At 41.4% G+C, this 72,089-nt stretch overlaps 1 protein-coding gene across 3 annotated transcripts; it reads right to left on the reverse strand.

Annotated features, from left to right (window-relative positions):
• Nucleotides 1-1,914: 1,914 nt before the first annotated feature.
• Nucleotides 1,915-53,971, reverse strand: TFAP2D (transcription factor AP-2 delta). Of its 3 annotated transcripts, none has more exons than XM_048299335.1 (8): nt 53,861-53,971; nt 52,422-52,919; nt 48,829-48,889; nt 37,184-37,349; nt 34,403-34,521; nt 26,826-26,967; nt 20,393-20,506; nt 1,915-7,218 (listed from the first exon to the last, which is right to left on the reverse strand). In XM_048299335.1, the coding sequence occupies exons 1-8, from the start codon at nt 53,897-53,899 to the stop codon at nt 6,999-7,001; spliced, it is 1,359 nt and encodes a 452-aa protein (XP_048155292.1). In that variant the 5' UTR covers nt 53,900-53,971; the 3' UTR covers nt 1,915-6,998. The 3 variants fall into 3 exon arrangements, with proteins under 3 accessions (XP_048155292.1, XP_048155293.1, XP_048155291.1); XM_048299336.1 differs by lacking the exon at nt 53,861-53,971 and adding an exon at nt 53,080-53,423; XM_048299334.1 differs by lacking the exon at nt 53,861-53,971 and having other exon boundaries at nt 52,422-53,731.
• Between the last annotated feature and the right edge of the window lie 18,118 nt (nt 53,972-72,089).

Consider the following 72,089-nt stretch of genomic DNA (forward strand, 5'->3'; position numbering starts at 1 on the left):
AAACCTTGACTTTTTGAGTTGCTTCAGGAGCTGCATTTATATATCACTAATTCAAATATCTTTCCATTAAAAAATACCACAACATAAACTCTGCTCAGAGCAAAATGCCCTTTCCATTAAGGCTTGAAGTTCCCATTAATTTCTTATTCGTGTCTTTTTATGGGAAGGTGAACCTGAATAGGAGTTAAGAGGTTACATTTTGTTAGATTAGGCTTTTGGTGCCTGCCTAGAAACTGAGCTGTACTTTCCAGCCTTTATAACAAGTGGGAGCTCTGCTGTTGAGCACAAAGAATAATATTACCATACATACTTGAACAGCTCTGCTAATTCCTGGAGTTCAGGACACTCAGTATTTTACAGATTTGATCTATTTTTTTGCCTGGTCACTTACTTTGAATGCAAATTTGCCCAAGCTCTCTGTACGCAGTTTGCATATAAAATCTGGCAGGGATTTGTTTTTTCCTATCACTATTTTTCTCTTTTCATCTTATTGTATGTTGCACTGCCTACTACTTAGAGGCTACTTGTGCATATTGACTTGTATTTTGGCACTGGACCTCTGCAAGCCTCGGTGGAATTGTTTTCTTTTTGTTTTAATGGAGTGAGTGGAAAAATTAACACACCAAAGTGAAGAGAGATAGGAAAGGTAGCCTCTCATGTGACTGTGTTTAAAATATGGGTGAATTTTTTACAGTTGCATTTCCTCTGATTTTGGATACCAACTGCTCTTCTCTCTTGGAGAAGAGCACATACAGAATTGATTAGAGGAATTCACTGTAACACCTGGGGAATTGTATTTCCTAGAAGATTACAGGGGGAATATTAATTACTGAGAGTTCGTTCGTTAGGTAACAGAGGTGATAGTTGGATAAAATAAGTTTAAATATGTGGGAACTTCCTCCCAACCCATTTCCTTTTCTACCTGGAAGTCTTGAAGTTTCTGCCACTGCAGCTTTGCCCTTGGTGTGTTGTCTAGACTTGCTCAGAAAGTCAATTCTGCAAGAGGCACTGAAACAACACAGAATGAAGGGTTGTCATCAGGTTCCCAAACAGTTTTGAAACTGTATGTCTGGAAAACTGCTTTTAAAAAACTTCTTTTTCCTTTCTTTTTTTTTTTTTTAGTAAAAGCTTTTGGATCCATTTGGTTTGGAAAGTTTAGCTAAAACTCTGAGCTAGAGTTTCTTCAAGTCATACCTTAAAGAGAATACCACTTACATCTAAAGACTTTTTTTTTTTACTCAAGAGTCAAAATTTGTGGCACAACACTGGAATCAAAATCTGAAGTGGGAGCAGTGGCAGTTAGCCCAGGCCCTTGGCTGAAGTAGGATTTGGAAATGAACTGCTGTAAACTTTCAGGGAGAAGATTAAATAATTAGTTTGAGACTGTGGAGATGAGGATTTGATTGCCAGCATTGTCACAATCTTTCCATGCAATTATGGGAAAGGCACCTCTGAGGACCTCTAAATGTCTAATGTCAAGGGTTAGCAAGTTTTCTAGGGTGTATCCATTATGAGTTAGTAGACATGAGGACTCCTGTTACTTTTCCTAATCTAATCTACCACTAATGTAATATAATTCATCCCAACCAGTCTGATTTCCTGTTTTAGGACAATACAAATTGCCTTCCATTAAATCTTTCTCTTTACACACAACCATTAAATCTGGTTAACAGATTCTAGATGAGATAACTATTTAACATAGCCACATTTAAGTGGGATAAATCCCAAATTTAATCTCTGTAAAAACTGATTTTCTTGCTGTAATATGGGAATGATATTATTGTCATTTCTCTGCTTTGTATGTCTTACCTGTTAGATGAAAATTCCAGGTCCTGTAATGTCATAGACCTTGTTCCTGGTCAAGTTTGGCAATCTTTATTCAGAGATGGAAATTATTTCGAAGCACCACACAGATCAGGGTTAAATCAACATAGATTTTATTGCCGTGAAATGTTTGATCAAATGTGGTCATTATCTTCATAGACTCATGTAAAACAGGTAGCTTGTATAGGAAATAGAAATATAAAAGATTATGTTTTTCACCACTGAATTATAAATTAAATTAAGTGGAAGGAAAATAACCAAAACAAAACTCCAAAGCAATAAATAGGACATTGTTTGTTGGTGACCAAGTGCGCACTCACATTTAAATACAATCACAACAGCTGCTGTACAGAACAGAATTAATTGTACAAAATAAAGAAAAGTAAAGAATAGCAATAAAAAAGATCAGACCTCTCCAAATGACCTTCACCTGGTAAAGGAAAATGACTTTATCTTCCTCCCTCATTCCCCACTCAGCTGTATGTGAATTCTTGTTCAACCTGTAATGAGGGCAGAGGCAAAGGATACTTTTATAAATACAGTTCCTGTATAATTTATTGATTCTTCCTCGTGTTGCAGGCTTGTGTCTTCTATAAATGCTGTTTCTTCTTGTCCTTAGAAATAAAGAACTATTTATCCAAAGGATAAATGAAAGTCAAATGACCTTGGAATTCACCAGCAGCCCTTTTGGATACCTAAGACATCTAAGACCAAAATTGCTTGTTGGTATTAGGAAACAAACAAACAAACAAAAAATAGTGGTTAGAGATTGTAAAGTTAAAACTGGCTCTTAGGACAATAAACAGCCCTTCTTGAGCCTGGCTGCAAAATTGTGAGCTGCGCCTATGCCACTGAGTCACGTCCAAAGGAAGAGATGAACTGGGGAAATATTTACACAGAGGTCCAGGATTTGGAAGGACTATACATTGTGCCTGCTTTGTAGCAGATTTTTCTGGATTTAGGAAAAGTTAAAGAGAAGCTTCAAAGAGCAGATTCCATGTTGATTTGGAGAGCTGAAGTATTTTCCCAACAAATGTTGGAGTTTATCTTTATAAAGGAAGCAAATGAAAGGTCTAAATTCACCCTTTCTGCCAGTTCTCCAAGGCAACAGAATGACACCTAGAAGGTGTTAGGGTTAAAGATGGCAGCATGAAGGACAAAGTTCTTGACAGTCTTCAGTTGTAGGTGGCAGGGTCATCACTGCTTGTCTGTCGTTCACTCCCCTTAACAGGCCACATGAACTCTGTTCCAGTTCTCAACATCTGATAAAACTCTCCCTTTTCTACGTGTCTGTCATGTAATGGTGCTAAAGGAGGGCTCTGTGAACAGAGAACCAAATCTCGGGGCAGAGGTGAGAATGTTGCTCCTGCTCTGCCAGATTCACCTTCTGAGCTTAGTCAGCACAAGAGCTGTTTGTACTCACAGTGAGTAACACCTTGCTCCAGAAAAATAAATTTGTAGTTAGTCAGTGTGTTTATTAGCAAGTCAGTGACTTGCTAATAAATCCAAGAGTCAGAAGCTGGTCTTTGTGAGTCAAATGTGCCAGAGTTTAGGATAAGGAGTAAGTTCAGGGACCTACTTAAAATGTTTTGAGATTGGTGGTAGGAAAGGTGTAACTCATACAGAGCTGAGCAATGAGCTGAAGCACAACAGGGTCCAGCTACCCAGACAGCACTTGGGTTATGAATCAATTTTTGGGGTCCAACAGTCATAATGACTCGTTGTCCTGTCCATGAAACTTCGGAGACTTTTCTCTATTCTTTTGATGATTTTGACATTGAATAAACACTTCAAAATCTCTTAAAGAAAGATTTTTTTTTTTCTTTTTCTGAGCACATAAATTTCCAAGTCAAAGAGGTAAAAATATACTTGAATATGATACCACTGAGCACCCACTAACTTCAAATCATGAACTTCCTTCAGGCTAATCTAGGTCATGAAAGTGTTTTGAGATGACAGTGTTTCCACAGAGACTAGAACTAAGAAAATAATAAAAAACCCAAAAGCACAACATGAGAACATGGGCATGTTCCCATGGACAGCACAGGAGTGTAAGTGGATGAGAACCTAGGCTGAGATTTTAACAGGAGCATCAGTGAATTCATTGCTCAAAAGCTCACAGAAAGTTCCAATTTCAAAAACTAAAGGCATTTTGACACCAAACTGCTTTGACAGCTAGTTCAGCAGAAAAAGCAGTGATAATTATTGTTCACTCAATAAAATTATTAAGTGCAATTTAAAATAAAAAATAGAGCCTGTCAACGTCAACAAACCTGCAGCCACATTTAAAAAAGAGTTTTGCTTTTAAAATGTGCTAATATACTAAGGGAAAAACCAGAAAGCTTGGCATGGAAATAGAAAAAACTTCTTAATGTTAAGAACATACAGCAGTTCAATCAGGTTGAATCAGATCTGTATTGAACATCAACAAAAATATACAGGGCCATTAAGTCAAAAACTGGAAGTTCTGGAGCTTGAAGTGTGCTCAGATTTATTAATATTAATAGATCAAAGGGTAATCCAGGCCAAAAATAATTTGTTGCCTGCAGAGCAGACACTCTTAGTGATTATGTAACAGCAAAAGACGCAGGTCTTGAAATAAATTATTGTTGGGACTTTGGACAATATCCTGAATAGGCAAATATTTCATTTAAGGCTATATACATATTATTTCCAATATTAAACATTTTAATTTGATGGTAATAAAATGCTGCTTTCACATGAGTTTCACAGATTTATCTGCCCAACAGTTTATTCCTCCTTTTCCAAAAAGTTGGTATTTTCCTGGAGAAAACTGAAAAGGATTTTAAAAACCTTTTTCTTATATTTTTACCCCATCAAAATGTAATTTAAATTTATCCACATCTTGAAATAGGGGTTCAAATTAAATTGTTTTAAAGCACATGTTTTACAGATGTGGCAAATCTGCGTATCTGACACAGTCAAACTTCTGATTTTTCCCTTTCCTCTCCCTCAGTTTGGGCAATAGAAAAAGCAGAATGAGTTTCCTTTCATGGTTACCTACTTTCACACTCAAGTATTTCATGTTCTAGGACAGTTCCACAATGTTTCTGCTGAAGACATCTCTGAGGACTGTTCATTTGATTTTAGCATTTCATTTCTGCAGAAGTACCAGTATAAACTCATTAAATCCATTTAATAAAGTTTAATTTTTTGAGGCACTTATCTGATCTTGGTGTGTTAAGGAGATGGAGTCCATGGAGATACACCTGATTCCCTCAATGCAGGATGGTGCCTGGACAGCACTAAAGCAGGTGTCTGAGTTATACACCTACCCTGAGCAAGGACAAATCTAGGCAAAAGCATAGGATTTTTTTCCAGGTTTCTTTAAATAAACAATCAGGGACTCCTTACTTTCTAGAGTGTTTTCTCATGGTGGTGGCAATGTCCTTACTGACCTTGAGAGGAACAGCATCATACCATCATCACTCTACTGCCTTCTGTAATTTGAAAGGTGAGGGTGATCTTGTTAATTCAGTTTGATTCCTTGCATCTGTCTCTAAACACACTCAGGTATTTGTCACAGTCCCTAGGTTTTGTCTAAACTGGTCATCCAAGGTGTAATACATGTTAACATCTTCCAGAAAGCTAAAATTTGTGTGAGAGCTTTTGTCACCCACAGTTATCTAATGCTGTTTCTGGGATTCTCCAGCTCCCCCTCCAGGTGAGCCCAGTTCTCCTAAAGGTTTCATGTCATAACTTTCAAACTCTGTGGCTGTCTTAGATACCTAAAACATCTCAAATGGCTCTAAACATTTACACATGGACAACTATACTAGTTCCTACCACAGAAAGAGTTGAATTGTCCCTTGGAAGAAAAGGTCTGGTTCAGCTGATCTTAAAGAGAGTTTAGATGGACAACATCAAGCCCTCCCAGTAACACCATTCCTTCCTAACTTCCTCAATCAAGTGATGTCAGAGAAACAAGAAAAGGAATGAAATAAAGGTCTTGTTGAAGAAAGAGTTAGAATGTGATTGGAAAAATCCCTTGACTCAAAGAGGCTTGAGCTCAAACTATGCCTCCCATGTTCTCTGTGTGAGGATGTGTGGTAGGTGGTAAAGTAATATTTCAAAAGTACATTAGCAAGGTTATTACCAGTCAGCTGCTGTGGACTAAGCCAATCTGTCTTATTTGTCATTTTGTTTTTATTTTATTTCCGGTGAGTGGATTCTGTTAGACCTCTGCACTTCAGCTGGATTTATAAAGACAATAAAGCTGTGGAAACAAGCTGTTGAAGAAAAGAAAGCATCATAAAATCAAGGCAACACAAAAGGTGACTCCAATTGCCTGCATTGATCATGTTGAACAGAGACCCAGGTATGGCAGGGTGCTGTGGGGCCAGGGGCTGAGAAAATAGAGGACAGAAGCCCATGCTGTCATTTAAACTGAAGTTCACAGAGGGATCAGGGCTCTTACTGAGACTATCAAGGTTTGTTTTCGTTTTAGTCTGCCATGCTCCTTTCACAAGAGACACCATGGCTGCTGCTTGAATGGTCAGGACAGATTCCCAACAGGTTCTGGCCTCATTCCAGTGCAGCTTTATTGTACATTCCCATGTACAACAGGTCATTTGTCCCATGACCCAAGAATTCCTCTTTTGCCAGATTTCCATATTGTTTTCCCAAAGGTGAGTAGATCAGGCATTTCCGATGGACCAGAGGAAGCCCTTCTTTCAATCTATCCAGCATGCAAGCAAAGTCAGGATGCTGGAACTGCGTGTCCCACAACTGATGCACTGACCCTAACTCTGCTGCCAGAGAAGAAAGTGCTTCAAATTTCATGTGCCACCTCAGCCAAGTCCAGAAGTGCTTATAAAAAACAGTGTTAGTGTATCATTCAGAACAATCAAATACTACGTGCACAAAAAAGCAGTTTAGAGCAACATAAATTTTAAAAAAGTGACAATTTCATCACACAATTACTGTACACTGCTGTTCTTAGGGTTGAATACTTTCCTCTCTCACGCTCTCTCTTTCTCTCTGTTTTAATCTTTCTTTTTTTTTTTTTTTTCTTTTTACTTTTTTTCTCTTTTTTTCCCCCCTTTTTCTTTTTTGGATTTGGTCCACTGGAGATAAATTGCCCTCAATGATATATATATTTAAAAAAAATATCAGCAGCAAGACTCTCTCGAAATAGATTCTGTTTGATGTAGCTAGTCTGTCTTTTCTGTTTTGCCCTCTTTCACAGCAGCCTCTGAAGTTTTCCGCAGGGGGGCTTTCTCCGAGTTGGCGTGTCCTTGGCCGGATTCCGCCGCTCCTCCGTTTTTGTGCGATGTGTGCTTTTCCAAGTAGTTCAGCATTTCACTGAGAACAGTTTGGAAAGTGCTTAGGGCAGCACATATTGCAGGAGTTCCAAAACCATGAGTGATCAAACTACAAATGGGAAGGAGAGAGAAAAAAAAAAAGGGAAAGAAATACACACACACACATAAATATCAGTGTGCTCACAAACACTGAGGAGTTTACAGTTACACTCATTTTGCTATAGTGAAATTCAGGATTTGCTCCCTAAACTATTTATTACCTGTGGGAGAAACAGAAAGGAAAGGAATAGACCCAAAGAGCAGACTGAATACAACTTCAAAGGTTGTTTTTGGTGGAGCCTCAGTTCTGAAATACCATGGGACAGACCCTCAGCAAGTGCAGACTGACACAGGGCTGCTGACTTCAGAGAAGCCAAGACAGAATCCACACCCTCAGCTCGCCAGCATTGCTAATTTTCCAGTGTCATAAAGTCTGGCTCCCCCTTCTCAGGTAAATAAAAGGAATTCTGTGTGGTTTGTTCACAATTCTAGATCATACTTGGTTGACTTGATCTTGGATGTCTTTTCCAACCTTAATGACTCTGTGATTTTATAGCTCTTGAACATGACCTGGTTATTCTACATGAAGGTATGACTGCATTCATAGTAGGAAATTCAGCAAAGCCCAGGATACCATCTCCAACCCTCATTACAATTGTCATGGTTTGGCCATACCCATGCTGCTAAACTCCTGGACCATCCAACAGGGGGAGATCTGAAGTGCCTGTTGGGAATTGACCCTGACCAATACCCTTGGCCAATACCCAAGCTCAAGAGATGAGCAGAAAATATTTCACATGGGACTGGTTTAATAGGCTGAATTAATGGACAATCCTAACCAATTATTGGCAAAAATAACCCAGTTCCAACAACGTTGCCCTGGTAGTGTTGAATTTACTGGTGTAGATTTGCTCTGTTGCACCTTTCATCTGAATAAGGGGGATCTTTCAACATTGAATTTTTCTTGTCATTGTTCCTGGCTGCCACCTGCAGATCCAGAAGTGTGTAAGTTTCCCACAGGTCCCATCTTTTGGATACCATTTCTGTGAGGATCACGGAATCCCAAAATAGTTTGGGTTGGAAGGAATCTTAAAGATCTTCTCATTCCATCCCCCTGCCATGGGCAGGGACACCTTCCACTATCCCAGGTTGCTCCCAGCCCTGTTCAGCCTGGCTTTGGACACTTCCAGGTATCCAGTGCATCCACAGCTTCTCTGAGTACCCTATGCCAGGGCCTCCCCACTCTCACAGGGAAGAATTTCTTCCCAATATCTCATCTAACTCTGCCCTCCATCAGTGGGAAGCCATTCCTCCTTGTCCTGTCACTCCATGCCCTTGTCCCAAGTCCATCTCCAGCTATTGTGGAGTCCCTTTAGGCACTGGAAGGGACTCTGAGGTCTTCCCATGGCTTTTTCTTCTCCAGGCTGAGCAATCCCAACCCTCTCAGCCTTTCCTTGGAGCAGAACTGCTCCAGCCCTCTAACAATCTTCATGGACTCCTCTGGACTTGCTCCAACAGCTCCATGTCTTTCCTGTCCTGGGGACCCCAGAGATGGACACAGGACTACAGGATGTCCCAACCACCACAGGATATGGGACATGGCACTGGAGACCAGCTTTTAGGCAACTGACTTCAGTGCCATTTGCCTTAATATTATGTGTACAGTATAAGATGATCATGTAAGGGCTAAAGAAACTAAGGTTATTATGGGCAACAAAGCTGTTTTCCTTGTTACAATGATTCATTTTGATAAGTGGCATGTGAAAACAAAAACCCCTGCCCAAATCCTCCAGATTTTTAGTTTTCCTTTAGAAATGTAAATTAAAAATTATTTCAAAGGTTGAAATGTCATTGAAGTTTTCAAAAGTGATTTCAGATATTCTAATCCTGCTCAGGGAAGAAAGAAGACAAGAGGAACAGAAGCTAATTTTTATGTTTGTTGGCCTTTTTTTAGAAATCAATACTTCGTATAAGTTAGGGTGAGGGGGAAAGAAAACCACATTACAGTGATTCTGACGAGGAAAAATAACTGTTTCCCAGCCCTGCTAGTTCAGAATTTGCCCCTACAGTTACTCTCTGGGTGTTTTGGGCACCACATCAGTAAATCCTGATCTGATGCAGAGACCCATGTGAGGGTCAGAAATAGGAACATTTCCCTTCAGTGACCTGTCTCCTCTGCACTTTGGCTTCTCAGTCTTTCCAGGTCTTTTAGAAAAAAGTGAAAATGTAGGGACTGAGGGGAAAGAGGTTTTATAGGACATGGACAATTGATAGGATGTTTTAAGTATCAAAAAAACCCACACGGGAAAGGCTTCAGGATATTTTTTGGGTCACCTTTCTGTCTGCTAGACATGGGAAACCTATTCAATAGAAAAGCTGGTATCTTAGGGAAGACACCAAAACTAAGTGAATTCTAATCAAAATGAGTGCTCAGTATGGAAGTATGTCTCCATTTCAGATTGGGACTGGCATAGCCTTTTATAAAAGGTCTCCAAAAGGCTATTAACAAATAACTTGCATTTAGAATGTTTATCCATCAGTCTCCAGGCACTTTTCAAAGCAGGAATTTATGTTTATCCCCAGTTAGTAATGTGAGGAAAATGATAATTAAATATTTACAAGCAATATTTTGCAGACATCAATTAATAATACCACATGAAGTTTGGAATCTTGAAGTTTGGACTGGTAGAAATATCTGGATCTTTATAATTTAGCATTAAAAAGAGGTAAACATACCTCAGTTTAATTTTATTTTCTTTTTAGGAATACCTGGCATACCAGAAATATAAAAATCATCATCATCATTGTAATTCATGTTTTTAATAGTTGTAAAAACTAAACCAGAAGTAGCATATGTATAAGTATTTTAAACCCTTTCATGTCACTTTAGGAGTCAGGCGATTTAATGATTTTGTGTTGCATTTTATCATAATTTCTGGTCTTCAGAAGTTCAGAGAAATGAAAATGTGATGGAGTTTACAATAAAAATAAGCAAGAAAAAGGAAATTAAGGGTATCATTACTAGTTATATTATTGCATGATTTTTACACTGCTTGTGTGATCTTCTGGGTCCTGATTTGGGGAACTGACTATACTGAGACACATAAAAATACTAATGGTCTTGTAAAGAAACTAGTTTGTGTATTTTAGAAGCTGGCAGTATCTGCATTCATGCATTCATTTCCAGTAGCTTCAAACCATATAATCATAGAATCATTTAGATTGGAAAATACCACCAAAATCCTCAAGTCCAACCACTAACTGTGCACTGCCAAGCACACCACTAAACCATGTCCCCAAAAGCCACATCCACATATTTTTTTAACACTTTCAGGGATGGTGAACCCACCACTTCCCTGGACAGCCTGTTCTGATACCTGACCACCCTTTCAGTTAAGTTTTTCCTAATATCCAGTCTTCTGGTTTAAAAACTAGTGCTCATAGGAAATAATTTTTTGGAGTGAGTAAGGGATCTACCTCTTTTCCAGTTTAGCCTCTTAGTCACCAGTAATCATTAAATATGGCAGCTCTCACCAACACAGCTTTGTGTTTCTTATTAAAAACCAGCCCTTTTTAGTGAAATGATGCTGCAGAGTCTCATGGTAACTCTACTTTCTGTTCCTGATGAATAAATTCTTCTCCACAGACAGGGATATGCAGAGCCTATTAATTTTCCCATGAAGCTTATTAAGAGAAACCATTTTATAGAAAATTTCTAACCAGCCCTCCTTGCCAAGCTCCTGTGAGGGTGTATTTTATTAGGCTCACTTTAGGTAATGAGCATAAAAAGGCCGAGAGATATTATCTTCTACTTTATCTTACATTTCTATCAGTAATTCCCCTTGCTCTAATTTTGGTGGTCTTTACTTCTCTGCAAGTTAAAGTCTCTGAAAAATCCAAGAAAGTTGGATAATTTCCCTTTGCTGATGAAAGTAAGTTTCAAGTTTGGGAGAAAATCTGATTTTACATTTAAATCAGACATGACAGACGGAAGATTAATGGCAAAGCATTAAAATGCATTTCCTGAAAGTCAAATTTAGCTGCCTGATTTTCCAGGCTAATTGTTCTCACACTGAAATTGGTTCATTTTTGGTATGCTCCACACCTATGAAAGGAGTTGCTTTCATTATCATACTTTCATTTGGGTTTATAAGCCTAAAATTAAACATGGTGGTCTCATAATGGAGTCTTCTGGATATTCTCAGCTTTGTAGTGCATCCCACCACAGCTCCTATAAACCAACTTTATTAGGCTGAAATCTCTGATTCTGGTGCTGGAGAACTGCAGAAAGAAGGCAATGAACATCAGGCCAACATATTACAAACCCTGGTGCTTAAGGACATCCAGACCTGCCTGTAATTCTGCCCAGCGCTATGATGCAATTATGTCTGCTCATGTTTTAATGATAGCCTTACTTAAAAGTGAAAAGATCCAAGTGTGCCTGAAGGCTTGGAGTCTCGTTTGGCAGCCACCTCAAGGACTCCTTCATACCCCAGGCTGGTGAGGCTCTGACATGAAGCAAAAGAAACAGCTTCCCTCTCAGTGGGGGGGGAAGAGGCCATCTGCACTCAATGTTTACACCCTCATTTAAAATAAATAAGCCGTTTAAAAAAATAATAATGAAGACAAAGCAAGCTTGAACTTATTGGTCAGATTTTCTCAGAACTTTGAATCTGAAAACTCCCTGGTTATCCAAATTCAACAGCACATAGCTGATGACAGATGGTAAGATCTGATATGACGTTTAACGGCTGTAAAGGAAATGGTAAAATATTTGTATCTCTTCACTGACACAAGTAACATCTGAATATAGAGATGACAATATTGACTTTGAGGTGCTTCTTTTGATTTCAAGGTCTGTCCTGTGAAGGTTGCCTAGAAAATTAAATGATGGTAACTTTACTTCAGGAGCTCAGAAGATCTAACCATGACACAAGTTAGACTGATAGTCGAGATAAACATCGGAATGTGGGCAGTGGATATTACAGGGATAAGTAGTCTATAGGATCAGAGTAGCAAACAGCACAGAAGTTGCCTTCAAAGTAGGCCCTCTTGTTTTCCTTCTGTTCATAGTGTATTAAGGACATGTCCTCCTAAGCAGATGGACCTCCTTTTACCATGTGTAGAAGCCATGGAGCAAGTAGGAGGAGAGTGTTAGAGCTGATGCCCCAAATTTCCAAGATAATCTATTTCGGATCTGTATATTTTAGACTTTGGTACTCATTTTCCACACTAAGAAGAATTGCCCAGGCAACAGACCTGAAACATCCAAAAACTGTGGAGTGTTTCTGAGCTATAGACCAAAGATTAAATCATTTTGTGATTCATCTTTACTTTACAGGAAGGCAAAGAAATGGATGAGGTTCATTCAATTTACTACCATCCATAAACTTTTTCCAGTGAGGAAATGTAGCTGAGAAGCCCTATTGCCCTCCTCAAATGAGAAAGACCAAGAATTAACATTTATAAACATGCTCATGACAAGGTGCAATAAATTTTGTAGCCTTTTAATTTGTAAATGAGGGGAGGACATTCCTTTTCCCTTTGGGAAACACGAGAGTGCCTTAAATGCTTTAAGAAATCTTAAGTGCTGTGTTAAAAATCTAAGCACCCTGCAAGATTTTTTTCCTTTTTTGATGAAAGTATTTTTTTTTTCCATGATTATGGAACTTAGTTGTTAATGAAGCAGATAAAAGAAAACAGAGGAAAATCTGTTTTCTTGACTCCATAAATTGTGACTTTAAGGGAATATGGTATCATACAACCCATGATAAAAACCTTTAAAAATATTCGAAATTAGAAAGGATTTTGTTCATCAGCAGAGCAGGACAAGGTGATTGAGACCTTATGATGGAAAAATCAAAGAAGGAATGCCTTGGAAAGGAAGTGAGGGAAAGATCCCAGAGGAAGGCACTCTAACACTTATGGTAAATAAAGAGACAAAGAAAAAAATAAACATAAAATTCAAAGAAAAAAATAAAAATAAAATTTAAAAAAAAAAAAAAAGAAAAATGAATGAAACAATTTGTTGCTCCCTAGTGTCTCAGCACTAGGCATCAGTGTTGTCCCTCTCAGTTCTCTAAATGCAAAGACCGAGAGAGCTCCTAGAAATCAGGGAACTCTAGAGGGCACCAGAGGTATTTCACCATAAACCTTATTGTGCACCAGGCTTCTTCCAGTCCCTGCATCCAAACAGGAGGCTGCTGCTGTGAACTGAGATGACTGGAATTATGCCAGAAGCTGCTCTACATCCTGATAAGCAAAGAAGTGTAAAAAAAGAGAGAACAATATATAAAAGGGGGTGAGCACATCTTTGAAGGCAACCCACAAGTAAGTCTTTGGGCTTGGCTTCTTGTTACAATTTAAAGAACACGCCGAGCTTCAAAACCCATTTCATTGCTCTCTTTTCCCTTTGGAAAGAAGGATGTTACTTTCTCACTGCTCCCAAAGTCTGAGGCTCTGGTTTCTTGTCTGTCACTTTTCGTGTCACCTCGTCAGCATGATGCCAGGCACTGGCAGGAGCTTGACAGCTCCAGGCTCAGCAAGGAGCTAAGCGACAAAACTCTTGTCTCAAGCAGTTTCACAGGAAGGGTGTTTCATATCAGCTGGATGGCTCGACAGAACACAGAATAATCCATGAGGATGCTGATTGCTTTCATTACCTAACTTTACTATTCTGAACCTATTATATTTTGTGTGTCTGTTTTTATGAGGTTTCTGCAGTGAAAGAAGTGTCACTTACAAGAAAGTACTTTTCCCTTTGCCGTTTTGCTGTCTTTATCTTTTATATATAAAACAGAAGATCTGGGTGTGATTTTGCATCTTGATGAAACGTAGCCTTGAAGTTAAAGGATCAAATAGAACTGCAGGAATCTGTGGATATCCTCCTTTCCCTATATGATGGGTGGCATTAGTAGGATATCTGAAATTTCCAAACACCACAGATTCTTAGAGACACAAGTGTCCCAAAAGCAAATGTAGAAGATGTGTCTATACCCAATTTTGCAAGTGAAGAAACTGAAGCTAGGAGGGTGGTTGATGAGGTCAGGGAATCTGTATGTATAAGCCAAGATACAGAGGCAGATCTTGTGAGTATAATCACAGAAAGCCTTCACTTTGGAAGGTTTTTGTGTTATGTTTTTAGTTTTCCAGAACAGAATGTGGGTCATTTTTGGGGGTGTTCTGGTAACTCTAGTTTACATGAGGTTTTGGGGAACCAGAAAAAAATTCTTCTAAAAATTTAAAAAATCAACAAAGCTGTTCTGATGCAAGGGCAGGTTAAGAAGACAAAGACATGAAGACACATCAATGTGAGTTTCAGGTTCCTGGCTGAATCTCAGATACGACAGTGGAATGCAAGAGAGAAGGCAGCATATGCTCTCTTCTCTCAACAGAAGAGAAATATTATCTAAAATAATTGGTTTTTTAAGTACTGTCTTATTAATTTGGATATTTGATCCAGTTGGAGGGATACCCTAAATGCTGATCTGAGTGGCAGACGCGTGTGAAACATGATGTCCCTTTACACCTAAAATGACCCTAGATCTCCACAGTCACCAGACAGATGAATCACTGTAAGGTTCTTAAACTGAAGCTGGGGATAGCTTTGGTCACCTTTAGCTGCATTAGCAAAGTAAGAATACACAGATTCCTCGGGTTATGAGTGAAATGGCACAGCCTGGCCCCATCTCCATCAGTCAATCAGTCCATCAGTCTCCATCAGCATTTTTACTTGAAAGTAATACCTAAGTTTCTGACTGAGATAAGGTTGACCAGTGCCTGGGAATTGTTTGGGGCAGAAAGAGGTGGACAAATTCATTCAAGGAACCACAGAAGCAGCCAAACATTACAGACAACTATGGTCCAGTGGCCAGGTCCAAAGTCACACAATTTATGAGATTAATTTTTGCGTATCTTTTGGGGTGTCTTAATTTCTGCCTCTCTTCATTCCATCTCTGAAACATGACAGAAACACATCCCTTCTTCACAGCAGGGATCTCTACAACTGAGAATAATTGGTTCATCTGGTCTGGTTCTCTGCTCTGGAGAGGGCTGGATGCCATAAATGTGCGTGTAGTGCAAAGATACTACAGAGATGAGTGATGTGGAATTATGGATATTTCCCATATAGACATGCCTCAGATCTACCTGCACAGCCCTAACAGGAAAAGGGTGGGGTTTGATGGTTGTGCTGGTTAACATTGTTCCAGAACCAGCAGAAGAATCTGTTGGCTGCGATGTCACCATTAAGCTCTGCTGCTTTAGAGGCAGAATCATGTTTTTGGGGGTCATCCAAGGCTTCACCATCTCCCATCACAACTACCTGTGCCATGAAATCTCTGATGTGTGTCTCAGAGCTCTTGTGTCTCCAGGCAGACTTGTCTTCACCTACTACAGGTCATGATTGCCCTGGGTTACTATTTCTGGGCTTTTCTAAAGTGGATTATTCTCATTGTCTTTCATATGTTTTGCTTACATCCAGCTTTTTTCTGTCTCTAAATATTACAATGCCCCTTTTCCTTCCCATCATCTTGGATATTTGAGAACTGTCTCTCACCTGCAAGGCTATTTTACCTGCTCTGAATCCAAACCCAACCAACTTACAATGCTAAAGAGAGATTTATATAACCCGAAAGGCCCTGAAAAAAATAGAGATGAAGCCTCAGCTTTACTGACATCTGTAGGATTTAAACCTGGTTTAAGTTTCATGAGAAATGAACTCCCCAGATTTTCCCTCATCCATACTCAGGTACATGCCCATGTCTACAGAAGCCGCACATGACTCTGTGGGATTCTGGGGGAAAAAACTTCTGAATTATCAGTAGTAGAAGGCATTTTAAAAGAAACTTCGTTTTATGTAAGTATTTTCCTTTTCTCTTTCCTTTTCCTTTCTCTTTCTTTTGCTCTTGCTCTCACTCTTTACTCTCCTGATGATCCTTATGCTCTCTCCACTTTGGAAGTAAAGGGTGGAAAAAATAGTTTCCTCCCATTAAAACTGTAGAAAATTTCAGGTTCTTTTCTGGTACTGATATGCTGACTTTGATCTCTTTTGTAGTAAACTCAAAAATGCTTTGCACAGATCAGCCTTTAGAGGACAATAAAGAGACATTCCTGTGTCTGGACAAAAAGTCTCAGCACTTAGTAATGGAAATTGATTTTTCCAGGGTTTTCACGTTTGCTCTATGACTTAATGATGAATTTGTCCTCAGAAACTAGGGATGGGATAGCTCGAGTGGTGACTTTCAGACCAAAAACAACACATAGGATTATTTGTGTTCAAAGTGTTCAGAGTCAGGTTGGATGGGGCTTTGAGCAGTCTGGTCTGGTAGAAGGTGTCACTGCACATGGCAGAGGGGTTGGAATGAGATGATCTTTAAGGTATCTTCCAACCTTTTCAGCTCAAAGAAGAGCTGAAGGACAGGTTGGGCAGCCTTACAATGTAGCACCTCTTCTTGAAGTCAGACTTATGCTTAGAAATCTGAGCTACTCCAACACTGAGCCCATGGGGTTTGGGATCCAGCCCTGGCAAGGCAGGCCTTCCCTAAATCTAAATTTATATCACACACAAGGCACCAGACTGGGCTGTAACGAGGGCTGGTGCTTCCAAGAATTCTAAACTTTCACATACATTGATGATATATAGGTACCACTGTGCCCAGGAATAGTTTGGGTTAGTGCTAGTTAGACGAGGTAGAAAAAGCCCCAGAAATTCTGCAGATGAAGAGAAACACAGATAGCCAATGCCTGTTCTCTGGCACTACTTTTATCTGCTAATATCAATATATTTGAAGTTATTTTAAGTTATCAATATAACTTCAACAGCCGACTCATAAGTGAAGTTATCAATGTAACTTCTCTGCAGTAAGATCCTCTAAAATGTATTGAAAAGGGAGAAATGTTGAATGAAACAAACATAAAGTGACCCTGGCTCAGGTAATGCACAATATTTGCTGCTATAAATTTAAGGGTCTGAATCATCTGTTCATGATCAAATAGTATTGGAAAATCATTTGTCATGGAGGATTGAGTTTTCTGAATTCAGATCAGATGAACATCTCAGACAGCAGCTGCACAACCAGGGATGTACCAGAGGTGTAGAAGAGCCTCTGGGGTTTTTTCACAAAGTTGTGCAAAATTCAGCAAGTTTTGGGCTTGCTGGCATCTCCTTTGAAGATTTCCCATTTTGTGCTTTTTGTGAACTTTGAGTTTGGATTTTGAGCAAACCCAGCACTTCTGATCCCTTCCTGGGGACTATCCTGTACTTCAGGTTGGACACATGTTTACAGATTTGATGAATTAGGACTCAGTGGAAAAACTTCAGAGAGAAGTGTGAGCTTGAAGATTTAAAACAGAGGAAATGGGAAAAACTGCTTCTATCTGTCCTGTGCCAGGCTGTGAATGTCAGTCTTAATTATCAACATAGAAAAAATAACATCACAAGCAAGTGGAGCACCCAACTCTACACTGAGGAGCTGTAGGGGAATTTATTCCTAAAGTAAACTCCCTTTCACCCCAAGTTAGTAGAGGCTGGACCCAATTCCCCTGTAGATGCCAGTTGTTATAGCTCTTCTAAAAGTCTTTCACTGTCTTAGAACTTATTTTAATGGTAGACATTTGTGCGATTCCTCTGATTTTTTATGGTCATAAAAAATCTTTTCGGATTTCTGACATCATATCATAGAATCGTGGAATGCTTTGGATTGGAAGGGACAATAAGGACTCTCTAGTTCCCCCATGGCACAGGGTTGGAACAAGATGAGGTTTAAGGTCCTTCCCAGCCCAAACCATACTATGATCTATGATATTTAATCTCAGGAAGACAAGTAGTGGTAGCAGGGGTTGAGATGATCTGGCTGTGAAGACTGCTGGGTTTAGAAGATGAGAATAATAGCTTTTTTTTTTTTTTGGTCTACACTAGGTTTAACTGTTCACAGTGTAAGTGGCTGGTGTCTACTGGTTGGCTGAGCTCCCGTTCTGGTGGAGATCTAGACCGGAATGTTCAGCCAATGGAGTTTAGGGAGAAACTCCATTTACACTGATGTAGATGTCTGTGTTAGGCCTGCTTAATGCAGATTTCTCCTGGAGATCACAGCAGGAGATACACAGCTGGCTGCAGTGGAGGCTCCTACAGGCATCTGAGCAGAGTCAGAAGTCCAGGTTAGAAGCTGATCTGGCCCCAGCATCTCTACACTAGCTGGAAAAGGAATATGGTCTCAGTTCCACCTCTGGGTCTGGCAGCACTCATCAATCCCTAAGCACAATCAGAGAGGACTCTGATTTAAGGCTGGGGAGGCCCCTGTGTAGGATCAGGGCCTATGCTCCTCCAAGTGCCCATCTTCAGCCCAACACTTAGTGTCTACAGCAGACATGAAAGAAAGCACTGACTGCTCCAGGAGCTGCCTGCAGAAGCTTTGCCCTCCAACCTACTGAAGTGCAGCAGAGAAAGAAGGATGGAAGATGTACCAGTTGGCAGTTTTTGTAGCTGAAGTCTTCAGCACTTTATCCTGACTGCTATTTCTACTTTAAACACAGGAATCCTTGGGGATTACCAACCTCATATCACATTTCCTCTGTGTGCATGTAATAGGGAATTATCTCTTTTTCCACAAGCTTAGGTAGCTCGTTAAAATCCCTCTATGAGCATTCTGCATAAATAAAGATGTTTGTCTTGATGTGCAAGTGTAGTTGGGTGTTTTGGAGTGTGTGTATAAGTGAAAATATACACACACCTGGGTGCTCTGTGGGTGCATATGCACAGCACTGCATGAGAATAGGAGTGAGGTTGTCCAGGTGCGTTCATACACACATAGGATGCACACAGATGTGTGTAAGAACAAACAGGAATGTCAGGAATGTGTGCATTTGCAGACAGGGAATTACCCTTACCTTTCCCTTCATCCCAACAGATGGATGGAAGAAGTGGGATGGTGGGCATTTTTGGGATTCCCTTCAAAGTCTGAGGGACTAAACATTAGTTATCACAGAACCTGTCTGCAGGGTGCCTCATGCTCTATCAGAACCTTAATAACTAACAGATTTTGGGACATTGGGACACAGAAGTTTTCTGTCCAACTGATGAAAGAAGAGTGACTCGGCTGGTTGTGTGAAAGAATATACAGCACAATTCTAAGCCTTTATAGGACTATGAAACTTGCTTAATATTATGGTCTCTAAACAGCTCTCGGACAGTTCTTCACATGTTAATTTTTTCATATATCGGCTAATGGATGGAAAAAATTAACAATCTGTAGACTCAGCAGGTTATGTATTCCCCTCTGTGGCCTGAGCAAAGACAGGAGCACCTTCAGGATGTTTCATCAAACTTGTCTTTGATAGATATCTTAGATGACCCCACTATTTCAAAGTGGCCCTCTGGAAGATCCCACCTCACTCTTGAATGTATCTGACACATCGCCTAAAGCAAAAACATGAAATTGCACAGCAACTCCTGAGCTAATAAATCTTTCTGACCCCAAAATATCTATACATTTTTATCCATACCTGGGATAAAATTCTAATGAAGTTTGGACTTGGTGTGCATGTACCATGGGTCTTTGTCTTCAAAACAGCTTCTTAAGCCTGTTTAAACCAGTACATTAAACATTGCTCAGGAACTGAGTCTAAATATATCATCAGTCTCTGGCTTTTTAGTGTTAGTTAGCTTTCCTTCTCCTGGATTTTTCCAGTGTGTTGTTTGGAAATTAGTGAAGTAAAATTGTTTTAGTAGGTAATGTACTTTGGGACCAGTCTGCTTTGGAAGACAAAGAGTTAATAAAATGGTCATGGTAAGCCATTGTCAAATGATCTCAGTAGCTTAGAGGAGCTTCTGGAACTATTTAGTTATTAGGAAGGATGCAGCTTCTTCCTCCTATTATTTCTACTTTGATTAACTTATACTGGTTCAGAACTTGAGTTTCTATGCTTCTGGACCATCCACTTGTGAGCTGTGATTTGGCTCACATCTAAAGCAAGACAATTTTCTGAACAGATGGGGAGATTTGACCAGTAGATGCAGAAAATTACTTATTCAAACTCAGACTGTGGTCCTAGATGCAGGTAGAATGCAGCAAACTTGAACTACATTACTGGGCAAACCTGCACTTTTAATAGGCACACCTAGCAGGGATTATGGATGTTAATTATTTATTTGCATGTCTTTTAGGTAAGGGAGCAAAAACCATTAAAACATCATATGCAGTCTAAATCAAAATTATGGATTTTAGTTTCCTCTTTCAAAATCATACCTGAAATGTGTTAAATGTCTCTGGATGTCGAGGTCTAATATTGGAGTCGGTCTGGAGGATCCGAGGGGTGATCTGTCTTGACTTAGAAGGTCTTGGAATTCTTTACATATTTGTCTAAAAGTAAAATGGAAATCCTTAAATAAGACAGGTGTAATCCTTCCCATAAAGCTAATTCCCAAAACACTGTCACCTTATCCTGAGTGATCTCATTCATAACAGAATTGCTTGGCAGAAGAATTGTGACAGAAATTAAAGGCAAACAAATCCATCTCTGGCTTCCCTGCTCAAATTCTCAGAGCAAACAGCATACAGAATCTCTTGAACATGAATAGTTTCCATCTGAAACCCTGCTAATACTGACATTATAAAATACAATTTTCCTCCTGAATAGGACCCAGTTTGGCAGTGTTAAGTCTAGCGTAGCTCACTTACATTGGCAGCAAGGCTTATGGTTAAAGGAAGTGGTGAACTAGCATTAGAATATGCCTGAAATGTGTAAATTACTTTATTATTTACTTTGTGTAAATACACCAATACTTGTACATGGGCTTGTGTACCTTGTGGGCACTGCTTTATCTGCAAGTTGAAGTCATGAATATTTTGGACTTGCCTTCTTGAACCCCAACCCTTAAGACAAATAGAGCACTAGGGGTTGTGAAGGAAGGACCCCTTGTAGTGACAATTCAGGGTCTGTCTTCTCTGGTTTCCCACCAGCACAGCAGCCCAGCTTCTTTGTAAAGGATGGATGGTCTTACAGTTTTCCCTCTCCCAGTCAGCCTTCCCTGAGGCTTCTAAGGATGCCTCAGCACACCTCAGCACCTGGGGGCTAAATTTGTTCCCTGGAATTCCTCTGTATAGGACCTACCACTAGGAAAGACCTGAAAATAAGGCCTTTTCATTCTTGTATTGTTGTTGTATTGTTGTTTGTAAATTAGCCTAGGAATACTCTACCAATAATTCTTTTAAAAAAGAAACCAAATCAGTTCCATTTAGCTCATGTCCTCAGAAGAGTGCTATCTGGACCATGGGTGAATAGACATCACTTACTTTTTTATGATTCAGTTAATTAAAGAAAGGAAAGAGGACCTCTCCAAATTAGCATATAGTTCTCCATTGCCTGTATTAGAAATATAGGCACTAATGGGGGATCAGGAGGGCATAATCACCTCCAGGTGACCAGGACGCTCAGCTGGGGGCCTGATCTTGGTTGGATTAAGCTGATCGTGGTCACAGTGCCACCCAGTAGAGTGACAAGGGCCGCCCTCACACCCACAGACCACTTGTCGCCATCTGATAACATCCATATAGTGAAGCTCCTCTGGTCTCCTAAACGCTGTGGCTTCCTGAGAATAGATCCTGTTCTGGGTTGTCTCACTGACCTTGCCCAGAATATATTTGGGAAAATTCAATGAGCTATTCTCACATCTTAATAACATGGACAATTGCAATCTGATGACTCGGAGTGTGTGTGGTTTACTTTGTTAGCATAGATGAAATCACTGTCCCTAGGGGCAGTTTCTAATACTAAAGGGCATCTCTGTGGTGCATGATTCCTTTTAGGAGACTCATTGCACATCTCATCCTAGGTAAAGTTTGGGTTTTTATTATCACCTTGTAACCCTTGTCTTTTGGGACAGGGGCATAATGGAAGAAGTGGGTAAACTCAGCTTGTTGGTCTTTAGAAGGTCCTTCACTGCTGAGTTACAGGCAAGAAAACTGTGCTAAACTGGTTTTACCCTTCGCTTTATCACTGTGGTACAAGCTGGGAACAGAGATCTTGGATACTACAGCTCTCTCTTGACTAAGAGGAGAAGCAGAAACCTATTTCCTGCTGTGCTGCTGGACCCCATCCAAGCCTGATTTCTCTAAATGCTTGTCATCTGCGTGGACCTAGACACTGACTGCTTGAAAAGACAGCATCACCCCAGCCTTTCAGGCAAAGAGAGGTATTCAGCAGAAATGTATGTAAATGCAGCATACAGTTTTAATGAATCAGGTCCTTAGAGGAAAAACAGTTCCTTTCAACAGCTGAAAACAGTCAGTCATTTTGGCTTCTAAACAATCCACTATCCCCAGTCGGCCCTGTCAGCACTGCTCTTCTCTCCTTCCTCCAACCTCTATTTTCTACCTGTTGAAAAAGTTCATCTTAAAAGTTCTTTTATTTTGACAAAGAAAAGTGTCAGAACCAAGTGTGCAATTAAGTTCCCTTCTATCTTCACGTGTCAAAAGTCTTTACTAAATGTTGGCAGATTGAAAGAAAAGAAAAAAACTTTTTCATTATACATGAAAAAACCTGCAAAAGCAGTAACCTACTTTTTTTTCAGGGGGATTTCTAGGCAAAGTGGTGTCTCAGAACCTCCACTACCAGTAAAATATCACCTGGGGTAATGACAAGGAGAGGGGTTGGCAATTTTTTCCTGAGCTGGACTGTGACTTTGAAAAAGCAAAGGAAGATGGTTGTGCTGTCCTAGGGGGCACAGATTAATAAAAATAGTCCTGGTCACTCCTGCATGGGAGACATCTAATGATACATGGTCAGATGATCCAGTATATGACCAGGAAAAGATAAAACATTCTGTACTGGGTCAGAACAAGAGCCCAGGTAGGCCATGATCCCTATCAGTGGCTAAAGCAAATGCCTGGTGTTGAGTACAAGAGTGGGGCAAATGTGAGCCCATGAATCTGATTTATTCCAAGTGTGGTAGAGTTGCCAGGTATCCAAGGACCAGATATCAGAGAAGTGTCATGAGCCAGATGCTGATCAGTCTGTGCTGGCTGTAATCAACTCCACAATAAAATTATTCAGAGTATTCTGGTTTGGTCTGTGTAAATGTGGGTGTATCTGTCCCTCTGATCATGTGGAAGACTTTGTGCTGTGAAACTCTGGGATGTTTCCTGTAGGACACTGTGCCTCTCCATCAACTGGAGCAATTGACACAGCCTTCAGCAGTGTTGCATCTGTCCAAGCTGCAAACTGGTAAGGTTCTGTCCCCTGCTGGAAAGCCTTTCAGGCTCTCCCATGCCTCTGCAAGGGGAACTAACCCATGTTTAAAGACCCTATAAAACCCGGTACCACTTTTTTGTCCTATTTTTAGGTGAATTGAATACATATCCTGAAACCTTTTAAACATTTCTAGGGTTAACAGGCCAATATCAGTACCCTTTGGCCAGAATTGTGACAATTCAGTCTTTTTTTGGAGCATCTTGATCTGTCCGGAAAACCATCTACTTGCCCAGACAACCATCTGCTCAGTCAAAGGAGGTGAGTTGAAAGAAAGAGAATTAGGGGACAGGCTTCTTCCATTGTTTATGCCTTTCTTACCCTTTCAGCTCTTTTTCAGCCTGCTTCACTCCCATGCTGCCATTGCTGACACTTGTGTTCAGCAGTGTACACTGGCTACACAGCCCAATCATCTCTTCTTCCCATGATAATTGCCAGGTAAAGCTCTGAATCTTCATTGTCTAGTCCATAAAATTGTTAGAATGGACCATGACACCATCCTGTTGCACCAATCTGTACTGTTCCAGGCAGGTCCCGAGTTTGCAAATGTGAGAGACCATTTCCACAAGATAGCTTTGGAAGATGAGCAGTTTAACACAATGAATGTGGTTTGTCACATGATAGAAAACAGTCCTGTTTTTGTTCTCTATATTTCCACCAGCATGGCCTCAGACCAGGTAGGGCTGAGAGGACAGTGAGGAGTCATTTAAGCTCAGTAGCCTCCATGTGTTTGCTCTTGGCATCTAAAGCAGCAGCTTGTAGCCTTCACTGGCCCATGGGCCACAGTTCTGTGCATGGCAGCTGAACTACTTCCACTCGGGGTGGGTGGATTGCTCAATTACAAGGTATGGATGCCCTTGATGTCAAGGAGGCCTGGGACCTCCTACTGGACAGCAGAGGCTTCCTCACTGTAGACTTTTAGAGCTCTGTTTCATTACCCCCATGTAGATTTTTAATACCCAAGACATCCGTAAGCACTGGCAGATACGACACAGTAACAAAAGGAGATCTGTGTGCCCCTGGAGCAGCAGCTTGTGGCCAAACTGGATAAACCAGTTCAACCCAAATGGCAGTGGATGCCCATGTTTGGACAGCTGAATTGAGCCACTGAATATGGATGTCTAAATTCATAATGGAATTACACCTAGATATGAAAAACTGTGGAAATTGTCTTACTCTTTCCACTTATTTTTCCTCATCACCTCTATTCTAAGGATTGTGGAAATAACTTTGTTCTTTCCCCTTATTTTCCTCAAGAGCCCACAGGTGAGCACTTCTATGGGCTTCTGGCTCTGTCCCACAGTGGACACACACAGGCAGTGGTGCTCCAGATCTTTCCATAGATAAAATTTGCCAAGAGTGATCTTACCACCCTGGAATTTCTGTGTTGGTTTTGGTGGCAGCATAGCAATCCCCACTTTTTCTGGTGCCATTGGTCACAAGCCCCACGAGTCAGGGAAGTTGTGGAATTGCTGAAATTCCAAACTTAGAGCTTAGGTATGGCTGGTGAGTAGTTGAAACTCCTGATGATTGTCGAGAGTTCTTCGATCAGATACCTAGAAGCATGGCTCAGAAATGCCATGCTAATATTGTGACGTCATGTCTCCTGAAACACCTGGGCAGGACTGGGAATCCCTGTTCTCCTTGCAGGCAGGAGAGGGCAGTAGTAACACACACATTGACCCATCTGTCCCTGTTACCAGCACTGTCTGCAGGAGGATGTGGCCTTTCTGTTATCGACAGATCTCTCTGAGCAATTTCCTGGTGCCTTTAACTCATAGGAGGGGGGAAAAGTAATTTTATTCCTAACAAGGGCTGGATAACAGCCTACAAGCACAAAGTTCATGGTGGTTAGAGGTAGTGCATGCCCATGAGACCCCATCTCAGTAGAGAAAGAGGGTGAGAAAGTAGGTATGGGGTGATGAGAAAGGGTAGTGAGACTCTTATGTGCCCCTGAGTGGCACAGCTTTTGGAGACAGGACATAACAGTGACCCACCAATTATTACTACCTGTGGCTTTGTGATTTCTCACTAGAGCCAGGGAAAAATGGAGAAGATTTGTACCATTATGATTGAATTGTTTTCCTTAAATGGGACAAATCCTCAGCTAGGTGGCAGGAGGTTAATGAGCTACACAGCAACGGGGAGACACAACTTGCAGAGAGGAATTTCTTCTGGCCAACTGGTTTATTCTCATGTCTCTGAAACCCCTTGAGCCCTTAAAAGAAATGTGGATAGAGTTAAGGACAAGATAATATTCCACTTACATTATTCCTTTTAATGTACAAGGGAAATAGGAATGTGATATATGAGGTCTCTCATCACCTCTCTCATCATCCTTCTATCACCCCAGGGAAGGATCACAGGCTGTATTCATGGGATCCACAGACCTGAGATGCTTCAGTGCATCTCATCTTTGGGTCAGTGTCAGGGCAAAGTGCTCTGGATACAAGAGGGACGCCAAGGCCAGGAATCCTGGCAAAGCAGAAGGACATTGGGATGCAAAGGACAATCCTGTTGCTGGTCAACCCTTTCTCCAAGTACTGAGTAGTTCGTCCCTGTTGGATATATCACAGCCTTGAAGGGTTTCCAAACACTTCCAGCATGGAGGGGATGATTTGAGAGCTCAGATTTGTGGTCTCAGCTTTCCTGCAGCCTCACGTGTGACACTGCAGTGAGCACAGAGTGTGAACATGTTCAAGGTTACCCCACACAGTCAGACCACACACCTAGGGCATGTCTACCCTGTTCCACACAGACTATTTATTCCTGTTTCCCATGGCTCATGAAGGCTAATTCCTCCCTCATCAAGTCTAATTAACCTAGAAGAAATGTTATCCTAACATGATGTTACTGCTCCAGGGAGAGGAGTGGCTTGTTTAGAGTGAAGTCTGATGCCTCTTTGTGTCTTTAATGTCTTTAGCAAAGCTCCCCTGCTGTTGTACATTGTTCCAGTACCTTTGACTTCAGGGGAGCTCTTGCAGTTTGCATCCAGAGAGGATCTGTCCTTCTGCAAACCAGCTCTCCCTCAGCAGACTAATGATAATTATCTGACAGTAACCAGTACTTCAGTAGAAGCTCAGATCTCCTGCTCACATGCAAACAGGAGACAAAGCCAGTTTCTGTCCCATAGATCTTACCATGTAACAATATCCTCTGTTCTCATCTAAACCAAAGCATCTGGGAAGATGTACGTGCCCCCTTAACCACAGGAAATGAGAGTACAGCCACTGAAACCTCACTGCAGTAAATAAGGTCCCTCTTTCAGCATCCTCAGTGAGGATCTCTCTCACCCGCAGTCAGTGAGCACTGTTGTGATAGCAGACACCACAATCCCAGCTCCATACTCCCACTCCTCCCTCCCCCAACCCCCAGATCCAACATGGAGAAGTGACAGACCGATTTCTTTTTTCGCTTCCCTTCCCTCCTTACTTTGTCGCTAGGATCATCTTTTTCCTCGCTGTCTGCTCTTTCTGTTCCATGTGCTGTCTGGCAATGTGCTCTCCTACTGCCTTGGCAGGGAACTCTGTTTCACAGGTGTAGCCGAAATCTCTGGCCAAATGTAGTGCTTCCCCTGCGGTCAAACAAAATGGGTCAGTCATTTTTTAGGGTTGTTATTATTATCATCATCATCATCATTATGTTGTTGTTGTTATTATTGTTACAGAATTTATTACACTCTTTAAAAAAACCCCAAACAGTAGCAAATCACTTCTGTAGACAGTCATTCTCAAGTCAGTTACCCATTTCAGCCCAACTGGGCTGTTGATATTTAGTCATCAGTTGGTGCCAGGCAGAAGATAAGAAGGACATTCCTCATCAGGTGGAAGGGTGCCCTCTCATGAGAAAATACTGGCCAAGATGCTTGGCCCTGCCTTGCCACCAGTGAGTACTGGGCAGCTGCCCAATTTTGCAAGCCCTGTTCATCATCGATATTCAAGGCATGGAAAGGAGCAAAAAGTAGGAATAAATTACTTTGAAGAATTGTGTCAGCCTTTGGTGCTTCACTTACCTGTGTCTAATGGAAGAAGAGCCCTCTAGCCCAGGAAAGAGCCATGGGGATAACACACATCCCAGTATATTTGCTTAGAGGTTAATCCAGCGGTACAAATGCCCCACACCACAGAAGAGCAGACCCCAAGGGAGAGCTCAATAAATAATCCTGTTTCTAAAAGGATTGCAAACAAAGTTGACCAGGCAAAACAAAAAGGGAAGATGATGAAGAAGACAGTTGCTCTTTCATAGGTGGTTAAATCAAGGTAAAAGAAGCAGCTGGCTCAATTAGGCTTTTGAGAAGTCTGTGACAATGAGCACCTCTCTACCTCACTGCAGAAACTGAACACCAGAACCCAACTCGGTGCTGGCTTCCAAATGCCTCTGGAAGAACAGGACCGTCTTCACTAGCTTAGAGAATCCAGAATTTTATTTTAGGGTTTACTGAACACTCTGACCTGCACACTGCGACTCTGACAACCTCCGTGTGGGATTTATCTGATCAAAAGCAGCTGCCTGGATTGTGAACATCTGTGCCTAAGTTAGTCTTTCCCTGGTGGGAAATAGGTATTTCCAGATGACACTCGCTCTCATCTCATTGTAGAAAGAAGAAATAGGTCAGCTACCAGAAGCGTGTGTTGAAGCACATCTGCATGAGTGACTAACAGAGATGTGCTCCAGAATAGCTTTGGAGTTCAGGGGTTGTGGGTTTTTTTACTTTAGTTTTGTTTTCTTTTCAGAGTTGTGAGTTTGAGTGCCATCAGAAGTGGCATTGGACTCTGGCTCTTTGAAGTTCAAAAGGCTGATGCTGTCAGGAGGGATGCAGGACATGTAACTCCTCCCTTTGAGAATATCTGAAGTGGAATACATCAGATTAAATGTCAATATTGATGTCTGACTTAATACTTTCAAGTCAATGGTGACAAACTAGCGCTTGAAGCAGGTATCATCCTATACTAGAGTAGAAGGTAAAAGGTAGAGTAATTATGGAAAGTCTGGATTAGAACTCAGGAAATCACCTTCTGCTGAAAGCATTGCCTTAGATGAGGTTATTCAAGGCTTTTCCAAGCCTAGCCTTGAATATTTCCAACTATGGAGATTCCACAGCTGTTCTAAGCAACATAATAAAATGTTTAATTATTAATTTTACTTCATTTAATCATTAAATTAAATCATTAAACACACAGAAGTGCTGATTTCTCCCTATTTACTATGATCTGACATGAGAAGACAGATAAAACTGCAAGGAAGATGGGGAGATGAATCCCATCCTCAGCAGGACTTGGCTAAGCCGAGGAAGAGGAGAACTTCCATGGAAACAGTGGTCCTATGCCAGGGATGGTGAGGAATAAGAAACCTCTATTCCAACTCCATTCTCCCCCTTTTCAGATATTATTGTCTCCCCTTCTACCACTGGGGTTTTTACCAGGAAAACACCTCTTGATTCCACAAGCAAATACTTCACTCTGTGTTTATGTGCCCTAGTTTATTCAGGTACTGACAAAATCCATCCACCACTGCCAGGCAATCTGTTTGCTGATACCAGCCAGCAACAACCTCTGCAGCTGTAACAAACTTTACAGCAAAAATTGAAGATTATAGTCAAAATCATCTGCTTTCTTTGGTTTATTTTTAAAACATGATTTCCAGTATTCCTAAAAAGAATGAGGACCTTAATAAGCAATAAGTATCTCTAACTTGAAAGGAGAAATGGTTTCCACTTAGTTGGCAGCCTCTAGAAAAGTAAAATAACTTTCAGTTGAAACAAAATGGATTTCAGTGAAAACAAAATGAATTTCAGTGATAAGTTAACAGAGAATCAGAATGAACAGGCACATAGCTGACTGATTGCTTTGTGTTTCAAACATCTATCCCAGACTTCTTCATGGGTGAGAAAGGGTACAAATTTAAGGCACAGCTTTTAAATTTCTCTGGAGCTGTTTCACATTGTCTATTTCAGATACGCTTTTACTCTTCCTTAAATAAAAACTTACAGAGTAAATCAGTTTCAGAAGAGCACCAGGTTTTTCTTTTCAACTAAATTCCGTTAAAATATTTGATAGGTTTATCTTCATTCCAGCATGGAAAGAAAATAAAAGTTGAACCCTTTGAAGCTGTCATCAAGTGGAATTGCAATTCTCCAGACAGCTTCATCATGGTCCCAGTCAGTCCCAGTAACAACACTGGGAATGTAGACTGCAAAGAATTTAAACATTTAGCCATTGGAAAATCTTGGTTTTGTCAAGAGAGCAGAGCTTTCTGTGATGAAGTGTGGGCATCCATTTAACATGATCAACAACCAAGTGACTGAAATGTGAACGTTTTCACTTACTTTTAGGAAAAAGGGAATGAAAATGTGAATTGTCATTCAAACTTGTATTTAAAAAGATGGTTTATAATATTTGCTAGAGCTGAGAAAATTATACTAAACTGTTCTGATGATCTGAGAAAATTATTCAAGAGTATAAAACCTGTCTGGAGCTGGGATTGTGATTGTGATTGAATGTTAATGGTATATGAAGATATAAAACCATGAGCAAAAAGAAACAAAATTACTTGTCTTTTTAGACAAGATATAGATGGGTAAAAATGTAGATACAAATGTAATTACTGTTTTAAATGAAATAATAATTAAAATATTTTCAATTAAAATTGAAAATATTTTTTTCTGGAAATGGAAAGCTCATCTATACTACAAATGAACATTGGAGCTATGCATATTTATTCATATAAGCATGCATATACCAAAAGGAGTAGGCATCCTGAATTATAACTGCCAATGCTAAATAAAAATAAAAATTTGGACATGAGAACACCCTGCAGAATAAAATTTCTCCTATCTCATTGTTGAGCAAAGATGTTGTTTTAAACCAGGACCAAATGATGATTTAATATTTAGAAATGGACTGTGATATACTTATTTTTTTGTGAATAGACATCCCTGTGATTACTGTACAGGAGGATTAAGTCTTGCTAGGGGAAAGTAGTTTATTCCAAATGTCATAGAATATTTTCTTTCTTTTTCTACAGAAAAATTTGGACAAACATTTACTTTGGGAGAAATTGTGTAAATGTTGGAAATGTGGATGAATGGACCTTTTTTCTTTTACCTTTGATTTGCCATCTTCTGCCTGGTTGTTATTTACATTAGGGTAGGAATCATAATAAAGGTAAAAACCACTAAAATCCCTGACTTTTATAGTTAGTTACCTTGTTTCAATCTAAATTCAATCTAAAATCAAATTTCCCTGTGTGTGATATCCCCAGCTCCTTCCTCCTGCAGACGCAAAGAGCAGGTCCTGGGAATCTTGGACTCTCCTTAAACCCAGCACATGGCTGTGCAGCTCCTGGCAGCGCTGCCTCTCCTCTGCTGTTTGCCAATTGACCAGAGAGCTTTGCCTGATGGAAAAGGACAGCTGCTGGAGCAGAATTGGCAGAGACAGCTCTGGAAAGCCTCGGTGGGGAGAGCAGCCATGTACCTTGAAAGGTTTCTGTGGGCAGGTGCAAGGAGCGGTGTGAGGGTCCCCCGGGGCCAGCAAGAGTGAGAGCTGCTCCTATGCAGAGTGAAGGCAGGAGCTGTGTCCCCAGGAGAGGGACACTCGGCATCTGAACCTCCCACTCTCCTCGGCTGTGCCTCTTCCGGATGCTCTACCCAGCAGAAATGTTACTTAGGGGGAGGAGGGACAGGCGGGAGGTGGAAGGAAAGTTTATTCTATTTGTAGGGTGAGAGGGAGGAGGAACAAGTGGAAGGATATTTAAACAAAGGCTGGTGGGGGAGAAGTGTGACAGTTGAGAGCACGATGAAAAAAGCAACCACTGACCTATTTTTTCTCAAGAGCTTTTGTCCCCAAATGATGAATGTCACTAATTCTGTGTCTAGGAAATTTAGTGTCTTAATCAGGTTTGACAGGAAAACAAACTCTAGCATTTTTTGTAAGTTTCCCTTTTTCTTATCTGATTGTTTTTAAATCGTTCATGCACTGCTTTTACCTGCATCTGCAATCACATTTGTTTTGTCTCTAAGTGACCGATTCAAAGAGAAGGGGACATCTCCCCTCTTTTCACATCCTTCCTTGCTCCCACTGGAGATGCTTTTGACTCTTGAGCCTGCAGTAAAGCTTAGCCTTGGAAATACTAGTATTTATTGGAGGAGCCTTTATTTCACAGCTAATATGCAGGAATTTTCCTTGTGGAGCTCGTAAGAAAAATGACCCTTCCTTCCCTCTAGTCCAGGCACTAGAGGGCATCCCTCGCCTGCAGGTTACACAAAGATGTGTCCCCAAACTGCTCAGGAGAGTCCTGCAACACTGATTTCATTCTCCCTGTCCGCCTTTGCACTCGTGCTGATTTATGTGCATGACAAAAAGGACAGAACTGATCTGTCAAACAATTCCTACTTTGGGCTGCAGACGTCCCTACCAAAGACACTAAAGATGCAACCTGACCAAACCAACAGTAAACATCCTGCAGTGAAGCTAAACTCCAAAAGAAAGAAATTTGCAGAAAACAGGAGGCCACAGAATAATTTTCATAAAATCCGAACCTTCATGTGATGGCCACAGCCTAGAAATAAATTGCATTTCCTCGTTGAGTTTAACAGACTTCCCAAAGCTCAATGATTTTTGTATGTTTTACAGGAAGAGAAGTATTAGTCATGCCAGAGACTTTTGACATGGTTTTGGCCAAAAAACATAATAATCATGCAATAAATTTTGCCTTAACTTACATCACACAGATATTCAAGAGGTTGGCCACACTCCTACCTTAAAGAGATATGAAAACCTCAATATATTGAAGACTGTGAGGACCTTTAGTAATAATAAATTTAGAACTATCTAAAGAAGTCAAGAGTGACACAATCCTGGGTCCTTACGAGAGGTACACAGAGTGTACCTGATATTTTAGATATTTAATAAAACTAAAAAATTATTATTTCAATTTCTGTATTGATATCACACAGAAAAAGCTAATGTCGCTTTCTCTCTGGATTCTCTAAATCGCAGAATAAGCCTGTGGCCTTTCATTTCTGCCTCCTTCAGCAGCAGGAACCATTGAAGGATGGGTTTCCTTGATGAAGTTGTGCTGTAAGTTAGTTCCACCTGGAAGGAATATCTGCATGTCCAAAGTGAGAACAGCTTATACCACAAAGAATTCAATGAGCGCTGTCAAGTTTGACCCAGGATTAGTTACACAGACAGGAAATGAGCTTCACTTAGTTTTCTGTTGGAATATTAACATGGTGGTGCCTTTCCCAAAAATTCTAGTAGATAAAATTCATGATTAACACATGCAGGCAAAAAGGTCTCTACCAAAGTGAGCTCACTCACATCAGTATTTATCTTTAGGACTCCCAGCAAAGCAGTCCAAGAACAGAAGCAGCACCATAGGCTTGATATCAGGTTTGCTTTGAATAAAGGGCAGGGAGGTAGGCACAGTTCCATTCCTGGGAAACAGGAATCTAATCCTTACTTAAAGGTACTCAGCCTTCAATCCCAGGCCAGCAGCTGTCGGAGAGCCACCTCCCTCTCAGTCTCTTCTGATGAATGAATAACTGACCATATAGAATCCCAGAATCATGGAATGATCTGGGTTGGAAGAAACCTTAAAGTTCATCTCAATCCAACCCCCTGCCATGGGCAGGGACACCTTCCACCAGACCAGGTTGCTTCAAGCCTTGTCCAACCTGGCCTTGAACACTTCCAGGGATGGAGTAGCCACAGCTTCTCTGGGCAGCCTGTGCCAGGGCCTCACCACCCTCACAGGGAAGAATTTCTTCCTAATTTCAGCTTTCAGTTTAAGCCATTGCTCTGTTTACTAATAAACACCAGCTGTATTTATTCTTCCCTGACATGAGATGCCTGAAGGTGGAAACAGCCCTTGCTCCTCTAACCTGGCACCTTTCCTAAGCTCCATTAGAGCTTTCTCTTGCAAGCAGGTGTGATATGGACACACATGTAGTTCAGAGCAGCCCCATTGGAGTTCCTTGTGCTCAGTGGCCCCTGAAAATATCACTCCCTTGTCATAAACGCTGACAACCTCCAGTGTTGAGGATTCAGTGCTATTTCAGCCTGGATGAGTCTCCATCCTTTGAGATAATAAAAAACTCACAAGGTCCTGAGCAAGCTCTTCTAATTGACCCTGCTTTGAGCAGGAGGATTGGCCTGGGAGACCACCAGAAGTGCCTTCCAGCCTCAATCCTTCTATAATTCTGTAATTCTGTAATTCTGTGGTAATATGTGCTGAGACCTCAGCCTACTTGCCTAGATCTGTATGGACCTTTCAGGTTATGATCGTAGAAGGTATTGACCTTTAGGATGAGCTGAGTTCTGTCAGCATCAAGGAGGAGGGATCTGAAATTCCCAGAGCTGCTACTCACAGCCAGACAACAAACTGGGTACTTAGTGGATTCACCCAGAATAGAAGAGATGCAGGTAGAGTTTCTTCCCTTTGCCTGAGGAGTTTGAACCTGCATCTCCCAGCTGAAGGTTTGAAGAGCCTGGCAGTATTTGGTGAATGATATTTAAACAACAAATAAAGGCCAAGAAAGTATCTCCTGGGCCTGTCTAGATATTATCTGAAAACAGATTTCATTCATTTATGTGTGTGGGGAAAAGGCTTGTCTAAATATTATGTTTTCTTAGGGGAGAAAAAAAATCATCACATTTTTGGACCAGCTCCAGGAAATTCACAAGTTTAAAAAAAAGAAAAAGGAAGATAAACAAACCCACTATAGAGTTGGTATAAGACATTAATCTCTCTCACAAGAACACTCGGATGATCGATTTGTAAGCACAAATCAATGATGAGGAAACTGCAGGACTAAGACACTTGCTGGGGGCCAAGATATCTCAGAATGAACTTCCATTTTGCCACTCACTCTGTCTATGGCTTTAGGCAAGTCAGATCTCTTTCTACAAAATACAGATTATGGAATTTAATCCTATGGCTGGAAAAGGTTGCATACAATGAAACATTTTAATTATGGTTATATTATATTGCAATATTAGAGACCCTACCTTCTACCAAGGAAGTCAAGAGTGTGACATTTGCTGCTTTTCTTCTTCCTGCAGGCAAATTGAGTCCCAGTCTGTCTAATTTTTCTCGCAAGCAGCGTCCTCCGTTCTTGGATTTTGCCCTATCATGAGAGAACAGAAGGAAAGAGAGACACTTGTCATTATTCTGCACCTTTTTCCCATGTTAATATAAGCCTAGAAATTGTACATAATTTGCTGACAAATGTGTGGGGTAATGCCTGCAGTAGTGACACCAATGGGAAATATTTCAGAGCTGTGTTCTTAATGTCCTGCTTGATCTATGTGAGTCTTTAACATTGGTTCTTTGGCAGAGTTAAAGATTTTAATGCCTGTCATGGGGGCATCAGATCTTCAGGCAGCTTTCCACCTAGTGGAGCCCAGTGTCCTGATTAGGGCACAGAGCCTGGGTTTACAGTGACTAAATATAAATATTGACAGTGCACACACTTATATCTGATTTAACCAAGCCAGGTTCCAAAGACAAATTAGAGAGAAACATGACCTTCTAGAATTAGATTAAACAGATATCCACAATGAGTGGACTTTACCCATGTGGCTTGTCTCACTCTTAAAGGAGGCCAGATAGCTACTTAAATGTAGATGTCTATGTGGAACCCAGCTCTAACTATCCCCCTACAATTTATGTAGAGACTTGGGTACTCAGAAATGTTGTCTACAAAGCCCAAAACTTACAATGAATAAGGACAAGGCAATAGGAAATGCTGAAGCTAAAATCTCAGCCATCATTGGTTATCTGTGCCCCTATGCCAAACACCTACATCCTTTGTTCTCACAAAATGAGTCCTGGTGTGTCCCAGGGCTGCTTTTCTGCAGCACCTCAGTGTTTGAACCGTTTGAGATATATCCACTTATGCAGCAGACGTAGGTTCAAATTCTTCCTCAGCCTGAGGGAATTTTAACCTATGTCTTTCAGACAGATGCAGCAGCCAGCTAACAGCAAATAACAAATGTTAAAATGCTTAAACAATGAGTAAAACAGTGACTGGAACCCAGATATCTCCCATCCCAAATGAATGACCTGTCCATTAAATAGGTAAGAGTCTACACCTTTGCTTTTTTACAACAAATACATAATTAACCCCAAAAGAGATTGAGGGGCCCTCGGCTTAGAAAAAGTAATCACTAACTAAATATTTGGAGGTTCCGGTTCAATTTCCTTCAGGCAGAGGAAGGAACCAAGCATGCAGTCATTTGGATATCTGTTTTTATGCATTAAGAAATACCACAACTTTGGCCACACTGTTTGTCAGGAAATATCTTCCGAAAAGAATTTTTTCTTTATTCAGAAGAACACTTTATTCCCAAAGCAAGCTGCTTGGGAAAATAGGTAACCAATGACTGCTGACAGGATGCAAAAACAAGCCTTCTGGATCTCAGGCAAACAATCAATGAGATTTTGTTTTCCTACATCTTTCCTAGTCAAATACAGAGTGTTTGAGCCTGTTCTCTAGCTGTGAAACCCTCAGTTACAAACTGACCAAATCTGTTCAATTGCACTCTTTGATTCATAAAACAGAATTAGCAGGCTGTGAGAAGTCCCTGGCTTTTGCAAACTCCTGAACCATGCCCAAGGTTAATTTGGGAGAGGAGATACTTAGTCTGGGTGAAAAACCTGTGGGGATCATTCAAGCATTTTAACAGAGGAGAGAAGGGAGCCCCCACATTCAAGTCGATGCCCTTGAATCCTTAATAGCTTGCACTGTATTGATGAAATCTACAGCATGAGTTTTTAAAGTGAAAATTAGCTGAAGGTTGTTTCTCTAGGATGAAGCAAATAGAGGGGAAAATTTTGGCAGATGTAGATTTTGGATTTCAATGCCTATAGAGGCAGTTAAATGAGACTTATGCCTTGAAAACAATTTGTGGTCTGCAGCCATTATTCCCCAAGATGGCTCAAGACAGCTCTTGAATGCCTGCATCTCTCAGGCTGGTTTAAACGACTTTCAGTAGAAGCACGAGGATCAGTGTGGCCTTCAGTGCCAGCAGTGAAATAGCCGATGACTTTCCAGCTAGTTTTGATCAAAGGGTGTTCAAGCAGCTGATGCCATCTGAGCTGACGCCTCAGGGACACCACGACTTAGATATGCCTGGATGAATTACAGTTGCCTCCTAGTTTTCCTCTTGCAATGTGAGGTACAGTCTGCCCTTTTCCTTCTTTCTGCTCCTGCTCTCTGCAGGTGTCTGCTCTGGTCAGGGAAGGGTCAGAGGCAAAAGTTTGCCTAATTATTTGCTTATCCTCCAGTATTTCACAAAAAGAAAAGTAAACTCATCTTATTATGTGGCTTTTGTGGTCAAGAGACATGCAAAGAAAGGAAGAAAAAGGCATCACTACACCTCAGTGGGTTAGGTCTTTTTGTTGAGTGAGTGCTGTAACTATTCTTGGCAAAACAATTTGCTTTGAGATAGTTTCTAGGAAAGAATTTAGATTTGTATCTCTGGTGAAATTTTCCACACATTTAATTTCCTTTTTTTTTTTCTCAAAACAAGTCAAAGCAACATCTCTCCATGTCTGATGAGTAACTCAACAGAGGAGGTAAAAAAAAATCAGTTTGATGAAAGGTGTAAACTTCCTCATTTATTGAAAATTCCCCAGTGTTCCCTCCTGATCCATCGCCTTCTGTTTACCTCAAGTATGACCACCTATCCAAGTAGGGAAAGAGAACAGAGCCTATCTGTTGAAAATAAAATAATTACAGCAATTACAGCATTGTCTAGGAGTAGTTGTTCTCACCTTCAACTTACCTTCTCAAAATACCTCCGAGGAGGGAAGCGTTGAGGCATTCTGGGGGTGAAAGGCGCCTCTTCACCTCTGCAATGGTCACTTTGTACTTGGAAGTGGAGCTGAGCAGAGACAAACGACCAGGAACAGAGCAGAACAGGTCGGTGGGGTTGACAACACAGGTGCCACCTACAATAAAAAGGAAATATTAGAGTGGGGTAAAACTTCACCTTCTGTGTTTTGACAAACTCAACCATGAAGAACAATTCTGTGGTTCTGTTGTGGTTGGTTTTGTTCAGGTTTGGTTTTTCTTATGGCGTGTGTGGTTTGGCTTTCTATAATATTATTGTTTTGAGAAAAATGAGTGTGTTGAAATTTCAGTGTGGGAACAGTGAAGTATTAGATTTCATAAGCTTCACAGTCAAAATACATCATTATGGCCATTTGATATCATTTGATTTCATGCTCTGAAAAAATTACCTATTATCACTAGTCTCTTCAGTCTAGTATGATTAAAAAAATAATATTGAACCATCACTCACAATTTAAAAAAACACTGTTTGTGAAAAATTTAGGACATTGGTTCTAATGAGAAATGTTAATTCTCATAGCAGTGTTTAGGATTATGAAGATGCAAGAACACTATGGGTTTGCAGTGATTTTCAGCAAGAACAGCTTTCCACACCTTTGAACTCATAAATTCCTTCCAAAGTTAGGTCAAATCCTCAGCTGATACTAATGATTGAAATCTATTGAGCTACATCAGTTTATCTCAGGTTAGTTCTGCAATTGTTTATTTCTTGACAGTGGCCATTACTTGGCCTGGGTCTAAAACTGCTGAATGATCACCAAATCTTTCAGTCAAGACTGTGATCAATAACTCCTCAGGCAAAACCGAGCTTTTAACTTAAAGTTAATATGAGAGAGAGAAAGAGAGAAAACTTTCTTTGCAACTGATCCAAGAGAGTAGAACAAACTCCCAGGGAGAGCAAGAAATAATCTTAAGGACTAACACATATTTTATCACCAAGCACAAAACACTTTTCTTTGACCTGCCTTCTCCAACCTGACTACAATAAAAATTTCTGTGGAAGAAATGAATCTTACCACTGCATGCACTCTTCATCCCTGGGGGAAAGGTGAGAAAAAAAAGAATGAGCTGCATATGACAGTGATATAAATATATAATTCAATGCACTACTAGAAGGAGTTCAGATGGTTTATGTGAGGATGATATAAAGACCTTCTTAGAGCACAATTAATCTGTGCTCATCATTCGTGCTTAGAGGAAACATATTGTACCTTTTAAGATACCCTGATAATTTCTTTTTTCCTGTGAACACCTTAATATTTTTTAACTACAAGAGTTCACTGTGTTACGCTTAAAAATTTTAGTTTCTAGCCTAAATTCTGTAATGAGAATAGAATAGAATAGAATGAAAATAAAAAGCTCATTTTAGACAAGATCCTACACCTTTCTCTTTATCATCTTACACGTGCAGCCCTCTTAAAATTAAGGTGACTCTGTTCCACTTCTCCCAGAGACAGACTGAAGGATGAACCTTCATTAAATGCAGACTATTTCTTGCTTACATAAGGCAAACAGAATTTCTTTCCAAATATTTCAGCTCTTGAAGGTATATTTAAACATTTGTGCTGACAGCAACACCAGAAAAGAACATCTCTTGGTATCAATCCCAGATGGGTGAGATCCTGACTCAGTACAGCAGGGTATTTTATGACTTCTAATTATGTTCCAGGGCAGATATTAGTGTCCACTTCTTAGACAGGATGTAGAGACAATTCATGCATCACCAAAATATAGACACATCAAGGGCACTGATGCACATTTTTCACAGCTCAAAGCTACAATTAATGAGCTCATACACTCAAACACAGAAATCTGGCGCCACACTCCTGAAATAATTTTGGATCTGTGTTGTTTTGGTGTGTTTGGGTTTTCTTTGGTGGATTTTTTTTTTTTTCCAGAAACCTGTAAATATTTTCAAGCAACATTTTCAAACTTCTGGTCTGTCAGGTACATTTGTGAAGAGCGTTAACACTGACTAGATCTGTTTGTTTGGCATCTGCTACACAATGCATATACACACGTGTATATATATATACGTGTCAAGAAAACAGTAGCACTGTGTACATATTTATTTACTTCAGTGAGTCTGTAGATTTTATAACGAGTGAGACTCTACTGAAATCAGTGTCAGATTAAAGTTCATCTCCTTGCCAGGTTAAGCCAGTATGTGCACCCTTTATGCCAGATAAATAATTGTTCCTTTATTCCAAAAACCTGTTACCCTGCAGCTGCTCCTACCCTAACCAGAATTTACTGAAACACTTCTCATTACTATTTAGTAGAAAGTTGCTTACAGTCTAGAATATTTTAAAATTTCATGCCTAAGCAGCATGATCTAAACCAAAGCAATTCCAGGTAAGCCAGGTATGGATTAAAAGTAAAAGAAATCAGCAAGTCTAGGTCATTTGCTTTCCAGAAACATGGGGAACAAGTAGCAAATTACAAGAAGATAAAATCTATTGCATAAAATTATTTCACTATATTAATTATTCATTGACACAGCAACAGAGAGCGGTGTGGTGCTTTCTAGATGAAGATATGTCTTTGTCACAAACTGTGTGCATTTTTGAAGGCATGAATTTCCTACCACAAATACCACCTTGCAGTGGAGATGGATGAGGTCCTGGCCTTTACACCATGTGGTAAACAGGAAAAGGAATGGAGGGCTGCTGGAAAGAGAGAGGAAAGGAGAAGGGCAGCCACACGGGAAGATGAAGGATTAGGTTTCTTGCCAAACACATGCTTCAGAGTATTCCTTCCTTCCTTCTGATCATGTGTTAGAGTGGACAAATGATTTTGTGAAGCAGCTTAACATGAAGACCACCACCACAAGACATATTTTAAGTTGAACTAAACAGCAGTGGCAACAACCAGCTTTTTTTCCCGTCAGCACAATGCCACTACGAGTGCTGTTGGAAAAGTCAATCCTCACTTAATTGTTAAGCCACTCCTGTCATAACAGTGTATTGAGAGGTGGGATGCTAAGACACCAGCAGAAGAAGCAGAAATAATGCCTCAAAGACAAAGTGGAAATAATGCCTTTTGTGAGTCTAGCGATTCAACCTGGAGATCCCTATTCCTCTCAGCAGCTCTTACTGGCTTTGGAAATCTTTACAGACTGACTTCTGGTGACAGGATACATAGCACCCCCTCAGCTCATCAAATGAAGAGCCCCACATGCAGGAACAGCAAAGCAATGTGCCCACAAGTGTGCATGAAGAAGGGAAAGCTGTGGCCCTTGCACCCTGACTCGTTATCCATGGCATTTGTCCTGCAGCAAAGCCAGAAAAAGGAAAAGGAGAGCAGGCAGACAGTGAGATAACTGGTAGGATCACCCAGCTGATTGCCTCCACAGTTTTGGGCTCTGAGTACCACGTGAAATGGGCCTGTGAATGTTAAGAAGACTCTTTTTAGGACAACTGTTTATTCCCACAGGGAACTGATTACGTGGTGTGGTCTGACTTCATCTGCTGCCATAAGATACTATTTTGGAGTTGACTGTAAATGGTGATGGTTGTGCTCTTACAGCCACAGAGGTCTGAAAACACAGGCAGGACAAGATTTAGTTGAAAGGAGAATTATATTTTATATTGCAACAGATAGATTAGGGAAAAAAAATTAAAGAAGGGAAGATTTCAGGCACTCGAACCCTTCTTTAAGGCTTCTCTTTCATCCAACTCTATTCAGTTTCTTCTTTATTCATAGCAGAGTTTTACTCTCTGATCTATCATTTTCATGTGGATTCAATTAATACAATTGGTCACAAGATAAAAATGGGTGGGAAAGAGCGATGCTTTGTGCAGCTGACCTCATCTAGGCGAGAGACCAAGGGCCCAAAACTGCTGTATACTGAATCCCCAAAGCACCTCAAGAGATTATATGTAACCTGATGTAGTTAAAGATGTTCCTGCTCATTGCAAAGGGTTGGACTAGATGACCTTTAACGGTCTCTTCCAACACAAAATAGTCTATGATTCTAATCTATGATTATTTTCAAGTGGCCTGAGGGAGAGGAATGACAAAATACTAAGTTCATTTTTATTAGTTTACTTTGGGGGCCCAATCCTTTTCCTTCTAACCGACTGGTTCATGCTCAACACAGTGTCCTCTTCATGAGAATTGTGCTTTTGCTTTGTTTCCCAAGCCTAGAACAAACAAAAGTTAGGCTATGGGATGCTGGAAAAGGTAGTCAGAGCAAACATTGGGAGACTCTTTTCCTTTCCTTATTCCCATTTCCCCATCAAATAGCACATGTCAGTACAAAATGCCAACACAAGCTGATGATGGGTTGTGCGGATGACAGCGGGGAGAACAGAGTCATGCTCTACCCCACCCATCTTGTCAACACAATGAAAATCGCAATAATGCACGTGGCGAGGAGAGCTTGGTCTGTTTTGGTTGCAGGTTCCCTTTGTACAGATGAAAAGAACAATAGGGTGGCTGGAGGTGGTGGTCTATTCTGATTAAGTCACTTAGGCACTTGCTGAAAGGCAAAGCTCCCTTACAACATCAGAGTTAAGTATTTGTGCATCCTTTGACTGGTAAAACCAATATTCTAAAATATTTTTTATACTTTTCATAAGCAATAGGGTTTTTTTCATCAGGAATGAGAGAGAGAAATGTCTGTGGATGTCACTAGATGGTTATTACACTTTAAATACAAATATTTTTTTTAAATGTGTGTCTATAATTTTGTATACCCTAACATCTGCAAATTCATTTTGTACTTGTTAATTGTAACACCCACAGTATGATAAGTGTTTTATATTCATTCAATACAACATAGTCCCTTTCTCCAAGATATTCACCTGTAAATGTCATGCACCTGTGTAAGGAAACATCATAATACACTGGTGACAACAGTGCAGAAGTGCTGCTTATTTTGTTTTTCAGGATATACACATTTGTGTACTTGTGTACATTATTAAGTATAATCACGCCTGAATGTCGACAGATTGATCTTATATAAAATATTAATAGCACACTATGCTTTTTATTAGTCTATTATTTATATCTACAGGTGCTGTTTGTGGGAGCCTCCAGCTTATAGTATATCTTCTGCCCTGTGCTGAAATTCTGGCAAGTTTACAGTACGTTACAAAATGAAGACATTAGAATCTGCCTCTCCTTAGCTTTTTCCCCCCCTATCATGTAGCAAATGTAAGCAAGCAGTTATCAGTACAGATTTTATGAGTACTACTTAATCCCATCTTCAGTTCCAAAATGTCTATAAGCAATTTAAAATGTTCTCCAAATTATCCTCACATGACCCAGTCATTAATATCAGGAGCTAAATATTCAAAACTCTAAAACTCATCTACATTTGTCAGGAAAAACAGAAAGTACTGCTTTTTTTTTTTTTTTTTTTTTTTTACAGTTATTCTTTTGGTTTCATTTAAGTTAACAAACTTTGCATCACATAGTAGCCAAGTAAAACCAGCTCATTCCACGAACAGAAACAATTCCAAGATGTCCCTCACTACAACATTCATGCCAGGAAAACAAAGACATGCCTGCATGCACAGAACATGAGGAATTTTTAGACATAAACCAAAAGATTCAGAAAGAGTGAGGGTATCACCAGCAGTTTTTAAGACCAGCCTCTTACTTACACCGTGTTTTTAAGGATATAACAGCTGTAAGAGTTTAAGACTAAACAAGGTTTAAGAAATAGCTTAGGGTAAGCAAGGTGGAAAACAGAATAATACAAATAAGTGGGGTTGTTACAGGAAACCAACTTTAAAGATTGTATGAACATGTAAAAAAATCTCATGCCCCCAGGACCAGCCCTCCATTATCGAGGTGTGTCAGCAGTGACACAGGAGAAATTCTGCAGCTCCTGGGCTGGCGGATAAGATCCAAACCAGAGCCAAAAGATATCTGCTCCATTCCTCTTTCCCATACACAAGCCACAGGAACTAACCAGCACTTTCCAATGCCTCTCCAGTCTCTCTGTGCCAGTGGCTTGGGAAAACCGCTGAGTGCTGCTGGCGAGTGCTTTCGACACTGCTGGCTCCTGCAGGACAAAGGCTTGGGCAGGCTGTGTGCGGTGTGGGTTGTGCGTGTGAAGGTGTGGTAAAGGTTTGAGGCTCTGCCCGAGGCGTCCCAGGAGTGGAGCAGAGTGAGGGATGTTGAAGGGAGAATCTGTCTCAGGAACCACTGGCTGGCTGTGTGTGTCCTGTATGTGTTGTGTGTTTGCTGTGTGTCCACTTGTCGTGTGCTCTTACACACTTCACTCCCAGCCTGTGTGCCTGAGTTTATGGGATTCCAAGGGCAGCTCTGTGCACATCCCGCGTGTGCCTGGTTCCAAAATCTCCGCTGAGGCAGGCAAAGCTGGGACTGTGCAGATCACAACACCCCACAGCTCGAAATGGAGCGAAGTGAGATAGAAAAGATACAATACACAGCTTCTATCCCAGCAGGAATGGGGAGAAGCACAGAGTCCCAAAACCGGTGAGAACCCAGCCCAAGGACTTTCCATGACCCTACTGTCCACAGCCAGAAAATACACCTTTTGTAGATCAGCAGGGAAAACAAAAAAACAAACAAACAAACAAACAAACAAAAATCTCAAAAAAACCCCACCAAACCTCAAAGAGACGAACAAAACCTCGCCGAAAGATCAAACCAAAATAAAACAAACCATCAAGCAAACAAACAAACAAGCAAAAAAGCTCTCAAAACCCAGCCTGATATCTTCGCCAAACTTCTGCCAAAGGTCTGGCCGGGGCCAGGAGCGGAGGGTGCTGCCAGCTCCACTCCCTCCCGGCCCGGCGGAGTGCTCGGTGTCCGGGCAGAGCCCGGCAAACCCGCGGCTCAAGCCCCTCCGTCCCCTTCCCCAGCCCCAAACTCCTGGCGAGTTGGAAGTCGCCGAATGATTTGGCTTTAGTCGGCTGGAGATTATCTCAGCTGGAGCCGCGAAAGCCATTAATTAAGCCAGCTATTTAGGATTTTAATGCGATTTAAATTGGCCCTTGGAACAGAAAAGAAGAGAAAAGAGGAAGACAACAGCGCTAATGACAGCGCGTTAAGATCTGAACACAATGATGGGCTATTACAGGCGTCCCGAGGCTCTTGTAAGGTTCAGAAGAGCCAGGAAAAGGGAAGGAAGGGCCCAACAAAGAGAAGACAAGGAGGTGATCTGCCCTACCCGCGGTGGGCTCAAAACTGGGCGCGGAGACAGGGTCCAGCCGCAGGGATGGATCCTAATCCGCGCACCGAGCCCAGCTCCAGCGCCTGGAGCTGCCGGGTGGGCTGGGAGACCTGGAGGGGACACGGCAGGGCTCTGGGGCGGGGTGCTGGGAGCGGGTGGGGGTGCTCCGGCAACACGCTGGGAATAGAGGAGGACAAGACTGACCAGGGAACTCCAGGCGGTTTGCCAGAGCAGGGGATAGCAAGGTGAAAGGGTCTTGAAGGTCTTTTTAACCTAAACTATTCCTTGGTTTTATGATTCTGTGTCCCAGGTGCCCGTTCCTTCACCCCGGGATGCCTGGGGAGGTGGTAACACCCCAGCACCCTATTTTTTCCCCTTTGGTTTCCGCACAAAATAGCACGGGAGAAGATTCTACTGGGGCGAGGTGCAAAGCCCTCAGCCCCTGCCTTCACCCGCCCCCTCCAACCTCCTGCCCAAAGCCTCATCCCTAATGACTGAGTCGTTAGGAGGTAGTTTGGAGTGTCAAAAATTAAAATTAGAGTGGGGGAGAGGATCAAGACTCGGCAAGTGCCTTTCAAATGAGAGGTGATACCACGACTAAGTACATAAAAGGCAGAGGCGAGAAAGGGGAGCGTCTCTCTCCAGATTTTATTGGTAGACTTTATGGTGACTGATGCTTGAGCTTTTAAGAAGAGGGTGGTTATTTTCTTTCTTTCTTTTTTCTTCATCTTTTTCTTCCTTTTTTTTTCTTTTCTTTTCTTTATTTTTTTTTTTTAATCAAATAAGATCTGAGGGTTGTTCCTAGCCAGGCACTAATGCATTCGGATGTCAGTCACCTCTAAGCGATTTGACAAACTCAAGATCTCTTAAAACGTGCAGAGTTCAGATCATATTAATTCCCCAAAAATGTTTTGATTCAAAGTAGTTTGTATTTTATGTTGCCAAGGGCAATCGAAAAAGAGCTATTGCCGATAGGTTGGCCCTTCTCTCTTCATGGCCCAGAGGCGATAGCAGTATTTAAGCTTCTGAAATTAGCCTGGGGCAGGAACGATGGATGATCACAAAGCGAAACAAGAGCTTTTTTTGGAGTTTGCCATCTCGATTTCATAAAACGATGCAGGCCAAATGTCACCGTGTTGTCTTTTTAATCCAAATATATGGAGGTGAGGACACCAAGCCTGCATACACTTCATGTCCGAGGGATGGGGAAGGGATGGGTGTGGAAGGGGGCTTGGATGGCATTTCAAAAAGAAGTGTGTAGGTCCTCCCTCCCTTCCCCCCCCCCCAAAAAAAAAAAATATTCAAAAAGAGAGAAAGAAAGGAAAAGAGAGAGACAAATCAAACAGGAACCAGGTTATTCTGCTTTTTAAATGGCAACCTAGAGAGGAATTAAAAGGGAATGGTATGTAATAAAAGCCTGAGACGATTAATAGGAAAGTATAAGAGGGGAGGGATTTTTTTAATGATTAAAAACCACAGACGACTCCTGTAAATAGAAGCTTCATTTCTTCAAGTGATTTCTTTTGAAACGAGCGATCTGAATATTCAACTTTAAGGCAAAGCTCCACTCTGTATGTACAACATTAATATGATCTCTGCAGAATTTGGTACTCAGAAATATTAACATATCAAAGCCGCTGCCTGAGGCTAGAGAAGCTATCGATACACGAGCAGTAGGAAAAGTAAAGATTATTGGTTCTGATGGTTAGAGCAGGGAAGCTCCGGGCTAAATCCTGCACACCATTAACTGAAAGTGATAGCATGGGGATCTCTGCCCTGGAATCGGTGGCAAATATTTTCTCTAGCTAGTAATTAGCTCGCCAGCACCTAAGCCTTGCAAAAATCTTTTACTTTCCGAGCCTCATTAAAAGCAAACACCAAATCACTGCACTAAACAATCTAGAAAGCAGCTGATATGTGCAATGGCAGCCAGAGATGGAAGCAGGGAAGAGCCATGTTTGTGATGTTTGTCATTCTCATCAGTATTAATACCTGGACTGCAAACCATGACACTTTTTAGGGATTGCTTTTTTTAGACAGGACTAGGGAATGGTGTGTTCCTCTGGGAAAGTATCTGGGAAGTTCTTTCTTTCTTTCTTTCTTTCTTTCTTTCTTTCTTTCTTTCTTTCTTTCTTTCTTTCTTTCTTTCTTTCTTTCTTTTTCTTTCTTTCTTTCTTTCTTTCTTCCTTCCTTTCTTTCTTTCTTTTTTCTTTCTTTCTTTCCTTCCTTCCTTCCTTCCTTCCTTCCTTCCTTCCTTCCTTCCTTCCTTCCTTCCTTCCTTCCTTCCTTCCTTCCCTCCTTCCTTCCTTCCTTCCTTCCTTCCTTCCTTCCTTCCTTCCTTCCTTCCTTCCTTCCTTCTCCTGTTTTCCTCCTGCTACTAAAACACTAAAAAGCAACCTTGTACAAAATATATGTATATATTAGTGACAAAAAATAAAATAAAAAGTCTGACACGAGATGTTTAAAATATTAGGGAAGCCACTCTCGAGTTAATATATTCTTATTGATCTATTACTAGAAGAGAAGTGTGATTTATTTATACTGGATACTGTATAGCGCTTAGGCGCAGGATGTTTTGATTACTGCTAACACCTATCGCTTTTTTTGAAGTCGGACAAAATATTTATTATGTATTTTTAATATACATTTGAAACTTATACTCTTGCCTTTGATATCTTCCCTGAATATGCCAAGAAACAGATAGCAGTGCAGGAGTAGTTCAGCACTTAAACCAGGGTTCAGAAGACCTTGCATTTTCATGCTGGATTTCTTTTAGTATCAATCTTTAAATCCTTGAATAATTTGATCTCTTTAAAAAGAGAGAGAGAGGGAGAGAGACAACACTACCATCATCTGCACAGGTAATTGGAGTCTCCTTAAGAGGAGCTGGAGAGCTGAATAAACTCGAGTTGAGTTGAGCTGAGCTTTGAGACGCCCTTCAACTGGGAAATGAGAACCGCCGTCAAACACGACAGACACAGACCCCAGCTGATGGGGACTCAGTCTGCCTCTCTTTCAGCTAACGATCTCCGCTTCTCGGAGGTCAGCTCTCGGATCAAACCCGAAAGAATTATCACTCTTCCTAGGGATAATTATCCTTCTTCCTCGGGATAATTAGAATACGCTGAAATCCGAGAGACAAGGACTCGGGCAGGCGCAGGCGCCGGCAGCGCGAGTGGGGCAGGAGTTTGCAGGGCTCTCTCCACAGCTTCCCGCCAGCGGTGCCAAGGGAGGGGACAGCAGGGTTGGAGTCGCCCGTGGCTGTCCCCGAGCGCGGGGCCGGGGCCGCCCGCGGCGGCGAGGCGGGGCCGGGGCCGGGCGGAGCGGGGCGGCCGAGGGGAGCTGTCCCTTCAGCACCACCGCCACGCCGCTCCCGTCCCGTCCCGCGGCTCCCTCCGCCCGCCCTGCGCAGCCCCGGCACCGAGCCCGGCCTGCGGCGGTGCAGGGACAGAGCCCTGCCAAAGCCCCCTCCCCGGAGATAGCGGCGTGAAAGCCCGCTCCCCATCCCCCCCCACCCACCACCACAGTCGTGCGGGACTGGTGTTCCAGCAATAATTTTGTTTCAGTGGGACTGAAGTTTGTCTAAGGAAGTGATGGCTGAAAGCAGCTCCCTGCCATAATAGTTTGGCGTCACCCAAAATATCTCCTAAATGTCTGTTTTTCATGTTGGATATAATGAATAAGGGGATAACAGTACAAGAAATGTGCATTGTGAGAGGCTGAGTCTCCAAGTGTCCTCTCCCAGACTGCATTACGTGGTTTATATCGGGAATAAAAGGATGCGTTTAAGCTTGTGAGGAAAATGTGCTCCTGCGTTAGGCCTTTAGACCAGTGCTGTTTCTCTTCAGGGTAAATGACGGTAATAACAAACTCCCCGGGATATTGAGATTTCGCAAATGCTGTAGAGACGAGTATTTAACACGAGCTCCAAACCTCTCCTCTAACTTTGATGTTCGGTATTTACATTGACAGATGGTTATCAAATGAAGTGACACTCAAAAGAGAGTTCCACACCGGTCTGTAGCGGTACTGAAACCACATTTCCAAAAAAACTCCTCTTTTTTTTCCCTCACACGAGATCAAACTACCGGTTTAACAGCCCGGCGCCAGGGAACACGCTTCTCAAGCTATCAGGGATCATCCCGATTAAACAGGGCAATGTTACACCGAGTCAGGAAAACTCTGAATTCAGCGGGAGTATCCGAGAGCTACCGAGGAACAGATCGTTTGTAAAGTGCAAATGGACTGTGAAATGTGAAGTGCTCTAAGCGAGTTTGAACGTACTTCTGACAAACGGCAAATTACCACTTTTTCCGCAGTAAATCCAAACTACGCTAAACAGTGGGGGAGGGAAAGGCAGGGAGAAATGGAGAGGGAGGTATGTTTACAAAAACTGAGAGACGCAAGTATTTGTAACCTCTTACCTCTTCTTATCACACCTCCTTGCCCGTTGAGTACAAGTCCACACTGGGCCTCCACTGAGCTCTTAAGTAATGAGGGGGAAACAAGGAAAGAAAGGAAAGAAAGAAATCAGACACAGAAACCCACAGAGAGATCACACAGCTTTTGCTTTGTTACATGACTCGCCCAGGAACAATAGTTAAGGTGAACTGGAAAAACACAGTTACTCTCAGCGAGCCCAAGTGAAATCCTCCCACCATCCTGCCATCTGCCCCTACCCCAGCAAACGCAGAATAATTTTCCTTCCATTGCCAATTAAATACGGGAATTTATCCCGAACTGGCAACTTAGACCGGCAATTACATGGCAGGATAGACAGACAAACAAGTACTTTTGAGAGAAGTGTATTCCCGCTCTACAGTTGCACTCACAGAGGTAAAAACTTTAGTGTTTTTGTATGTTTGGCGGTATATTTATATTCGGGCACACAGCTGAATTCACAGATATCTTTTGCGACACGCATATACCGACTTAGAAAGTGTGCACAGAAGTAGACAAAGAGCACAAACAACAGATGACCTATTGGGCTTTGCCGGCTCCACAGAGTCGTGAGGGTGTTGTAACAATGCGTGTGTCCGCACATAGGTGGGGATGAATATGCATCTGTGCGCGCACACACACAGGCACCCATGTGTGAGTGTGGGGTGAAGAACCATCAAAAAACCTGCCTAGGGCTTCTGGTGCACGTCCGAAGAGATCTCACTTCTTTATTCTCCTGTTACAAGGCTGATTATTTGGGGATCTTCGCCCTCCTTAATAAATATTTTTATTGGAGTGATAAAAGACTTGAAAGGGTTGGGTTTTCTTTGGGTTTTTCCTTATGTTGGGGTTAAAAAAACACAACAAACCAAACCTAAATCTTTGCCCAGTGGAAATGTGTTAAAGACGCATTTTCCTCTACAAACAAACGAGGTATTGGACATGAAAGAGGCCTTTAAGGGTGTTAACCTATTCAACAGCCCGTGAAGAGTTAAGTAAATGAGGAGAGAGTCGGTGCATAATAAAAACCCCACTTTACAAAACAATCTTTACAGTCCTGGCTCTCTCCCCCACTTTCACCATATTGGCGCTGGCCCTGTAAGACCTTCCTTTTCAAGGCCCTTTTTTATTTTAAGTGTTCTGCCTTAAAGTGATTATGAAATCAATATGAAAAAAACTTGGCGACTGAGCATAAATTAAAGCGGTGATGGGAAAAGGTGTGACAGTTTTCTTTGTTGCCCATGGAAAATCTTTTTAGGGCACTGAAAGATGCCACTCCAGCTCCAAGACTGTTTGCATCTGTTAGGCTGACTTAAACCGCCCTCGAAACTATTGGACATTCACTTAAAATTCTGTGCAGGGAAAAGTATATTTACATTTGTTGCATTTGAAATGAGGCATATGCTGATGAACGTTTTAAAAAGAAAGACTAAGGAGAAAGGGGAAGACTGGTTAGACCACAATTTTGGTTTAAAAGTATTTCTGTGCAGTCCTGTTTCCGCTCGCCACCAAAACGCTTCCCTCTAAACCCGAAGTGATATTCGCGAGAGTCCAACTTGTTCTGAATCATCTAAGTCCTAACGACAAATATTAATATTTTCAACTTCTCACTGCTCAGGCTTTTTGATAGCTCTGCACACTCCCTCTTGTGTTCGGAAAAAGAGGGAGAAGGAAAAATAAAGAGGAGATTAAGTACAAACACCTAAGTATTTTATTTGATAATAACTTGTGATCGAAAAATTAATATTTTCCAAAGGAAAACTGTTGTTTTTCTTCTTCGTTAAATAAATAAAAACAGGCTGTGCCTCTAGCAGCTTAACCAACCTTTTTTTTTTTTTTTTTTTTTTTTTTTTTTTTTTAAGGGAAACATGTTGTTTGGTCGGATGACATTGCATAAATGACCAGTTGAATGGCACTAAGTCGAAAATTGGATAAACTATGGTGCTTTTTTGCCCGGGACTTAGGCATTGTCTGCTGTCTTGCAAACGTTCCTAATCCCCTCTTTTGAAAAATACAAGGCTTTGTGCCTGCCAAAGAAAAAAAATTTGTACAGATACAAAAAAATCAGCAGCAGACGTGGTTATAAAAAGGAGTAAATAGGTTTTAGTTGGGGTTGAGCAGTGAATGGCAGATTTTTTTTTTTTTTTTTGAGGGGGGTAACATAAGGAGATCCTTGTGAAAAATGTAAACAAAAAAAAATGGCCAGAGAGGATAAAATTATACAGTGAATATTAGTGGAGAAAACTAGGTTTAAATAGCTAGAGTTTCCTCATCTGAGGTATAAAAGATAACATTCTTTGTTGGTGGTTTATTTTCTTCCTAGGAAAAAAAAAAAAAAAACGGAAAAAAGAATTTCTTTTCCCTTATATAAAAAGATTGTTTGGATTATTTTGTTCGTGCTTTGATTTTAAGGGAAGTAAATAAACCTTAATATTACAAACTTCGGGTTGATTTTTCCCGCCCCCCCCAAGCCTTTGACCGCTACATCTTTTTGGAAAGACCAACATAGCCAGCTTTGTATGCCAGGAAGCGAGGTATGGGGGAAAAGTAAGTACTGTAAATACGGTCCCGTTTGTCTCTCCCTGCTGATGGGGAAGCCCTCAGTTCCTCAGCTCGTCGGGAGAAGGAAGGTTGGCTTTTGATTTGGGGCACATCTCGTAATGGGGGTTAGGTACAGGATGGCGTTGTTTGCAATTTTGGAAACCAATTTCATTTAAGCAGCCGGCTCAGTTTAGCGGAGGTGAATTTTTAGCGCTTGGGAAAGGATTTCTGAGCGGATAAACGTGAGCTTTTGATACACAGAAATTGGATTTTTCAAATGGGTCCAGGTGCCGGTTAGGGTGGAGTAGATGAATTATTAGATAGATAGATGGATGAATTTAGCTTTATCTGCTTTATCTCTCACCCTATTAACACCTAGATCAAAAATCGCGAGGCATTTTTATCATTCTGACTTTTTCTGACGAACATCTCTTTCCTCCGTTTATCCCTTTCCTCCCTCATATCTCGGAAGGTTTGCCTTTGTACGTCTGTCGGAAAGCAGATTTATTTCCTGCCCTGCCTTTTTTCTCTTTTCCTACTCCATGCCTTCCTTAAATCATTTGCCTGCTCTGTCGCTGCAAAGTGCTCCGCGCGCCGAAAGAAAGGAAAAGTTTAGGAAAAGCAAGAAGATGGGTTTGGTCTGGTTTGGTTTGGGTTCCGTGTGAGTGGGTCAGGGCTGGCACACGCACACGCACCCTGAAATCTCCGGGGGACCCTCATGGTCTCAGCCATCACAGAGACACAGCCCACGCGGCGAAGGCAGGAGCGAGGTTGTTTTTGTTTAATTTGTTTGTTTGGCCAAAGAAGTCCACTTGTTTGGTTGGGTTTTTTGTTTTTTTCCTTCCACATATTTTTCTTGCCGCTACCAGTCTGGAGGGGAAGGGCTCTGGATCGGATTTGGGATGACTCTTCCCTCCTTTGTATGAGCTATTCCGAGAAGAGGAAAATGGGGGTGGGGGTGGGGGTGGTGGGGGGGGGTCCAGGGCAGGGGGAGGGGAGGGGAAGGTACCTCGAAAGGAGATGGCATGCTATTTACCTGCAAATCGTCAGCTCCCGAGGCTGCAAGCCCAAGGCTTGGTCCTGGCAGGAGTCTTTGATCTGGATGCATCCCATATTGGGATCCATGGCTCATAAGAGACAGGTCGTGGCGGCGGTAAGCATCTAAGCACCCCAGCTCTCTCCTCTGCTCGTCCAAGCAGGAGGACTTGAGTGCCCGCGCATTGTGCAGGTTGATAAAATCAGTGGGTTCTCCATGGTGGATCTGCTGGTAATATTGCTGGGAGTGGTGGAGAGAGTTCAAGGAGTAAGCGTCGGGGTTGACTGCCGGGTGGCTGTGTTGGAACTCGTAGTGGAAGGACTGGTGGTGCAGTGGGGTGTACTGGTGGTTAGTGGAGAAGTACGGGGAGGCGAACTCGGTGCCCGTGGTAGAGTAAGTGAGAGGAGATGAGGAGGAATAGGCGACGGTCGAGTTGGCCACAGACTCCAGGCATCCAAGCTGCATCAAACGGTAACTGTTTGATCCGTCATGACGTATCTGAAAGGAAGAAGTGAAAAGAAGACCCCAAAACTGGAGGTTTGTCATTGAAAACCCCGGGTACGCTTCTTCCAACCACGCTGTCCTGCATAGCTTCTCCCCCTGCAGAAGCGTCTAAGCCTGCCAGCAGCAACCCCAGCAACAAAAGATCCTTTCCTACCTTGGGCTGGTGCCATAAAGGTCTGTTCAAAAAATCATAAACAGCCCAGCCTGCCCTTAATACTGTCCAGCAAAAGGAATCCACGCACTGAAATAAAAACTATCTATCTATCTATCTATCTATCCATCTATTCATCCATCTATCCATCCATCTATCCATCCACCTCCTGATCACAGCTGTAATATGGGGCTGACACAAAAAAAAAGTCATCAAACAGAGGAAACTACCGAGAATACACACAAGTCCCGTCCCTATGTTACAGCGTTACACATTGAGAAAGCTTTGCCGCCTGCTTGCCTTCCTTTCTTCCTTCCTTCCTTCTTTCCCTTCTTTTTTTTTTTTTTTGAACCCCTATTTTTCTTTCTTTTTAAAATAACGAATCAGATCCAAAATTCCCCCCCTCTTTTCCCTGCGTTTCGAAAGAAAGGAGAGTCCTGCTTTTTAGCGAGAACTCCCCATTCCTGGCGAGCTGGTGGTGATTTCTCTCCACTTCATTATATTATTAGGGGTATTATTCTGATTTTCGTTCTGGCAACGGTTTTAACGTGGTAATGAGTTGCCCTTGCTGGCGACAGATGTCATAACGAATTTTCTCTCTATACTTCTTTAAGTTATCTCTGAAGCCGGATTATAATTAAACGTAACGGTCCAATATGGATTTTAAAAAAATGGAAACAACCACACAGGCACATACACACACACACATATGCACACACACGCACACACACATCCACACACACGCGCGCACACACACACACACACACTCACACACACAAAATACCTCTGCATCGTGGACGAGACCTGGAAAGGTAGTTGACATTTTTTGGTTCTCCGAAAAAAAAAAAAAAAAAAAAAAAAAAAAAAAAGGAGAGGAAAAAACCCCCAACTCTGGATAAAACTCCCCTCTCCAAATTAAAAAAAAAAAAAAAAAAAAAAAAAAAAGGAAAAATTTGAAAAATCCAAAGTTCATGTATTTCCCCAATTTTTTTTAGAAAAAATCTCTACAGACAGAGAGAATTTGCAATGTATCTGCATAGATCAGATCTCTCGCTTTTCCATGCACCTCCTTAAAAACCTGTAGGAACAAAATTTTCCCTCTGCACAAAAGCTGCTCCCTGGATCAGATTTTGTACTTGCTGGGTATTTCTTTGGCTGATGTCGTAGGTCCCTTGGTAATATAGAAGTTTTGAAAATTAAGCATCAGCACTGAGAACTGGGAGGACAATAGATAGAGGAGCTTCATCCCAGGAGACAAGGAATAAATATTGTATCTTCGCCTAATAAGGAACTGTAGGTTCTTTCAACATTTTTATACATTTTTTCCTCCACTCTTTAGAATGCTTTTTCTTACCCAGGCTAATATGGGAACTAATCTGATCGAAGGGGGTATTTTGTGTACATTTTATTGGGAAGACATAAAGCTAATATATATAAATATATATTATTAAATCATCCTTTTCAATAGGTAAGTGCTCCTTCCTGTTGATTATACTGCTTTTAAATACTGACCAGAATCTAAGATTGCACATTTGTATGTGTGTCTGTTTAAGTGTATTTTTTTTTTCCTAAATGAAAACTATGTGGTTTGTTTTGGTTTGGGTTTGGTTTTTTTTTTTTTTACCCTTTCATTTACATCGAATTTAAGTCCACCCCACACTCCAACCTGCTTTTAAAGCTGCCTAATATGTTATCTTACAGGCTTCTTTAAATAGCATTTTCAGACATAAAACTAGGGTGAGACCACAAAGTATCACTGCAGTGACACATGATATTATGGAATTATACATAAAATACATATAGATCTACGGAATTATATCTGTAACAGGAGAAAGAAAAATAGGGAAGGGGACGTAAGAGCTAAAGACCACTGATAGCTGGTTCGACATTTCCAAGTGCCGATAAATTTTGGAGATGGGAACACACGGAGCCTGCGTAGCCCTGGGTTGCAAAGCTGAAGGGGTACGTGATTTATTTATTTAGTGACACCGGTCCGAGGAGCTGCCACTCGGGGAATAAGTCCTGTCTGCCTGCTCGGCGCCCCCCTGTCCCTCTGCCCCCAGGTAGCGGCTCTCCAGCCCCGCAGTGACTGCGGGCTCCGCCCGGGGAGCGCCCGGGGGGGCCACCCGCTGCCGGGCGAGGTCGGGGCGGCGCGGGGGGACTCACACACCCTCCGCGAAGATGCCAGCCCAAATGGCATTTCCCGGCGGAGAGGCTCTGCTGATGGCTAGCTTCCACCCGAGATAAGCCTGGAGATAGGAGAGGGTGTAACTTGCTTTTAATTGCCATTTAATTTGGGTCGCGTTTAAGCGTTTAAGCTGCGAAGGTGTCTTAATAATAAGCCGGAGGCAAAGAGGCATGTGGCTCCCTGCCTCGCTCTTTCCTCTTTCCTCTTTTTTTTTTTTTTTTTTTTCCAAGGTCCAGGTTTTGGGAGGGTTTATTGGTATCTGTTCATGCAGGCTAACAGGAGCTGTCACTCAGCCCTCTTTTCTTCCTACAAATGGACAAAGGCACACGACTGGAATGGAAATGCATTGTCTGAGATGGGAAAGTGCGGGTATCCCGGCGGGCGGGGGGGGGGGGGGGGGGGGTGGGCAGTGGGAACACATCACACCTCTCCAGACTGCTGCTGGGGAGCTGGGCTCTACCCGAGCCCCCCGCCCCGCCCGGCCTAGCGGGGAAGGAGGGAAGGAAGGGAAGGAAGGGAAGGAAGGAAAGGAAAGGAAGGGAAGGAAGGAAGGAAAGGAAGGGAAGGAAGGAAGGAAAGGAAGGGAAGGGAAGGGAAGGGAAGGGAAGGGAAGGGAAGGGAAGGGAAGGGAAGGGAAGGGAAGGGAAGGGAAGGGAAGGGAAGGGAAGGGAGGAAGGGAGGGAGGAAGGGAGGAAGGGAGGAAGGGAGGAAGGAAGGAAGGAAGGAAGGAAGGAAGGAAGGAAGGAAGGAATTCGGAAGGAAAGAAAGAAAGAAGGAATTGCTTCTTTCTCCTCATCATTTGGACTTCCTACAGTTCTAATGTTGGTAAAGGAACACAAATATTTCTCCCCAATATATAACTGAAAAAAACCCTAGGAATTCTTCCAAGTTCAGATTTTGTTTGATCTTCCCAAGATTTTGATACTAGAGAGGATTAAAAAAAGCCACAGGACAAAACCCACCCTAATGATGTGAACACACTTTGCCCTTTCCAACAGCCCTTTGGAGTGTGGCGAGCGCAGTGGAAATAGCTACACCAGCCTTGAGTAGGGCGGCTTAGACCTGACAAAAAAAGTTAACACACCATAAACACACCTTCCCGATGGAGGGAGAGGCAGGAGACGCTTTCATTCCCTTCAAGAAGGAAGACAAACACCCTCCCAAACATTCATGGCAGAGCACTCCGCAGCTCTGTTCACTTTCGTTATTTGCACTGTGCCACTTTAGTCTATGGGGTTGGTTTTTTTTTTTTTGGTTTTTTTTTTTTGGTTTCTTGTGATTTTTTTTTTTCTTTTTCTGGAGAAGAGAGAAGAAAAGGTTTTCCTCGACCTGGCCAAGCAAGCCCGGCTCAGTGCGTGAACGGGGGCACAGACGGCGAGGGGACACGAGCAGAGCGACCCTGGCAGAGGCAGCGCGGAACGCACCGAGCCCCCGCCGTGACTGAGGGTGCTCCAGGGCGGCAGCGTTTCCCAGCAAGTCACCCCACAGGACACTTGTCCCTCTACGCACTTATTTATTTTGTTTTCAGGAATCCACGTGTGTGAGAGAGCGATGTGGGGACGGACTCCCTTCTTTTGAATCCCTTGGGTGTCGCGGTGCCGGTACCACCCCTCTCTGAGCGCCGCGGGGTAGGACACGCACGGTGCAAGGGCTGGTGCCTTTCCAGCTCTCTGCCCGAGCTGGCAGGACATCACCCCGCTGCAGGAGATCAGTCTTGCGAGAGATCTCCCCCCGTCCCGACCCCTTCCCCCTCCATCCTCCCTTCCCACGCACACGCAGGCCAGACGAGCCCACCGCCACGCCACCAGCCAGAGCGGAGCCCAACTTCGTTTCAAACAACAACAAAGCCACCAAAATGGTTTTGTTTGGAGGAAAGTTTATAAGAAACCCGGCTTGCCAGATGCACGTTACTGGTCAGTTCCATCTGTTAGCTTCGTTTACAGACCCCCCAAAAAAATCATATAGACCGTTTGCGCTTTTAACTCCCCCCAATCCAATTAATAACGCGAGTCAAACTGCAAAGCACTTATTAATTGCTCCCAAAGAAAAATCTTTCAGGAAAGTTAATTGGGAGCTTTCTGGTTTTCCAACCAGCGCTATGAGCAGAGCAGACAGACTTTGCCTTGAGTTTCATTGTGGCTGAGCACGTTGTTTATCCCCTGCCTAAAGTTTGCTTCTGCTCCTGAGCTACAGATATTTTTTGTTTTTAAGGAGTCCGGAAAAAAAATCGGACTGGGTGGGGAAGGGTGGGGATTTTGGGGAAAAAAACCCCCAAACCCACAAGACAATTAAAAGTTCCTCTCTGGGATCATCTCACTTCTCCTGATTCATTGAAGTGTGCAAAGTGTCTGGTGCTGCTGCAGTGACATAGTCTGGGCTCGACGTCTGGCTGCTGCATGAGAGCAGCTCCTGAGACTCACAGAGCTCTCTCACCTCCTGTTTGTCCTACGAATGTTTCCCAGCATTTAGGAGACTGAAATCACGATTTTCCCTTTAATTGCTCCATCCAGCCTTAGCTCCTGCATTTTGTTGGTCACCCAATAATAGTTAAATTTATCCTTAATTAAGAGCCTTCTCTTCCACTGAAAGTCACCAAAACTTGGTCTTTGCTGGACCTAAACTTCTGCTGACTTTTGCTGGAGTTTCTTGTGTCTGAATGAGACCACGGAGTAGTTCAAGCCATCACAGGCAGCTGGAGTCAGCAGTGCTGGGGTGTTCGTCAGCCAGTAAGGGTTTTTTTTGGTGTCCATCCCCTTTGTCCTTTGCAGTTCCTAAAATTTGAGGGCTGTGAGCTTTGGGGATGCTCAGCTGACCTAAAAGAAAATCAGCCCTGGGATCACTTTTCTTCATGCCTGGGCTCCGAGCATTGTTGGCAGACCTATTTCTATTGACCCTGAGATTATCTCAGTTGATCAGAGCTTGGTGCTGATAACAAACAACACCAAGGTTGTGAGTTTGATCCCTGTATGGGCCATTCTTTGTCTTACCTTTTTCTCCTGCTCCATTAACTCCTCCTTCTTGTCTGGCAGAGGGTCTGAGCCTGATCATGGTCCCCTCTGTGCTAAACATCACCACCCCATCTCCCTTCCCTGAATTTCACAGGCAGAGAAAACCTCGGGAGAAGTCCAGACTTCTGCAGGTGGGAGGTAGGGAGCTGGTAGCCTCCTCCACGTACACCCACAGATTATGAACTGCATTTTCAAGCAAACCTGTCTGTGTGAGAGGGACGTGTTTTTTTCCCATTTCCCTTTAAGAAACATTATTGTGAGAGTCCAAATAACATTATATTGCTTTTCCTCTGCCAGGGAGGATGGTTTCATATTGGAGTTCACAGAGTGTACCTATGGGCAATGGAAATGGGGAGTTTTGAAGTGGTTTTATTTGAGCCACAAGACAAGAGATGTCCTGGAAAAGATTTTTCCCTGCCCTCTGGACATAGCTTCCAAGCCCACCATCATGTTTCCTCCTCCTTGCAAATTTCTATTCCACATCACCCCAACAGCTGAAAGACAACATTTTGGGGCAGAGAAAATGCATTTGCAAGTAATTAAAATGTTGTGAATATATCAGTCAAAAATTAAAGAGTATATCTGGTGTCTCCAGTCACTTCTTTGATGGCAACAAGGCTTCCTGCTTGTTGAGGCTTTCATGAAGATGTGAGGGCAGCTGTGTTTCAAGCCAGGTACTTGGTGTCATTCAGAGTAAATGCAAAGGGAGAGGTGGGGTGGCTTCAAATGTGTCAATATTGATCAATATTGCCTGGCTGTAAACCAGACCATTGCTCATTTGCAGTGAATGTCATTCACACTATTCCATGCAAGGATCAGGAGGGCAGAATTTGTGGCCACTGCATTGCAACTTGACTTTCAAGGTATTTGGCAAGGGTGGTCCATTGACTGCATGTCAGAGAGACCCCTTTCCATTCATTTCTCCCATCCTCCTCCTCCTTATCTCTTTCTTCCCTGCTGGCTGCTGCCTATTGCCATCCAAACAGGGCAGTGAGCCCCACAGTCCCTATTTCTTGTGATAAGAGTCCTGGTGATGTGACTTCACTGATTCTTCTTCAAACCCCCTTTCCCAGAACCACAGGTTTACTTTTTTCATGGAGCTGCTCCTCATGCTTATCCTCTCCACTCATCTGATCTTGCAGCCATAGAATTTCTCCTTCTCTAAGTGTTTTCCCACACCTCCCTGAGCTGCTGAGTCCTCCATCCCATCTGTCTTTGCTCTCCAGCCAGACCCCAAGAAAGCAGCTTGTCTTGGCTTATGCTTGTCGAGGTGTGGAGATCCTCCTGGGGACTCTGCCTAGGGCCTCTTCTTACACGGCTCCTAGGGCTGTACCTGCTCCATGGAGGCCTCTCCACCTGGTCCTCATTTCCAACAGCCTCTGGTGTATCCTGGTCTTGCACACACTCCTGCTTTAAGGCATTTATTTCGTCACCACTGTTTTGTTACCAAGCTGTCTACCCACCTTCCCTCCCTCCTGTAGGCACCTGCAACACGAAAAACAGGCTGCCTCCACTCTTCCCCCTTTTGGGATTTCCCCCCTTTCAGTCTTCACACAACACCGGTTTTGCCAGTGCCTTTTACTGCTATGTTCCTAATTTCTTTCAGCATCTCTTCCGCATCCCTTAGGGGGGTAACATGCCGACTGTTTGTGGCAGCTGTCCTCGCTCCAGTTCTGCAAGTACCGAGACAAAGAAAAGCCTCCCTTCCTCCTTCCAGATTTCTCTTTAAAGCAAACACTGCTTCTTCTGTCAAGTGCTCTTGCCATCCCTTAGAAGCCATTTTTATTTTCCAGTGACTTCTTCTGTACTTGAAGAATGGCCTATTACTTTATTTATCTTGCTCTCTTGTGCAATTCTTTCATTCCTCAACTTGGCTGCTCTCCCATCTCTTAGACTTGCTCTCCTTTCTCAGGTAATCCTGTCAGACCTCTTTTCTTTTTACGTGATCCATCTCACTCCTGTAGGTCACTTTTTTACCCTTAAATCCTGTTCTGATTCTGTGGCTATCTGAAGGCATTTACAGCTGCGAGAAACCGAATCACAATAATTTTGGAGAATCCTCTAATAATCTCTTTTCCCTTTTGTTAAATTGATTTGTTAAATTTCTCATATTCTGTGCAGTTTGCTGTTCTGAAAAGGGATGTTTGGTTATAATTACAAACCTAACCAGAATGTAATTCCTCTTCTCCGTGAGAGCCTTGCCTTCTTTCACATCAGCAGCTCATCAGCCAATTCCCCTTTGCTTTTAAGCCATTGAGGCTTTTAAATATTGGGAAAGGAAGAATTCACACTTATCCCATCAACATTTTGTTCCCTCAAGTTTACATCAAGGAAGAAGCCAGGAATTGTCCCTTAAAGAATCTTTCTCTATGATGATGCTTTTTTTTTGAATTGTGATCACGCTGGTTTTTTTTTTTTGCTCTGACCATTTTTTCTAACTGCTTCATTCAGGATTTCTCCATCATTATTGTTGTTGTAAGTTATTTCCACTATTAATGCCTTACTGGAAAACTGTTAAAAGGCAACACAGACATAAGCATCTCTGTTCATGAAATGGGATGAGGTTAGAAATTTAACTGTAGAGCAGAATGAAACCACATAATGGTGAAAAGCCCCAAAATGTGACTTGAAAACTAACAGAAGGCCCCATTCAAATTCTTGCTCCACTTCTTGAAGATCTGGAATAGGTTGCCCAGAGAAGCTGTAGATTCTCCATCCCTGGAAGTGTCCAAGCCCAGGCTGGATGAGGCTTGGAGCAACCTGGGATAGTGGAAGGTGTCCCTGCCCATGGCAGGGGGTTGGGACAAGGAGATCTTTAAGGTCCCTTTCCACCCAAACCATTCTATGATTCTTGTGATATGAACATTTGAACCTTGGCCTTATAGACCTAATAATTCATGTAAAATCTTGTGGGTTTCAACATGGATATTCCTCAGGACAGGAGTGGAATAGTGGAAAAACATAGACTTAGGAAAACCATTCTCTGACATTTTCACTTGGCTCTTCAAACTGCAGCTCATGCTTTCCTTAAAAATAGCTTGATTAAAAAAGAAATTTGTAAGACACTTTCCCTGCCTTTTTAAAAATCTATCTACCAAAGAGAAGATCTGAAGCCTTCTTCCATAGAAAGCAGAATAGGAAGCTCTATGAGATATTCCTGCTCTTTGATGTAGCATAATATCCATACTCAACCAAGGCAACAGGAAAGTTCCATATGTGATGGGGATTTTGCATTAAACCATTAAAATTTAGTGGAAACTCTCATCACAACCTTAGATTTTGCTGCTCAGGAGAAAGCACTGGGGATGAAACTGGAAATCTTGCAGTTACCTGGTGCATCCCATTAAAAGATCTCTCTTTTTCCCTCTTGCCAGTTTTAGCCCACAGGGCCAGTCTAAACCAGACTGTCCACATGTAACCAGCTAAACTAGGACTTTAGAAACTCTCCTGATCACAGACTGGCTAAGAAGGCATTTTCCACATTATTTGCTGGATGTGTTTCAATGCATGAGGCAAAATCTTATCATTAAACTTCTCTCTAGTAGTGGAGAATGAAAACATCTGTAGACTGTGATGTATTAAAGATGTACCTTATATTAGAATCATCCATAATTAATGCAGACATTCCAATAAATAATACAGTGTCAAGTTCTTTGGATTATTGAGTGTACTCCACTTATGCAGTGGCAGTAATCGTGAGCAAGTTTCCTTACCTAATTAAACACTGTGCCCCGCTATGTGTTTAAATAACATTGAAGTTGTGACACAAACTTAAAAGAGTAAATTCAAAGGTAAGGTTGACATCTTTGCCCTCAGCTCATGACTCTTGCACTGATGGCTTCTCCCATTTTTTCCCCACTTGCGTGTATTCCTGGATATATATTTTCATGGATTTTTTTACCCCTTACACTGAGTTTTTAGCCTTAACACTTTAAAATTAGGTGTAATACCATTAATATTTTAAAGAGATTCTTTTCTCAAGGGCCTGAAATTGCTCTGAATAGCTCAAACAAATCTGTATTTGGCTTAAGTAATATATAATTTTTACTGAACACATATATTTGTTAACATATTTGAAAATGGGACTTGTATTGACCCAAGAATCTTGGGTAGGTGCAGAGAAACCACTATATATTTTTTATTGGTTCAGTATTCAGGCATTTGCTATTAAAATGCATAAGATGTATCCCCAAAACTGAAGCCAGCTACTTCAGAGACATAAGATTCCACCGAGGGAATAGGTATTTATGCTTTAAAAACATATTTTAATTTCCCAATTGATCATAATAGCTCATGCATAAAAGCAAGAGATTTTGGGATTTCTATTACTTTAAAATCGGGCATTAAAATTCATTTTGAAGAAGGTTGGTTTGTTTTTTTTTTCCTAATTTCTTTCCAGAAATAAGACCTTTTCTACAGGATCTGATTTTGGAATGAGGTCTCTGGTAGAGGAGACATCATTCACAACCTGACAATAGCTACCAGAGGCTTGATAATGAATGTGCTGGTAGAGCTCACTGTGAGCTCCATTCTGCATCCCAGACTCATGCCAGTAATCCCTGTCTAAGCCAGTTGTCTCTTTGACCTCTGTGGGCCTGAGCACACTGGTGAAGGTGCTGGGGTCAGGCAGTAAAAGACTAGTACTCCCTTGAATGAGGGATCTGCTCCAAAGATCACCTTAAGTCAATGGAATTCTTTCCCTGGAATTCAAAGAGCTGTGGAAAATGCCCTAAACAAGTATTTGGATTTGTATTGTGCCTAAAATATATGAAGAATAAAAGGAAAAATAAGAATGTAATAATGTCTGCCTGGAAAATATCTTTAATTTAAAACATTAGTTCCATAGTCTGAAAGCTGAAAAATATTTATTGTATATTTGCGAACCATGAGAAAAATTCCTTCCTTCCTTCCTTCCTTCCTTCCTTCCTTCCTTCCTTCCTTCCTTCCTTCCTTCCTTCCTTCCTTCCTTCCTTCCTTCCTTCCGAATTCCTTCCGAATTCCTTCCTTCCTTCCTTCCGAATTCCTTCCTTCCGAATTCCTTCCCTCCCTCCCCTTATACAGCAGTACCATTATATGTATGTACATATATGTACTACTGCTGTGGACACTAATTACTCAGTTTCTAAACTGTGACCTAAGTGTGGTTTTCAGCAGTAATTCCTCTCAATTTGTGTTATCTGACTGTTCTGGAATGATTATTTGCAGCCCAGTGAATGAAACATGGACAGTCAGGAATTTTTGATTGTACAATAAAATGACTGCAATTGAAGAGCAATGTTTTCAGTAGTTTAAAGAAAATGGGCTATAGCTTACTGGCCCCATCAGCAGAGTGCTCAGCTGAAACAAATGCTTAACTGTATTTCCAGAATTACAAAAAAATTAAAAAAAGGCAAGGAAGTTCATTTAGCACCAGTAAGCAACATTCATTCAGGATGGAAACAGAAACAAGCACTCAGATTAGCAAAGGCCAGGATATAACTTTGGTTCGTATGTTTTAGGGGCAAGGTACATCAGCCATGTATTAAATGATGGTCAAATGAATATATTATTTGTCATAAAAAGACTCAAAATTGGTATTTCTAACAATGCTCTTGTATATATTTCTATTTCCTTAATGAAACAAACCTGTGACTAAAATAAAGACCTTCACACTCCCTCTCTATAAGGATATATCACATCATAGAGATATATAATGCACTTTTATGTATGTATGATAGTGAAAGAGATTTTACAATAATTTGCACAGCTGTTTCATAGCTTTAGATGAAATACAGAAACACATCCCTTATGCACCTGCAATTTCTCACCACAGCAGTGGGAAATGCTGAGCTGTTGTCAGCAGTCCCACCTGCCTGCAGAGATTCAAGGGCATGGCCAAGACTTTGCACCCACACTCGTATCCCCCAAATTCCTATCTTAGTTACTGTGCATCCAAAAGGTCATAGGAAGAGGATATATTTCTCTCAACTGTAAATGTGAACATTTGGTTTCATTATAACTGTACCCCTGACCCTAAATTTGCAACCCTTAAAGATTAGCTTAAACAGAAGATCAGTTTAGCTTATAGGGATGAGCACTGATTTTTTTTCCCTGCAGTGCACGACACTGGCCTGGCTATTAACAGAGGAGAAAATATTATTCCCTGTGGCTAAGAGTTTCTTTACATAGAAAGAAGATATATATCATTGAATCATGGAATAGTTTGGGTTGGAAGGGATCTTTAAAGATCTCCCAGTCTCCTGCAATGAACAGGAGCATCTCCAACTAGACCAGGTTGCCGAGAGCCCTGTCCAACCCGCTGTTGAATGTTTCCAGGGACTGGGCATCCACCACCTCTCTGGGCAACCTGTGCCAGTGTTTCAGCACCCTCACCATAGAAAAGGGCATCCTTACCTCTAGTCTGAATCCACATAAATATGTGTGTGTGTGTGTTTTTATACATATATTTTTAGACGCATACATGGAATGCTATCACCAGCTTATTACCTGCTGCCCTGCAGGATGGGTTTCTAAAATGAAAAGTTACTTTTCTTTATTGTCTTCAAAGAACACCCTGAGCTAGGTTAGTTGTTTGTAGTAACCCAAGGGAGGAAGAAAGCCTGTTTAGTATCCCTCTTCTTTCTTGCAGGCAGAGACAGGCTGCGATGTGGCCGCCCCCCCTCCCCTCTCCCTCCCCCGGCTGCGGGGTGAGTCCCCCCTGAGCCCCGCCGGCGGGAGCTGTCCATTCAGCACCCGCCCGCCAAAAACAACAAAAGCAGGGAAATATTAATTAATTAAAAGAGGGGGGGGGAAGAGCTAAAAAAAAAAAAAAAAAAAAAAAGCCAATCTGCTCAATCCTCTGCCTGCAGGCAGACTCTAACGGAAACCACATATGCTTTGCCTCTCCCTATAAGAAATCTTCATTGGGGCATTAAAATACTTAAAAGGATTAGTCGTTAAATACTTGTACATTTGGTTTAATTCACTAGAAACGCTATGTCACAGGGTTACATCAGAAAGCTAGGGAGTTTTAATCTCACTTGCAGTATTTACCTAGATGTTTTATTCCTTCTGCTGCTTGTTACAGGGATAATATTAATATCCTACTTGTCCAGAGGGAAGAAGTTTAAAAAAAACAAAAAAGAGCTGGCTGCTGTCTGATGGTATAAAAATATCAAAGAGACTTTTAAGGTAAAACAAAACAAAACAGCATGAACTGGAGTGTGGCATTCCTTCCCACCGCCTGTTGCTTATTCCTAATTGTGATGATGGAGGGGTAAGGAGCTGTTGTTTTAGGAGAATAGAATAATTTAGATTCTACAGGACTTGGGACATGGGAGATGGTGAGTTTGTTTAAAGCAATTTCCTTTTCTTTAAACCTCAGTTTCCCTCTGCGACAGGTGTGCACCTCCTTTGTACCTCCTCTTGCAGTGCAGTAGCTAAACATTTTGGCAAGGGTCCAGAAGAAGTTGTCTTCAAATAAGTAAAGACACAGGGGTTATAAATCTAAATAAGGCAGGCCCAGAAATCCCTTACCATGAACTTCCCAATGGAGAGGGCAGCAGATCTCTAGGAGGACATCCTCATGTGAGACTTGTCTGGTTGTGTGACCAGAGGCAGATAATGGACTGTTAAGAGCTTAAAACTTTGCTCAAGTTGCAGAGGCTCCTGCGCTGACATTCCTTCCTGTAGCTATATCCAATCTAAAAGACTTCAAGGAATGAGGTATCACTGAAATTGTTTGCTTTCCCAATCAAGAGTTACTTTATTCATGTTCCAGGCTGTTTAGATGAAACAAACAAACAAACAAAAATAAAAGAGTTAAGGGCGAAATTCTGGTCCCATTTAAGTGAATGAGTATATTGCTATAAATTTCTGTTAACTTCAAAAGAAATAAAACAAGTGAAGTGGTATACATTCAGTATTTCCAAGAAAGAAGCCTTGGATTTCTCATAGAAAGGGAAGAAGAAATTGAGACAAGTTCCATCACAAAGTTCTTCCTTTGCTTTGCAGTATCTGAACAGCAGAACGACCCATAGCCAATCATTTTCACTGTATGCATGGATTTATCACCATTAGCATTAGCCTCACTGGAAGATCTGCTCTGGCTTCAACAAGATACAACCTAATCTCGTGGTATTTCCTCTTGGCCACCAAACTGAGTCAGGCAATCTCCAGAAGTAGCAACATAGAGGGTCCTGTTAAAAAAAAAAAAAAATAATGTCAATGGCTGCGTGTAGGGGTACAGAACAAAAATTAAAATGCACACTTCCCATCTCCAAAGTACAACATATCTGCCAATAATCTGGAACATAATTTCAGCACTCAGATTTAATCTCAGATATCACCCTTCAGAGCTAAAAATTACAGTGTTTTAAAGCAGTCAGGTATGGGGTGGGGTCTGGATAGGTCTCATCAAATTAGGCACTTTGTTGTTTTGGGTTCAGAGATAGCATCCTTTTTTATGATTGCCATACCATTCTCCTTTCAAACTCTGGAAGAGGAGCATTCCTGGGAGTTGGCCAGAAGTCTTTCTGCATTCCTGAATGATATAAGGAGCATAAGGAATACCATTCACTATACAGTGCCTCAGAAGACAAATCGTTGACTCTCATAATCTAATATAAATATTTATTTATTTATTTGTGGAAATCCTCCCTCTGCTTTAGGGTGTGTTATACCTTCTAGACCTCTCAGCCTAATTTAATTTTTGGGGGTGTTTGAATATCACCCTGCCCTTGACATAAAGAGTACTTTTTGTGTGAGTCTTTGTGCTGTGTTGTGCTTTTTTTCCCGCTCAAAAGCAGAGAATGGTTTCTTGTACTCAAAGCATAAACGCAGCGGCCCATGAGACTGCTTGGATGAGGACTAGATAAGAGAGTTACATTAGGGCAGAAATTCGGGTCACATCATATCAAACTGAAAGCATGAGGCCAAATATAGGCTTGGCTAATAATATTTATACACAATCATTTAAAATGTGAAAACTTCTGCCATGCAAGAAACCTCCTTTCAGTCTCAAGTGCAGGTATTTTCAATACGGCTGTACCACTGTTTGCTAAAATGCATTTGCATCTTCTTTGCATTATTTATTGTTATCCTGCAGGCTGGATTGTCACACTAAGCATGATTTATGTCACTGAATTTTATCAGCTTCTGCTAGATTATATTTTCAAGTGGTGTCCCTGGACTTTAGGAAGAGAAATGTCAGTGCAAGTCTTTTACACCTGTTACACAGCACAGGTAAATGCTGCTCGTTGTCAGTGATGTAGAAAAATGTCTCTCTTTCAGTACCAGCTCCTGGTCCTGTGACCTTACCACATCCTTAGCAGACAGACTCTTCAGTGCTTTCAAAGCCCTTAAAACCATGTCACAGGAACATTTTATAAGTTTATGCTTGACAGACCAAGGGGAGAATTTTCCAGTCCACTGTGATACGTGCTGGAATATGTGACGCAGGAGGCACTACCTGTGATTAGAGGACAAGGGATAATTGGGGTGAGAGCTGATAAAAGTTTTGAGGTATACATGGAAGATCACTCCTTGAATCTTCTATTGACTTTCTGTGTCACCTTGGAAAAATCACCCACGAAATTATTGCTCTGTTCTTCATATTTTGCATGTGTGGTATATCTGTTTCTTTTTTTATTTTTATGTCTTACCTATTTGCAATGCTGGCTCTTCAGGGTGAACACTGTCTTGCTGAGTGACTGCACATTGCTGGAGGGAATGGGAGCCTTGATTTGACACACATTTAAAACACAAAAATTGTAAGTTTTGCATATTTTTTTGGGAAAAGTGCAACACACAGGACGAAACTTTAATCATGACGACCTGCCTAAAGACTTGCTTCACTCTAACTTTTTCTAAGAGTCTTTGAGGACCTACAGCCTGCCTGTAGGTCCATGTAAAGCCCATGAATATGATACTGTGACTGGCAAATAAGGACATTCCATGGCTTGAAAAGGTAAAATGAGGAGACCAGTAGAAGGCTTAGACTTTGTTGGCTGATCTGGACTGGTAAATGAAATTCTACACAGTGGATGTTATTTAAACTGGATGTGAAGTGGGGAAGAGGATAATATCAGGTTTGCCCATGACAAGCTGTGGGACAACACACCAGGGTTAGAAGGATGAGGTGCTAGAGAGGGCCCTCAGTTTGTTGCTCTGGGACATGCTTGTCATGCTGCAGCACAAAAATCTTACAGATAGGAGCCAGGTAATAGGAGCCAACAGGGAACCACCAGGGAAATACCTCAAAAGAATGAGGGGGTGTTCCTTTAGGAAGGTGACACAGCTGACAGAACAGCTGAAGGAACAAGAAGTCAGTTTTATTTCTCACAGCCACCAGGAGAGCAAATGCTCTGAAGAGAAATGGGAGGAACAAGTGTTTAAATGCCACATGGTCTGTGGAGTTGCAATTTTTTCCATACGTGGATCATCTAGGACATTTCTCTTAAATAACAGCAACTCTAACCTGGGGTGCCAGATATACCATTGGTGTAAATCAGCACAACTCTCAAAGGACATGTGTTGATTTTACACCCACTGGACATGTGGCTCAGCCAGTCTGTGATTTTTAGCACTTAGTTTTCTTCATGAACAGAAAATAAAATTATCATTTGCCAGTGAAAAGGATATCTTTAATCAGGAACTAGGACCTACTGTACTGCTAAGTGCCAAAAAGACAGTCCTTAATTTAGAAACATCTTGGTGTAGCATAGAAGGACTCCATGAATGCAGGCAACTGATGGAATAAAACAAAATGATAAAGAAAGAATGTTAAAGTGTTCAATTTTATGTAGACATGACTTATTTAGGGACTTAGCAGTGAATTAAGAGAATTCTTTTGTTTTCCTAAATATATATTCAAGTGCAAACATTATTGTGGAGTTGAATGATGGTCTCAGTTCCATCAATAGGAATAAAAGCAGGTCAATGGAGTGGTGCTGTCACAAAGCTGAGATGTGCATCCAGACAATTATTCTTGAACAGATGTAGAATAGGAGAGTTATTGGTTTGATAGCTCAGTTTTAAATTATTTCTAAAAATGTCGTGTGGAAGGAAAATGAATTTGAAAAGATATTGTAAAGGAAAATTCATTTACATCTTTTTTGCAGAAAGAACCTGTTGAATGACATTTAAAAGAGGATTAAAGCTGATTTCTTACAAGCAGTAGAATAATCAGATTTCTGAGCTAAAGTGGAATTAAGGTCCTTCAATTCATCTGCAAAGCTGACTGAAGTTGAATCATCGTTTGGTAATTTACATGTCATTTACAGGGGCATTCATTGTGCTTTTAGTACTGTAAATATGATCTGAACAGCTTTTGATCTTTTGCAGCATTTGCAGGAACATATTATTGTTTCTGAGAAAAAAAGGAAGACTTTTATAAAAAAAAAATCCTCAACGCTTTTTTTTACAATGTCAAAACAAATGTGTCAACCAAATGGTAATATCTGCACTAGTTTCATTTATCTGCACACGGCAGTTGTGAGGTTTAATGATTGTTTGTCACAAAAATACATTTTAAGAGGAGCAAGCAGATTGCTGAGTAGCAAACATGTTTTATGGAATATGTAACATTGTAAACACATTTTTGTTTCAATAGGATTTACAGAGGTTTGCAAAATGAGAGTGTACATACAAAATGAGAAGTAGACAAAGCTTATATTTTCCCACCTGAGAATTTTGCTTTCATTTGTTTTTGACAGGAAGATTCATTTGCTACCACTAAAATTCATGCCTTCATACTTTTTCATACTGGTCTATTCTCAGCTTTTGAACTGGGACTAATTCTTCTGACATGTATTTGACCACAGCTCCAATAGCAAGAGAACCCTCCCACATTTCCCACAATTGCCAACCTTGTTTATCTTGTCAATTCTCTCTTGAAGGATCAGATCTTTAGCTGTGCCAAAGCCCAGGGAAGTCAATGAAAATATTCCCAAAGGCTTTGAATCAGTCTCTGGCAGCAAAGCACCACTAACTTCAATGGAGTTACACCAATTTACTCCAGCCGAGGATTTGAGCTGGTGTTTAATACTGCACTCATCACCATTCTGTCTGGGACTCATCCTCAACATTTCTTGGAGGCACGAAGAGAGACACATTCTGAAACCAGAGTTTTGGCTGGGGGTAGGGTAGAAGAAGGTGATTATTATTTAGAAAGATAATGGTTCAGTTAAATATTTTATTGAATAAACTGTTGGGAAACTTTGGATATACTTACGAGATGATGATGCTGTGGAACAAATAGCTATCTGACCAGCATTGTTGTAGTGGATTATAGAAGAAACAGCAATAATATTTATCATATATTATTTACAACTGACATTCTGAGAACAGACAGATTAATATCTAGACACTTCTATAAGTCTGATTTTTCTGTCCATTAAATGATTTGGTTCCTCTTGCTGACTAAGGTTGGTATGGGAGCTACACAAAAAAGACATGGGTTGGTTGTCAATCAGATAACTTGGATAGTTTTAATATTATGATTGTGACTCCGTCTCATGACACAAAAGCCAATTAAAATAACGGAATCTAATATTAATTATCTTTAAATAACTATGTAGATTCCTTTCAATAGAATTGGCCTAAAGCCTTTTGACTCTGTTCACTTGGGCATCAATTTTAAGTCCTGTTGAATCACCTTTTGGATTTTCTGAATCTTTCCATGGATGGTAGAGAGTCTAATGAGAATGTTGTATCAATTCCTTTGTTTAGGGAGCTGAAATTGGACCGGTTGAATCCTGAAAACACTGATTTCATTTCTATTAAAAGATAGTCATATCTGTAGTCCTAGGAGGCTTTCATTAACAAAGATTCATAAAATGGAAGCAAAGTGGTTTTAATTAAGTGAAAAATACTGTCCATTATGAAGAAGAAAAAGCTTAAAGTTTTGGAGTGATCTAAAAGACATAGAGGTCAAAATCCCCTGATATTTTTAGGTTCAAAAGATTATGAAATCTTATTAGCTTTGAAACCAAGACTTCATATTGACCTTTTAATAACCTTGCTCCAGATTAATGCATCACAACACATCAGAAATTCATGTCAGTGTACACTGATATTCACACTCATACCTGACATATATCTGCCTAGGAAAGGTATAGGTAGTTCAATTTCTTTCTCCACTTCATGCTGTCTACCATTCTCTTCCATCTGCCTGAATATTTGCAAGATTTATTATCAGTTTAAATACATTAACTATCAGGTTTAGATGTGTAAAGCTCCTCAATTTCTTAAATGACTGCTTGCATTTCTGCTTAGAACATTATCTTCTTGATATTTTTGTTGTGTGTTTTCTGGAGAAAACCCAACCAAGCAGTCAACCAACCAACCAACCAACTAAAACGTCAACGAAAACTGCCCTCAGCAAAACCTACATTTGAGCTCATTATCATAGAGATGCCTTTCCTAAAGTGTCTGTCTGTCTCTCCCCCGTGTCTTCTGATGGTCCTCCATCAGCTTACAGGTGAAATCCAGCATGAATAGAATGGCTGTGATATCACTTTTAAAATATTCATAATAAATACTAAACACTCTCTCGCCTCTGTTATGGTGTATGCAGAACTTCATCATCTTGTCCCATTCCGCCACTCATACTTCAGGCAGGGATTCTACAATGTTCAATTTGAATTCCCTCACATGGACAACTTGGAGCTGAGCAATCTTTCCTACCTTTCACAAACCTGTCAAAGGCAGCAGGGATTTATTTCAGTGATGTCCTGGCTGACCTGTTCTGTTATTGTCACTTATTTCACATCCAAAATTTCTTCTCCCTGTCTTCTCTTGTCTCTTACCTCTTTGTCTTTCAAAACACTCTCAGATCT

The sequence above is a fragment of the Corvus hawaiiensis genome, chromosome 3, assembly GCF_020740725.1.
Source record: "Corvus hawaiiensis isolate bCorHaw1 chromosome 3, bCorHaw1.pri.cur, whole genome shotgun sequence".
Taxonomy (NCBI): domain Eukaryota; kingdom Metazoa; phylum Chordata; class Aves; order Passeriformes; family Corvidae; genus Corvus; species Corvus hawaiiensis.

Excerpts from the sequence above, each read along its gene's own strand:
- TFAP2D (XM_048299334.1), bottom strand. The coding sequence starts at position 52,967 with ATGACAAACCTCCAGTTTTGGGGTCTTCTTTTCACTTCTTCCTTTCAG. Across the intron at positions 37,350-48,828 it reads AGGAGGTGTGATAAGAAGAG|GTGGCACCTGTGTTGTCAAC; the intron begins GTAAGAGGTTAC and ends TTTTTATTGTAG. Across the intron at positions 26,968-34,402 it reads CTTGACTTCCTTGGTAGAAG|GGGAAGCACTACATTTGGCC; the intron begins GTAGGGTCTCTA and ends GTTTGACCGCAG.